This window comes from Bidens hawaiensis, unplaced genomic scaffold (genome assembly GCF_021521415.1).
Source record: "Bidens hawaiensis isolate Kalapana, Puna unplaced genomic scaffold, B.hawaiensis_p1.1 tig00010780_1, whole genome shotgun sequence".
In the NCBI taxonomy this organism is placed as follows: Eukaryota; Viridiplantae; Streptophyta; class Magnoliopsida; order Asterales; family Asteraceae; genus Bidens; species Bidens hawaiensis.
This window is the reverse complement of record NW_027491828.1, coordinates 9,764-81,132: the sequence shown is the minus strand read 5'-3', so window position 1 is coordinate 81,132 and position 71,369 is coordinate 9,764. Positions and strand designations below refer to the sequence as shown.

General features: G+C 36.7%; 3 protein-coding genes, 1 long non-coding RNA gene and 2 pseudogenes across 5 annotated transcripts; 1 reads left to right on the top strand and 5 right to left on the bottom strand.

The window, feature by feature from the left end:
- The first annotated feature begins 257 nt into the window (after nt 1-257).
- Nucleotides 258-684, top strand: LOC143536293 (uncharacterized). Its single transcript, XR_013135863.1, has 2 exons — nt 258-330; nt 406-684. It is a non-coding gene; the product is annotated as an uncharacterized LOC143536293 (long non-coding RNA).
- A 1,979-nt stretch (nt 685-2,663) lies between these two features.
- Nucleotides 2,664-4,732, bottom strand: LOC143536313 (glyoxylate/hydroxypyruvate reductase HPR3 pseudogene; annotated as a pseudogene).
- Nucleotides 4,733-5,084: 352 nt separating this feature from the next.
- Nucleotides 5,085-7,800, bottom strand: LOC143536292 (glyoxylate/hydroxypyruvate reductase HPR3-like; annotated as a pseudogene).
- A 9,988-nt stretch (nt 7,801-17,788) lies between these two features.
- LOC143536314 (gibberellin 20 oxidase 1-D-like) lies at nt 17,789-19,391 on the bottom strand. Its single transcript, XM_077030336.1, has 3 exons — nt 18,818-19,391; nt 18,379-18,700; nt 17,789-18,214 (listed from the first exon to the last, which is right to left on the bottom strand). Exons 1-3 carry the CDS (start codon nt 19,336-19,338, stop codon nt 17,951-17,953), a joined length of 1,107 nt encoding a protein of 368 aa, XP_076886451.1. The 5' UTR covers nt 19,339-19,391; the 3' UTR covers nt 17,789-17,950.
- Nucleotides 19,392-22,213: 2,822 nt separating this feature from the next.
- On the bottom strand, nt 22,214-24,793 carry LOC143536315 (histone deacetylase complex subunit SAP18-like). Its single transcript, XM_077030337.1, has 6 exons — nt 24,620-24,793; nt 23,116-23,148; nt 22,925-23,035; nt 22,750-22,845; nt 22,540-22,617; nt 22,214-22,442 (listed from the first exon to the last, which is right to left on the bottom strand). The coding sequence occupies exons 1-6, from the start codon at nt 24,740-24,742 to the stop codon at nt 22,410-22,412; spliced, it is 474 nt and encodes a 157-aa protein (XP_076886452.1). The 5' UTR covers nt 24,743-24,793; the 3' UTR covers nt 22,214-22,409.
- A 1,887-nt stretch (nt 24,794-26,680) lies between these two features.
- Nucleotides 26,681-31,509, bottom strand: LOC143536290 (MADS-box protein SOC1-like). 2 transcript variants are annotated; one of them, XM_077030323.1, is made up of 7 exons: nt 31,301-31,509; nt 28,885-28,963; nt 28,740-28,801; nt 28,223-28,322; nt 28,065-28,106; nt 27,929-27,977; nt 26,681-27,069 (listed from the first exon to the last, which is right to left on the bottom strand). In XM_077030323.1, the coding sequence occupies exons 1-7, from the start codon at nt 31,480-31,482 to the stop codon at nt 26,981-26,983; spliced, it is 603 nt and encodes a 200-aa protein (XP_076886438.1). In that variant the 5' UTR covers nt 31,483-31,509; the 3' UTR covers nt 26,681-26,980. The 2 variants fall into 2 exon arrangements, with proteins under 2 accessions (XP_076886438.1, XP_076886437.1); XM_077030322.1 differs by having other exon boundaries at nt 26,686-27,069; nt 27,936-27,977.
- Between the last annotated feature and the right edge of the window lie 39,860 nt (nt 31,510-71,369).

The following is a 71,369-nucleotide window of genomic DNA, read 5'->3' as shown; positions in this document are numbered from 1 at the left end:
AAAAGAATATATATATATATATATATATATCACTTTGCTTGAATCTCATTTTGTTGCCTAATTAATTGTTCATATGAAAGAAAGAAATATAGATCAGAATCATATGTTTTTAGTGAAAAATTTAGGTTATCATGTTCTCGATCTTTTTGTCGGAAGGAAGGTTTATAAGTGAGCCGAGCCAATTAGTGAAAGGTTCAGGCTCGGCTTGCTTTACACAACAGTTTTCTTTCTTTTAGTAGTTTGATATATACGATATTTTGCAGTCAGATCAGTAAAAACTAAAGTATGCTTAAATCCAAGAAGTTCGGCTTCCTGCGGATCCTAAATGAAGTATGTTGTTTTGTGGTTTTAACTCTTTTTTAATGTTACCTTTTCCTGAAATTCTATATGTTGTTGCTGCTGCAGCGGAAGCAGTTGAAGAAGCATGTAATTGTTAAAGATTTACCATACCTTGCGTTGAAACCTTATTTGTAAGTTTTATGAATTATTCTTACAAATAAGCTAGGTCTTGTTTTTAGTTTTTTTTTTTATTGTTATTAAAGTTTAATTGTGCTTTATAATCTTCACAGGAAAATGCATTTTCGCTATTTTGGCAAAATTAAAAGGATGGATGTGATACATAAAAACGGTTATTATTCGAGATCCGCTCTAGTTAAAATGGGATCACCCAAATCGATCAAAAAGGTTTGCTTCGTCTTTTAAATCCTCTTATTTGATCAAGTCATGTTATATACGTACTTATATCTAATGTCTGCTATTTTTCCTTCTTACATAGATTAAAGAGAAAACTTATCTTCTTGACAAGACACGCGTTAATATTGAAAGTTTTCATGGGTAAGCCAACTATTTTATATTTTAAATAATCAGCCACTTTTTACATAGAATATATTGACCGGGGTTACCACTTTTTTAATAGGATGAAAAAACATTTAGAAGGAGTTGTTGAAGGCGGATATCATGTAGAATTGAGAAGGGTGTTCACACCTCCTCCGGTTCTGCGGGATTACGACCATGGTCCGAGTGACGCAATAGCAGAGGATGTAAGTTTGCAAAAATCCACTCTCGTTATTATTTTATTTGAATTTTATATGTTTTTATTTGAAAATATTGACTATCGAATATCATAGGCCTACAAGAGGTTAGAGAGTTTTCATGAATTTAAATACGCACAAATTCGTATTCTTCATCAAGGAACTTTTTACCCCGAGTTTGTACATCATTTATTATTCATTAAACATTTTTGTTTTGTCCATTTGGTAAATTAACTTCACATTGTAGGAATGCTACAATAACATTCGTGGACGATAAAGATAAAGACAAAATTATAAAAAAGACCAAAGACAAGTTTAGGGGTTGCCTTGTTTTCGGCTGGAACCAGCGGATGTTTAGGGATTACCTTATTTCTTATGTATATATATAGGACTACAACACCATTACACCCCTATAACAAAAATCCACCATTTGCTGACTGGGCGTCACATGGCACAAAACACTCCATTTTGTAGCCCCCCTACACATAGCCTACACCAAAAGAAAAAATATTGGGAAAACTATAATATAGACAATGTTGGCCAATTTTTTCTTAAAATATGCATGTTTTTTCATTCCATAATTTCTCTAGACTACATGCTAAGCCGGCGTCTCTAGCTCTGAAAGTCACGTAATTCCCCACGTGGAAGCTTCAGAGATGCGACACATGTTATGTTTATAGTGTGGTTTGTTTGTTCACCTCTTGTTGTACATTAGAATCTTGGTAGAAAAAACTTTTGGAGTAAGAACATCTAGGCTTAGAAACATTATTAAGTGATATATGTTTAAATTAAATGTGGGCCAATGTCCAAATTGTATGTGGGCTTGGATTAGGATGAAGGAGTCAAGGAGATCAGGTCAAAGGGCCTTTGACCTGGTGTAACCAAAGTGTTGGAAAGGTTTTGCCTACACCACGTAGTGAGGGACTGAGGGTTCACGTCCCGTTTATGACAACAACAAAATAAAAATGTGACTTAGGAGTAGAGCTGGAAATTATCTGAGTTGTCATTCTAAAAATTAATGTAACTCGTATGAGATGTGTAACAATAATCAATCGCTAAAAAGAACTCAACATGGCTCGAGGGTTCAGGTATGGGAGTTAAAGCTTTACTACTTGAGCTTGAAGAAACATACACAGGGGTTCATCAATATTTAGTAGACTCGGAGACTCTAAAGAATTCAAAAAATTGGGTTGCAAAAAAGTATAATCCCAAGAAAAAGTTACTCGCTATGTATATTTTTTTATGCAAATTCGTGTTACATATTGAAAGCCTTTAGTATATTGTTCAAAGTTACTTCTACTTTTTCTAGAAAACGAATTGAGATAAATTACATTTATAAACAAAACAAAAGTTTGCATAAGTAAAATAGATTTTTACAATGGATATTTTTAACATAATATACTATAGGGAAATTCAGTCATAAACCACAACTTAGGGGCTGTTTGTTTACATTTGAATGAATGTAAACATCTGATTCATTCAAACTTCATACTGTTTGGTTCCAAACAGAAAAACATCTTAATGGTTAAAATTATGTCTGAATCATTCAGACTTGTTGTTGCTGAATGGGACAGAGGATCATTCAGACCTGACTCATTCAGATATGAATGAACCAAACAGCCCCTTAGTTGACTAGATTTTGTTATAAACAACATTAAGCAAGGGTTTATTCGTGAAAAACGCCTCCAAGTTACCTATTAAAACATGAGCGGTGTCACCAAACGATTCCTTTGTAAAAGCCGTGCCATGAGGCAAAAGAACGACGTTATCCAACTCAAACAACTCTTTAGGTACGTTTGGTTCATTTTCAAAAGCATCCAAACCAACACCACCAATTTCACCTTCGACTAAACACTTCACTAATTCCACCTCATCAATGAGGGCCCCACGGCCCACGTTCACGATGATACCCTTTCTTGCCAAGGCCATCATGACTTTTTTGTTGATCATGTGACGTGTGTTGTTGGTCAATGCACAACAGAGAACAAGAACATCGGAGTCTAAAGCGAGTTGGAGGATATTTGGGTAGAACGTGAAGGGGATGGATGGTTTTTTCCGCCTTGAAGTGTATGAGACTATGCAACCCATGGCCTCTAGTCTTGTGGCAACTCTAGATCCAATGCTTCCCAGCCCAACGATTCCAACTCGTTTGCCTCCTAACTTGAAAACCGTAACATCAAAAGATTAATGAATAGATGATGGTCGTTGTACGCTAGGACTAATGATTATGAGTCTCCCTTTAACCAATGACAAAGCGGTAAAGCCTTTATTCAAAGTGTTGTTGCGGACAAGCAACGATGCAAGACGACATCGTCGTTTTTGTGGTGGGAGAATGCGGCATGCCAAATGTTTAAAGATCGTATCTTTAAAGACTACGATAATGGTAACTAAGGGGCTGTTTGTTTGCCCCTTAATGGTTTAGATCATTGTTGAATCATTCAGCATTCAGAGCGTTTGTTTCTTTAAAACAGTCTCTTAATGGTTCAGTTCAGTGCTGAATGGTTAAATGATAGATAGATGCTGAATGGAACTGAATGGAGCATATACAAACTTTACCATCATCTACATTTCTACCCCAACTTCCCTCCCATTGATAGAGCCTCTTAATGGTTCAGACCTCTTAATGGTTCAACACTTAATAATTCAGATTTTGCCAATCAACGACTTTACCCCATTAAGTGTTTGCACTTATTATGTTTCACTGAACGAGAGTGTCTTGATAAGTATATATCATGACATAACTAATGACTCGTATAGTCGTATCATTTTTAAAGATATTATTTTTACTTGTATATGCTTACATTAATTATAAACAACGATTGAGTTGATTTATCATTTTTTTTTCTGTCAAATGGCGTATTTTATGAGTTTCTTTAGATTTAGGAGAAATTGTCATATCAAAGATCAAAATCATAAAAATCAAAATCATATCCTTTATACTTATCATCATCCATTGTGGTGAATTTTCTATTTTTTAAAACTATTTAAATATACGAGTACTACTATATGAATCAAATGCAAACGACTATTAGCGTGTAAAAAACCCGTACAAACAATCAAAGTAATTACGCTAACTAATTATGTTAACACTATAGTAACTATTATTATTTTATAGCCTTGAAATGAGAGTGTTTATTATTACCGTACTTTATCTTTTATATCTTTTATAGTGTAATTTCTTTTAATATGTAAATAATATGTAAAGTAATAATAATTACTCTAGTTATTTATATGTTTTAAAAATGATAGTTTCTTACCTTGGAACCCAGAGTATACTCCCCGAGAGCAAGCCAACGCCCACCTCGAACAAACCTATCACCACTAGTAACTCTTCTCATGACGTAGATCAACAGCGCCACGGCGCCGTCAGCTACATCATCAGAATACACATCTCCGGCATTAGTAACAATAATCCCACGGCGGCCACATTCGACCATGTCAATATGATTAACACCCGTGGCGGCCGAAACAATTAGTTCTAGAGCTGGAAGGTCATGTAACATGTTTGTTGTGATCGGGCATGTGCCCGAGCATAGGAGGACTTTCACAGACTGAGCGTAGGCGTGGAGGAAGTCATGAGTAGGTAACGATGACTCGTATGCTTTGAGGAGGTGAAATTTGGTTAAGAAGTGGTGTTCATGGATGGTGAAGATGTATGGTGGATGGAGGACAAGTACTTGCCTGAGTTCTTGTGGATTCATTAAGATAGATTAAAATAAAAGTACCAAACATTAGTTTGATTCATAAATACCAAACTTTTATAAGGATTATATGTCATGTATATATAAGTACAACTCGTTAGTCGTTATGGTACTAAAGGGTACTTTGGAGATTTTGCTTACGTGACAATTAATAGCACAAACCACTCCCGAAATAAGATAATTCTATACAGGGGTAGTTAGGGGTCAGAAACCGGAGTCTCTCAAATGAAGATCATGGTGTATTTCTAAACAAAACAAAAATAAATTAAAATGGATATCATACACATTATAATTCTATAACATAGTATAGAGAAATTTGGTAGTAAACCATGACTTGGTTGACTAGAATTCGTTAGCTAGCTACTACATTAAGCAAAGGTTTATTTGTAAAAAACGCCTCTAGGTTGCCTATTAAAACATGAGCGGTGTCATTAAACGATTCCTTTGTAAAAGCCGTGCTATGAGGCAAAAGAACGACGTGATCCAACTCAAACAACTCTTTAGGTACGTTTGGTTCGTTTTCAAAGGCATCCAAACCAACACCACCAATTTCACCTTCGACCAAACACTTCACTAATTCCACCTCATTAATGAGGACCCCACGACCCACGTTCACGATGATACCCTTTCTTCCTAAGGCCATCGTGACTTTGTTGTTGATCATGTGACGTGTGTCGTTGGTCAATGCACAACAGAGAACAAGAGCATCGGAGTCTAAAGCGAGTTGGAGGATATTCGGGTAGAAAGTAAAGGGGATGGATGGTTTTTTCCGCCTTGAAGTGTATGAGACTATGCAACCCATGGCCTCTAGTCTTGTGGCAACTCTGGATCCAATGTTTCCTAGCCCAATGATTCCAACTCGTTTACCTCCTAACTAGGGCTGTTCAAAAAGCTCGTGGCTCGCGGCTCCCTCGAAACTCGTTCGAAAATAGCTCGAAAAAAGCTCGGCAGAAAAAGCTCGATTCTAAATGAGCTCGACTCGACTCGGCTCGATTTCTAAACGAGCCGAGCTCGAGCCAGGGTCAGCTCGGCTCGTGGCTCGGTCTTGGCTCGACTCGTTAGCTCGGCTCGTTGGCTCGTTTAGATTAAACCCTAAATTTTAATATCTATATGTAATAATATAATACCAAGAAATAAATAAATTAAAATTATACATATATTATGTCACTCGATACCTAAAACCTTATAAAAGAATAACAAAAGTAAAACTTATAAATTCTCAAATTTATAAATTTTATATAATATGTATGTTAAAATTATATTTTTTTGTATTTTATATATCAAAATTTTAAAATATAAAATATAAAAATAATTAAAAAAATTAAAAAATTAAAGGAGCCCGGCTCGAACTTTAAACAAGCCGAGTTCGAGCTCGATTTTTCAGCTCGATAAAGAAAATGAGCCGAGCTCGAGCCAGCTCGATTAAGTTCGAGCTCGAGCTCGAGCACACTCTAGCTCGACTCAACTCGGCTCGTTTACAGCCCTACTCCTAACTTGAAAACCGTAACATCAAAAGATTAATATTTAGATGATGGTTGTTGTACGCTAGGACTAATGATTATGAGCCTCCCTTTAACCGATGACCAAGTAAAGCCTTTATTTCAAAATGTTGCTGTGGACAAGCAGCAATGCAAGAGGACATCGTCTTTTTTTTTTGGTGGGAGAATGCGGCGTGCCAAATGTTTAAAAATCTTATCTTTAAAGACTACGGTAATGGTAACTAAGACTTTACCCCATTAAGTGTTTGCACTTATTATGTTTCACTGAATGAGAATGTCTTGATAAGTATATGTCATGACAAAACTAATGACTCGTATCATTTGAGTACGTTGGCTCCGTGAGCCGTCTGTGTTCCCGAGTTCACTTAAGAAGAGAAAGGAAAAGAAAGTATATGTTTTTCCTTTCTTTTCTCTCATTTTTCCTTTCTCGCTAACTTTCTTTCCTTCCTGGTCTTTCCAATTTGAAAGGAACCCCCCCCCCCCTTTACTCTTTATTTCCCTAATCTTTCTTTTAATGAAACTCTAGAACACAAATATTCTTCATTCCTTTACTTTCCCTTCTTAAATGAAACTTGGAAACACAAACATCTCATTTTTTCATCCATTTCTTTTCCTTTCCTCTGTTAAGTAGAACTCGGGAGCACAGTGTAAACACCAAATTATATCATTTTCAAAGATATTCTTATTAGTTGTATATGTTTACATTAATTACAAACAAAGATTGAGTTGATTTATAATTTTTTTCTGTCCAATGGCGTATTTTATGAGTTTCTTTAGATATAGGAGAAATTGTCATATCAAAGATCAAAATTATATGCTTCATAGTTCATACTCATCATCATCCATTGCGGTGAATTTTCTATTTTTTTGTAACTATTTAGATATACTCGTATTGTTTTATGAATCAAATGCTAACTACTATTAGCGTGTAGAAAATGTATAAATAATTAAAACAATTACACTAATTAACATGTCAATACTAAAGTATCTATTATTATTTTAAAGCTTTGGAATAAAGTATTTATTATCACCATATTTTATCTTTTATAATGTAATTTATTTTAAACGGTAAAGTAATAATAATTACTCTAGTTATTTATATGTTTTAACAATGATAGTTTCTTACCTTGAAACCAAGAGATACTCCCCGAGAGCGGGCCAACGCCCACCTCTAACAAACCTATCACCACTAGTAACTCTTCTCATGACGTTGATCAACAGCCCCACGGCGCCATCAGCTACATCATCAGAATACACATCTCCGGCATTAGTAACAATAATCCCACGGCGGCCACATTCGACCATGTCAATATGATTAACACCCGTGGATGCCGAAACAATTAGTTCTAGAGCCGGAAGGTCACATAACACGTTTGAAGTGATCGGGGATGTGCCCGGGCATAGGAGGACTTTCACAGACTGAGCGTAGGCGTGGAGGAAGTCACGAGTAGGTAACGGTGACTCGTATGCTTTGAGTAGGTGAAATTTGGTTAAGAAGTGGTGTTCATGGATGGTGAAGATGTATGGTTGATGGAGGACAAGTACTTGCTTGAGTTCTTGTGGATTCATTTTTAAGACAAGAGAAGTAAAGTCTACATTGGTTTATTATTGGTTGGTGGTGAATGTTGTATACTTGTATATCTAAGTCCTTGATATTTGGATAGTGCGAGAATGCAACATGCCAAGCGTTTGAAAATCGCATATTTGGAGAGTGCGGTAACAATAAACTAAGACTTTACCTCATTAAGTGTTTGCACTTGCCATGTTTCATTAAACCGGAGTGTCCGGATATGTTTGTGTCATCACTGTCATGGCAAAACATGTGGCTTCTATATATGGAAATTATTTTGTTGGGTTCGTACACTCCATGAGGTCACTAGCATAGGCATAGCTTAGTTGGGGCCAGGGGTGGCCCCAGTCTCTATCGTTTTGTCGCTCGGTGGTGTAAATTTATCTTTTTCACCCGAAAACTTTTATACATAGTGCAAATTTACTCGTTTCCGACCGAAATTTTGAGTCCGGCCCCTCCGTTTTTTTACTCGGTAGTGTAAATGCATCCCTGTTCAGCTGAAAATTTTTATACATAGTGTAAATTTACCCGTTTCCGACCGAAATTTTGAGGCCGCCCCCTCTAGTCTATGAATCTTTATATATATATTGAGGCCGACCCCTCGACGTATTTGTCCAAGCTTCGCCACTGTTCACTAGACAACCAAATTACATCATTTTCAAAGATATATTGTTTTTGGTTCTAAAGTTATATAAATTATATAATAATTTTTAAATGTAATTCAATTTTGTTTAAAAAGAATTACAAACTCCTGAAAATTTGTCACATCAAAAATCAAAAATATATTTACTTGATACTTATCATCCATAGATAAAAACGCTGTTTTAGTTATCGAGCACGTGATCTTATCATTAAAAAGCTCAAAATGAGTCGAACCTTAACGAGCACGTGCCAAGCTTGTACATCACATAAAGCTTGTTTAGTACGTTATCGAGTCCAAACTCGAGCATGTATGAGAAGATCCTTTAGGCTCGTCGATTCTTAACGAGCTTTGTATATTTTTTAAAATGACCTCATTTTAACTTCTATGTATTAATTTCGCGATACACAACCAAGCTTGAGCCGAGCTTTGACTTGTTTAAGGTACTGCACATAGTGCACACAAGCTCAAGCCAAGCTTAGGCTCGTTTAACATTTTTTCAAAATATATAAAAATAATATAAAATTGTATATAATCTATTAATAAACGAGTTTGAAAAAAATGACTTACAAGACGAGCTCAAGTTCAGCTCGGTTTGTTTGCAACCCTATAGTTTCTTATCTTGGAATCAAGAGGATACTCCATTAAAATAAGACTAGTTAGAGGGATCGCCTCCTTAATCATCCCACAAGTCCTAGATAACCTGTTTAGTGAAAACAAAAGCCCACCAATCATTACTAGCCTCGTCATGTGAAAACCAGAGGCGACACCTATCAAATGAACAAATGGAAGTCCAAATGCATATACGGAAACCACAATGAGTAAAAGAAGACTAGTTAGAGGGATCGCCTCCTAATCATCCCACGAGTCCCAGATAGCCCTGTTTAGTGAAAACAAAAGCCCACCGATCGTTGTTAGCCCCGTCCAGGAAAAACCAGAGGAAAACTTATCAAACGAATAAATGAAAGTCCAAACGAACAAATTGAAACCACAAAGAGTAAAAGAAGACAAGTAAGAAGGATCGCCTCATTAATCATCTCACAAGTCCTAGATAGCCCTGTTTAGTGAAAACAAAAGCCCACCAATCGTTACTAGCCTTGTCCATTGAAAACCCAGAAGCGACACCTATCAAATGAACAAATAGAACTCCAAATAAACAAATGGAAACCACAAATCACTATAGAGTGTTAAGCATTCACAGAAAATTTATATAACCGGCAAAAGTATAACAGATTATGGCCAAAAGTGTATTGTGGATTGTGGATCAATTTATTGAGCCAAGAAAACATTGTTGGGCAACATACCATTATTGGATATCTTTGCCGGACTTAAACGTGGGCTTAGATCATGATAGTTCACTAGGTACATAATATGTGCGTGTTAGTGTGTGTATATATATATAGACTTTTTTTTGGAACATTGATTTCTTGTGTGTTAAGCCACCGCTCTCTTCAAATTTGGAGAGCTTCGTTGTTTCACTCTGGCCAGACTATGTTGTCTTAACTGAGCATACACTACTTCAGAGTTTGTCTTGAGCGTTCCCTGGGAAACCATACCGCCCGACTACCACTTGACCGTCATTGTGTAACCACAAGAGTAAGAAATTAATAAAAAAAACTAGAGTTTGAAGGAAAAAAAGTGTAAACTTGGTCCCGTTCACCGGTCCGACCATTCAACTTTTATATAAGTTTATAATTATATATTTTGTTATAAAGCATATTATATAATATTTACTATATTAATTGTCCAGCAATTTATTTTTGTTGATTTGCATATAGTAACTAGTGTTCACACTTCTATATCTCCATGTATCATGAGTCACAAAGTTATTACACAACTATTTATGAGGTTTATTTGTTTTATTAAAGTTTTATAAAACAATGTCATTTAAAATTATGATTTTGTTAACAATATTAATAGAATATTTGACCCTTCAAATAAATAGTGAAGACTTTAGCCGCATCACTCTGGAACATGACCCCTATGTACCAACATGTCTATGCTTTGGTGTGCGAATCTTAAACTTGATCTAATCACATGCTTCTATATAATTTATTCACTAATATTTAAACATAAAAGTTGTTAGTTGTAATTAAATAAAACTAGTAAACATACCCAAATTTAGAAAACTAGTAAACATAAATGTAACAATATTTTCGAAATTTTAGAAAACATTTCTCAAATAACCTACCCAAATTTAGCATTTTAAGATCCTGTTAAATATTATAGTTAGATAAAATATTATATGTAGCATTTCAAAATCTTTTAGCTTAACAAAAAAAAAAGTTAAAATGTTATTTTTGTTATTTAACTTTATAGTTAAATAAAATATTAGATGTAGCACTTCAAACTTTCAATTTGTTACCCGTTACTCCCAGCTTTTTTATTTGTTTTTGTCACTCACTCAATAACGGACGACTAACGTTGTTATTGGAATCCTGATTTTTCGACGAGTCCTGATTTTCGGCTGAACGGACGATTGAAAACAGAGAAGAGGGAGTGGCGCTTCTAGGGTTTTCGGCGAAGCAAACGATCAAAAAACAAACAAGGGAGAGGCGGCACGGCTAGGGTTTCGTCGTAGCAGACGGAGGCCTCTGATTCAGAGTGGTTCTGACATCTACTGATGGGGGCTGCAACAACCCAAGGTCCGATTGACGTAAAGAGGGGACTGATTGATAAGATGCAATGGCGTCCTAACGGCTTGTGAAGTTCATTCGACAATCTTGTATGATTTTCAACGGGATTCCACTAACGACGTTAGTTGTCCGATGGTGAAGGAGTGATAAAATCATATAAGGTGAAAGTTGGGAGTGACGGGTAACAAATCGAAAAATGAGAGTGTGCTATTAGCCAATGCGTGAAAGTTGAGAATATTAAAAATCAATATCTCAAATTTTTCTTTTTGTATGTGTGTAAGTTTGTATAAAAAGTTGAAAAAATATGAGGGCATATATGAAAGGTGAAGAAAAGAATATGAGGTTGTATAATATATTATACCTTTTAAGTTTGAGTAGTGGACTAGTGGGTCAGCCCACCAATAACATTTTAAGACTACAAAGCATTAAGCCATGCGTAAATTATTTGTTTTTGGTCTTAAGTCACATACTCACATGCACGTTTAAAACATATACTTCAAATATGTTTACTTAATTGGCTCAGTTTGACACTTCAAAGTTAAAACTATCTTAACGACATTGTTGTTCCTCAAACTCGAGTCCCAGATTTGTTGGTAAAAAATTACTCAAGTTATTATACACGTTAACTCGACCAGAGTATTCTCTAGGCCTGGTGGGTTCGAGTCACGGGTTATAATAGGTTCGGGCCATAACAATATCTAAACAAAATGACTTCGGGTTAAAACATATTCTAAGCAAACTAAATTAAAATCAACACGAATTATTTTGAAAATTTACCTATCAACCTCTGTGTTAAAATAATTTGATTTATTAAAAGAAGTCCCCATCCACCCCCCGGTATCCTTGTAATGACGTGAAAGAGAGACATGCTAAGAATACGTGATTAAGAGAGAGGGAGGGAGCTAGAAAACTGTCTCTAGAAATAATATCAAGCAAAGGTTGCGAGAGGGCACAAATGTGGGGAGGTTCGGCATAAAGGAGAAAGAGTGGCGTCTCTGATGCAATGTGGATGGTCTTAGTTTATTTACATATTTAGGTAACAAAAAAATGATTTGTTTTTTTAAACTCTTTGAAGTGATTTAGTAACTACATTTTTAAGAATTATGGTTATAAGTAAAAAAGATTATTTACTTTTAGCATAGCACCTTAAATTGAAAATCAGTTAGTGTATACATATTTTTTTTTAATTATAGTTATTATATTTAAGGCACACTAATTAACTTATACATATTTTTCCATCAACCCTTAATACAATTTCCTTTTCACTACCTAACTTTCTCATTAAAAACATATTAATTAGCATTGGCTATCACAAGTCCAAACATGACACTTCTGATTCTGAACTGACCAATTGGATAACTATCTAATATTTAAAGTGTAAACTTAAATAGCTTACAACTAAAATGACGTGGAATAACAATGACATTTTTATCATAACTGGAGACAAGCGAACGTCCTATAAATGGATAACGACGACAAATAAGCACATTTATAGAACGTTACTAATGTAGTTAATATTTTTGTTAGTTTATCGTATCTGTATTATGGGTGTAAAGTAACTCATATTTTGATAAAAATATAAAAAAAGACAACTATAATGTAAACCTTACAAGTTACAACCACAATACAATGATCTAAACTTCAACTCATAAATCGGTGAATTTGAGAGACCAATGATGAAAAGTATGCCATAGCTTGTTATGTTTCTTAATTAAAATATGTATCTTGATTGCATTGTAATTAAAATTGATAATGTATTGGCTATCAAGTTAATGACTTATTATTAAGAGACTCTAAACTGGTATATGTTGAGTACGTCGATGTGGTGGTGATGGGTGATGGAGGAGGTGATGCGTGAGTGGCAGATTAAGGATTATAAACACATATGAATTGACAACATGGGTAAAAAATTTCATTTAACGTATTTTTAAAACTTAATTGATAAGATGTTTGCTAACATATTCAGAGGTGTCCTTCTAGTAAACTAAACAAACACATTAATGTTGACTGATTTAGAGATAGTTTGTTAATGGTGTTATTAAGACGCTACAAAAAAAAACCCTTAGTCTACATAAACTAAGTTATGGTTAAACATTAAATAACAACAGAGTTAAGGTTTATCAAGAAGACACAAGTTATATGTAATAGAGATTTTTGAGTTATATTTCATATATAATATATTGAAAGGTATTCAATATTTGTTTTGTGCGTGTTCTTTTGAGTTATATCAATTCTTTCTTGAAATCAGTCACATTAGAGTTTGAGGTAATGGTGTTGTTTCCTGTTACAATAAGAGATCTTGACCTTCAAGTACACTTGCAACAAATACTATGTTGCAATATCAACAATAATGTGGTATAAAATTTGAATTTTAACTCATAAAAAAAATCTCATTTTATCGATTAAAAAGAAGATTGGAAGGAAAACTTGGATACTTAAATCAAATAAAAGTTATTGTTATTGGTAAAGTTTACTATTTCTTTCTCTACATATATAACACTCAATTATTCATATAAAACATAACTTTTTTTTGGTGCTGTTTTAAGTTGTCTGTTTTGTTAAATTATAACTTGTCTCACTGCCTTTGTTTAACTGCATTATAAGTTGTTTTGGGTGTCCATCTATAATTTATGTTAATGAATTATATTATTTAAACACATATTGATTATATTTTGTCCTTTATATACTCTTACCTTTTCGTCCTTATGAAGCACTATGCATGTATTTTAATAATATTTTAATGATTAAAAGATTATAATAAAACGTGTTTTATTAAAAATGTCAACATATATGTTCAGGCTCATCTCTCCATGCCAGATTTATACACATTTTGAGTTAATGAACATGCCGTATATAATCATGTGTACATGTAGCATACTTTTTAAGTAGTTACTAACGTTTTATAATATTACTCAACTTAAATGTTTTGTTTTGAAATACAACATATACCTGTAAACTAAATCAATGGGTTTAAATATCGGTAATTGATATTTTACTAGGGTTTTTTTAAAGACAAAATTTCTTTTACTTTTCGAAACTTAAATCCAGGACCTTTGATAAAAAAAATGTCACCGTCACTGCGCCACAACCCATGACTAATATTTTTCTAGTTGATTTACCACCTATAACAATTCAATTAACATATAAAATATGATCATCCTAATATAGATTTACAATAATGAACAATTTAAAATCATAATAATACAAAAAAAAATAGCAAATCTAAGGATATTAGGTTTAGTGGATGTAGAGGTAAGGTACCAAAAAGACCCAAACATCCTTAAGGACCACCCGCGGGTCACAGAGAATCCTCTTATAAGCCACCCGCGGGACACATGGATCACCCGCATATCACGCGTGAGGAGGAATGTCCTCATAGCACACGCGGAAACATCCTGACATCCTCAAAAGTCATCCGTAGGGCAGGACATCTGTCCGCCTAAACAATCGGAAGATAGTACCTGCGGGACAGCTGTCACCACTCAAGTACTCTCTAGAAGGAGGTTCATGATTCTTACTTGGGGAAAACGTGACATACTAAACAATGAACAAAGGACACCTGGCCAGGTTGTTATAACCGTGCACATGGCCAGGGCGTGATCCATCCTATTAGCTAGTGACACGTGTCCAGGCCGTTATACTCATGCACATGAGACGTATAGCCCAACCTATCACAAGAGGACACGTGTCCAGGCGGTTACCAAAGATCTTCTAGAGGAGGACAGCTGCCCCAACCATCTTCCATCATCCTTCGGCTATAAATACCTTGTCAAACGGTATGAGGTATTCATTCACTCACCTATATTCTGACTACACTTAGTCTTTATACTTCAGTACTTTCTCCATTACGAATGTTACTGATTCTCACGCCGGAGGGTGGTTACAGGAAGACCCCCCCCCCTCTTGTCCTTCCTGTAACGAGACTCACGGTGTCTGTTTTGCAGGTTCCGGTCACTGGACTTCGGAAAGTCTTGCTCATATCGTGTTGGTAGTTATTGTACTATACCCTGTAGACTCATTGGATCCAGGACCCATACTCGGGGAACGGATCCGTATTTCTTAAGTGGAGTATATATTATAAGAGAGTGAAGGAAAATAAAGTGTAATTTATACTTAAAGAAATAAGGATTTTGAATGATAAATTAAGGTTAGAGCACCTAACGCAAGGTTTGTGGGTGCTTGTCCGTCTCATGTGGCAGAACATAAACGAGAGGGGGCTAATGAGTTGTGAAGCAAGTTTGTGAGCTGAAGTTTGTAGCAGGTTTGTGTCTTCAAACGATAGGCGGACGAGACGTGGTAGGCCTTGTGTCACGTCACTCTCACATACACATATATAGTTGTTACATATATACAAATGTAATATTTTCTAACGGGGTTTATGAAAGTCTAGTGTTGTGAAAGAAAGTGGAGTGCATTTTGAGAAAATTTTGAAGTATAATGTGGCAGTTTATATAGATTTGGCATTGTGGATGCTCGATGATGCGATATGTTTGAGTTAAGGGTTATGGGGTGACGATTTGGCAAACGTTAGCGAATCTCAACCCTTGAATCATCATTCTCTTACGATTTCACCTTTCTAGACAACTCGTTTTTTTTGGGGGGGGCTGACATGTCGTAGTCCCAAATTTCGATATGAGATGAACTCGATGTTACTTGGTGTTACTTAATTTGGCATTTGAGTGTTAAAACAAAATACATAGCTTTGATAATTATTAAAGAAATACAATATTATTCTTTAAAAAAAACCATTGAACCTTCCATGATATAGTATATACCATTCTATTTCATAGTGACAAGAAAATGATAATGTTATTTGTTACACATGATAGAAAGTTCTATCAGGGGAGGCTCGGAGGGTGTGCGAGTCGCACCATCGGCCGGGGCATATAAGTTTCAGGGGCACAAATTTTTTATGCATATTACAAATATATGTATTTTTGTGTTAAAATAAGGTTATTTGCAATGGTTTATGAGAAAATTATATGCTTAAAATGGTTTCTACTTATAATAAATCGGTCGATAAAAGTTTTATTCATGTACATTAGCGAATAAAAAATTTTCGTTAAGGCCTACGGGCCCTTTCATTTTGGCTCGACCGAGGTATTTAAATATTCAGTGACGACCCTGATAGAAAGAATGTCGGTAAAGATAAAAGTATCTTAAAAGTAAATTTAAATAATAACTCACAAATTGGTCATGTGCTTAGTGAGTAAATAACAAATGCTATATCACTAAAGACCCATAAATAGTGACATAAAAGAGTGTTGATATAGATTTTATGGTCATATATAAATTTTAAATGTAAAAGTATAATTATAAAAAGTTGCCGACAACTTTTAAAAATATCACTAGATATAATAACACTTTCAATGTGTCACTGATAGCTTTATAACTAAGTGACACTTTTATCATTAAACATAAGACAAAACAAAATTATGAAGAGAATTTGAATATGTGATTTTTTAGAAACATGAAAATTTACATATATTTCAGTTTTTGCTTGTTGCAAACGTGTAAATCCACGTATGATATGTTACAATTTTATTTTTATATTTCATGCCAAATGACAAATGTCACAACATAAACTTTTTTTCTTGTAAATTATATGGTTTTTGTCGCATGTGTTTCAGTCACTTTCAGCTTTAACTTTAAATATGTTATTATTGGTAGTCATAAAATTCAATCGGATAATTTAAATAGAAATACAAGAACGGATATACAATTTGATATGAAAACAACATACAAGAAATAGGTTAAAAGAAAAAAGAAAAAAAAAACCTTCATTATATAGTTGGGAAAGGAAAATAATCACAACAATTCAGTTGACGGTTATAAGTGTCAGCAGTTATTAAGTGACAACTTATAATTATGAAAACTTCTTTCACCAACAACTAAGTTAATTATGATAATAATTATCACCAATCAACTATTATCGTTGATGACCCATAATAATTAATAGAAAGTTGCTATTAACAAACTTGTTGATAAGTAGTAACTTATTAGTGAGGTTCGTTTATCATTGATGGATCAAATTGTCACTATCAAAATAATCAATTAGCTACTTAGCAACTTACTATTGATTAGGGATGAGCATGGGATGGCACCGGTACCGACCGGTACCGATCCCGATTTTTCCGATCCCGAAAATTGGAAATTTATGGTACCGGGATAATACCGGTACCGAGGGTAAAAAATCGGGAAATACCGGTACCGTACCGTACCGATCCCGAAACTTAAAATCTTGGTACCGATTCGGTACCGACGGTACCAAATCGGTACCGATTTCGGTATCGGTACCGGTACCAATCAATACCGATCCTGATTTTGCTCATCCCTACTATTGATAGTAAGTTCTCACTGCTAAACATTTTCGCACTTCATTAATGCAAATACAAAGCAACTTACAATGACATTTCATTAAGGCAAAATTATTAAATTTCATTAGTGCTCTTTGAACACTAGCTCGTCAATGGGGTGATGCCCCAATAGAACCTCATGGTTCAGGGCTTCATCCGGTAAAATTCTTGAGATTCTTATATGCACTTGGAATCATAATAGTGTTAAACAAGCGTGCCCTGCATAATAGTGTTAAACAAGCGTGCCCTGCACACGTCTTAAAAACTATCAATGTTTTTCCACATATCTATTTTTGGTTAGTAAAGTATGATTAACCAAATTTGACTTGATGAAAGTGTAACCACCAACATAAAATAGGAAAAAAAATACATAGGCCCTTCCATATTTGGTTTGTCCTCAAGAGTAGCACGAGTCGGATAATTTTGGTTTTGAAATTATTCTAGATTTACAATTGAAAACCAACCTAGATTTGATCATGACAAATTAACAAATGACAATACTAGTCTTGTACAAAATTTAAATCTCGCTCTCTCTTTTAAGCCAATACGAAAATGCATCTAGCGTTTTCATGTCTGCTCTATAATGTTTCTGTGTAAACTCAAGGAATCTAGACCATGTAAAATCCGGATACATCCTTTGATTGTTCTTAACTAATGTTTTAGGAGGTGTCACCACTTTATCCATGTTAGGAGAGAGAAAGAATGCAAGAGATTTCCTAGGAGTTTTATTATTCACCACTGCTCTATGTAAGCAACTCTTGTATACTCCATTTGCGAGCGCCTAGAGAACAAAAACACTAATCTTTGTTAGTGAAAACAATGTTAATCTAGTCATATTATATCGTTCATATAGATTAATGAAAACTATATTAGTATAGAATAATGAAAACTTTGTCAGTTATTATGTATAATTGATCATCTATATATCATGTTTTGTGTACTAACCATGAATGTGTCTCCAATGTTGACAACAAAGCCTTCGGAGCAAGGAGCAATTGAGTGCCACTTTTCATCAACATATACTTCAAGCCCACCAATATCATCTTGATGAAGAATGGTTAGAGATGTCGGATCACAATGAGGGCCGGTTCCAAGAGTTAGATATGGCGTTTGGCAAGGAGGGTAGTAGTTTAATCTCATAATCGAATCGTTGTCTTGGTAGAATTCTCTAAATTCGGATCGATCCATTCCAAGGCTCCCTCCTAGTAGCTCCATGATGTCTAGAGAAAGTTTGCTCATAGCCTCACAATATTCTTGGCAAACCTTCCTATATAAATCAACAATATTGTCAAAATTAGGTGCTACAAGTTAAACGAACGTAAGAAAAATCGTGTTGCATTGTGTGAAACAAATCTTGATTTACACAAAGAAAATCAAGATTTACCCGAAATCATGAAAATCGTCGCCCATTACGTTCAAGAAGTAATCTTGAACAATGTTTGCGCAATTTGGATGTGCCGAATATCGAAAAGAAAGTGTTTCTTTCCATGGAAGTTTAGAGGAGAATCTATTAGTGAAACTACTAGCATATCCACAATATTCACCAAACAGTCTTTGAGCCTTTTGCTTTTCTATTAGTGGCATTTCAAAGAACATATTGGTAAACTTGTGGGCCTCACTTATCAAACTCGAGTCAACACCATGGTTGAAAACTTGAAAGAACCCGTGTTCTTGACACGCAGAGTTGACTAAACGAGTTGCATTGGCTACCGAGAGTGGCTCTCCGGACAAAAATGCCTTTATGTCAATCGGAGGTACATTTAGTGGTGGTGAGGGTTCTAGCCGAGGCCTTTCGTGGTCCGGCCACACAAATTGTGAGGGTATATTGGCTTCCTTTTGAAATATAGAAGCATCAAAGATTAAAGGGTTTGTTTCCAAGGGTGAAGTGAGAATAATAGGAGCCATTGATAGCTTACAAGATTCTGATAAGATGGTTTCTGATTTTGTTTAGGTGAGTTTATGTATATATATTGTTTACATAAGCTAATATAATATTTTGTAATTAATATTTTTAGTCACATCAATACAAAATATAGAGCTCCACATGTCATTCTCTTTGTTTTTCTATTTATTCTTATTCACTTTTTATATGAACTAGTTTAAATTTAGGAATTATATTTATGAAATATATTATATTATATTAATATTTATATTTATATATAAATTTATATATTATATTCTATATATTGTACTTTTTGGACAGAGTTGCATCCTTGGTAGAGTTAGCTACAAGAAACATACACGTTGGATCAGAGTTATGTCCGATTTACGGCGAGTGTGAAGAATCGGTGAAGCATGTGTTTCCATCATGTTGGGTTGCACAAGATGCTTGGCAAGTTATTTCGATGTGGTGGACCTTTTTGAGATTCACAAGTATTCGGGTTTGTCAAAGGAAAAAGGTAAAATGTTGCATGCGGTATGCCTTGTAATAATATGGTGCATATGGAAGTGAGAAACAAATTAGTTTTGATGGAAGACAGATTCAATTACCTAAGGTTGTGGGGGAAATTAAGTCTCTTAGGTATTAATGGATTAAGAATCGTTCAAAGCGGGGAGCACAAATTTTGAAAACTGACGGTGTTTTATAATGTAACAATGTAATACATGTAGGTGATTTGGTGGTTGTAAATTGGTTCAATGGTTACCAATACATGTATATAAATGATTTTTTTGTTGGTAGTTAAAAAAAACTTCTTTTTTTTTCAATATAACTAATTTCAATTTAGTTAATAACTATTGTATTTTGAAATTTTTTTTCTCCCTGTTTCTAAAATCACTTCTCCATTTTTTTAACATCATTTTAAAATTAACATATAATAAAATAGTAGCACTTTTGCTTTATACTTCATAATTACAACTATATAATTTGATACTAAAATGTCTTTCTTGCTAATACTCCAAAATTACTACTATAAAACTTGACTTATTTCTTGTTTGTATTTTTATTTTGGTGTAAAGCATCAAATTAGTTTCAATTATCACGATAACGCAATTTTAAGTAAATATTCATAAACTATGTGGGTCAACCCGTCAACTAAACATACCCGTTTAGCTAAACATGCTTGTGGGTTCCACTCAAAACTGATCATAACCTAAACTAAAACCAATAAATTCCGTGTTAGACTTATGTCATGACAGAAATTTACATCTTGTATATTTTGAAATGTTTATAGAAATACACTAAAGTTGGACAAATACGAGCGAGGGAGAAGGGTTATAAGGTTAGAAAAGCCAAAGGTCGTCGGTCGAGGAAATCGTTAGCTTATGTCTTGAAGTAGTAGTACATTTCTTTAATTTTGTTTTGACATTATATTGCATCATAACTAATGTGTATTAGAACACCAAATCTAATTTGTGTTCAAACTTCAAGTATATATATACAATGAATTTGAGAGTTAATATAACTTATTGCATTTCGACCAAGATTTTTGTCTATCAAGTATCAAGTTGTAGGCTCATTATTTTATGATATGATAATATATTGATACTGACAAAAACTACAAGGGTATATATTGGTAGTTTTAGTCGTATTCTATGTTGTTATCTTTATTAAAAATTCATTTTAGAAAATATTTAATGTTATTTGTTTTAAGGTTTGTTTATTATAGGTGTAGGATTGATGGTTGTCTTGTCTCTTATGCCATATAAACACAAAATAGAGTTATATCATATTTATAGATATATAAGATTTAGTAAGAAGTTCATATATTCTCTACAAACTTGTTAACTTCATGTATACCTAACCAAAGTTAAAAATTACATATATCTTTTTTCTTTATGATAAAGATATTGAACATAGAATTTGGAGGATGGGTATATGAGATTTTTGGCAAGTTTGATTATGATCTCATTTTGGAGCGCTTATTAACAATTTAAATTCTTATAGGTTCTGTCTATCACGGGATTTAAACTATTGGCTTCACAAGAGAGGATGCACCTATTACACCAACTATTGAGCCAAATACCCTTTGGTGTCGCAAGTTACGAATGGTCGGTTATCCTCATTATTTTTAAAAAGGGTATATAAGTCAGTATTTACAATTTAGATTCTCATAAGTTCCGTCTATCACGGGATTTAAACTATTAGCCTCCAAAGAGAGAAAGTACCTATTACACTAATTATTGAGCCAAATGCCTCTTGGTGTTGCACGTTACGAATGGTCGGTTATCCTCATTTTTTAAAAAACACTATATAAGTCATTATTTAAAATATGAGGGAGACGATATATGCAATTTTAGTCTGGGTTGGATATATATGAAATTAATCAAATTTGTAGATGAATATATGAAATTGTTCTAAAGATTTAAAAGATTTACAACAGAGCACAATGTTCATACTGGAGCAAGTCTTTATTTTTATATATAAGATTTTTTATAATATAAGAGGGGAAGGGGCACATGCAATGGTAAGCATCATAGGTTCCAACCCACAAAACAAACCCACCCCGACCCATGTGGGTAGATTGCCAAATTGCAATTTATGGCAAACCTTTGCCACAAAGAATATATGAATGTTGGAAAACATAAATGTGTGTTAATTATTATTATTACATATAAATGTTATAAGGTATTTGTGGGTAAGTGTCGCCAGTGATATTGTGATTTATGGGTACAAGAGGGTAGAAATGAGATGACAGTGCGTGATTGACCGGTGCATGGGTAATACCCATGAGTGCCCCTTCCACTCTAATACAACACATTTCAATATTTTATGGGATTATTTAAGCAAATTAAAGACACCAAAGATCTATATGAAGAAAACACAGCATATATAGTTCAATTAAAAGAAGGTAACATACATTGTTAAAGTTCTTTTTTCATTAATGACTTGCACAAAAGTGACATTTTGTTGTTCAACCAAACAATTTTATCAAACACGCGCACAAACAAACAATACAAGCATGATATAGCAGAACATACGGTTTAATAAAGCCGATACGGAAACATAGAACTACCCTAATAAGCCGCCTGGAAGCCTAAAGAATTGCCACATCCAAGTAATCTCCAATCTGCAAGATTTGAAGAAAAAAAATTCAGAAACATTTTTTAAACAAAAATAAATTATTTAGAGTGCGGAAGTCAAACTTGGTCAAACACAAAAAGTACCTCGAAGCTAAGGGTGCCAAGAGCCTTGCTGCCATCGTCTGGTCGTCTTGCATTAGGATACGAAAACGTTTTCCCGACCTTGTAGACACAATATGCAACAAAAAGTCAAAACAAAAGGTTACAAGAAATAAAGAAAATATTTTTTTTTCTTAATCCTAAATACTCCCAATAATTCATATTTATAAAATTAAAAGCCATAAAGATTAATACCTCTTTGACAGTAAAATGGCCAGTTTTAGTAGGATATACAAAAGCAAACGACAGCAAAGCATCTCTTCTTCTAGCTTCCGGTGCAACTTCCTTTACCTGAAAAACAAATGATAAAATAAATATCTAATACAGAAAATATATAAATAAATGTTTAAACTTGGATCATTTGACATACCAAATCGGTTAGTTCACGAAGCGTAGCATCCATCCAAGTGTATATTTGGACTTCATCTTTCGGCTCCTTGCCTCTGACTGCAAACTCGGCTTGGTTGTGATGACCACCAACCTGTTTAAATATATAAAACAATAGCACTCATAAGTCATCGTTAAAGGCACCATTAATAATATTTTTAGCAGCATTCTTACCTTAGTGAAAACTCGAAGTAGCAATGGACAAGTCTGTATGACAAAGAAAACATTTCATCAGTAATAACTAAAAGTATTGCAATATAATGTCATACTAATAAAATATGACAGAATTACAATTTTCAGTTTTAAAATCCCGAATTTAATTTCAAAAAGCAGCTTAAGAGATCGGTTCTTATATGTTATATGGTTTGTTCTATTCGAATAGTTATCGCCATTAATAGCGAACGTTTGACAGGAAGTTCGTTTACGTTCGCTCTTTTAATTAACGAACAAACGTTAAAAAGGAGTTTCGTTCGTTTAACTAAATGAACAAACACGAAAAAAGGCCATGTTCGTTGAATAATAGTGTGTTCATTTACATCCGTTTATGTTCATTTGCTCTTTTTTTAATATTTTTATTGACATTTCTAATCTTATCATCACGTAGATTTAAGCATAATTATTAACTATAAAACAAAAATATACATAAGTATTACGTGATTACTTTATATGTAAATTAACATATGAATATGAATGTTAATAAAACACCAACATATAACTGAGTAGCCAGACCAGATCGAACCGTTACCGTTGACCCTGACCATTCTCGGTTACCAAATCAAATAAAACATTGTTTGTGCTCATTAAAGGATTTTAATATTTTTGAATCATAGTTATTAAATGCGCTAGGCACACTCAATGTGCATATGCGGAAGGCGCAAAATATATTGTGTATATGAAAAATAATACTATTCTTCAAATACAATAACAAAAGCTATTATATAACATTTAATATCATCTAATTAGTACGAAAAGTTCTAAAATAGTCAACATTCAAATGTAATTCTAAAACTTGAATAGCGAAATATTAAATATAATTCCTTGACTTCTCCTAAATCTAAGTTTTAATTGCACTCCTTGCGTTTCTTTCCTCGGATTTTGTCTTCTCATGTTCCCGTAGGAACTAGAACCGCATTTATTGAGCCTCGCCTGGAAAATGGGTCTAAGCGCAAAAACCGAGGGCGTTTAAATGTTTAATAACTATGTTTTGAATGACTTTCCTAATCTTATCATATATATAAATTTAAGCATAACTTTTTAACTATAAAACAAAAATATACACGAGTATTATGTGATTAATTTATATGTAAAATCACATTGCTTGTGTTCGTGAACCGTTCACGGACAAGTTCATCATTTTCTTAATGAACGAACACAAACAAGAAACTTAGTTCGGTTACGTATCCGTGAATCGCTTAATAAAAGGCTTTTTTCGGTTCGATTACAACCGTAACCATTAAAAAATGTTCATTTTATAAAACTAATAAGCAGAATTACACCATAATAATATTATTCCACAAACACATTAAATAATTCAAAACCCTAGAAAAAAAAATTAATTCAAACATTAATATTAACACAAACCCATCAAAACCCACCAATTAAATCACAAACCCAGATCAGAAACAATATCAATTACAAGAAAAATGATTCAATTAAGAGATAATGAGTAAACCCTAACCTTTTCTCGATCGACCGGTTCGAAACGAGGTCCGGGTTTGTTGTGAACCGGCGGTCCTCTGGCGGAGGGAGGGAGTGGTCGTCCGCTGCCTCGTCTTTGGCCGTCGCCGCCGCGTGCTGCCATTGATCAATAACAATTTACGATTGATGATGAGTCTGTGTGACTGTACCTACCTAGAGGCTTGAATTGAGTTTTTATATATGGGCCCAAACCGGGTTATGAATAGAGATGAAAATAAAACTCGAACCTGGAAAAAAGAATTTGGAATTGGATTTTTTTTATACCCGGGTTTTTATATCTGAGCATGTACCCTACATGTATGGTATGCATTTCAGTACCAAAATACATGCCTGAAATTGGATTCGATTTGTACCCGGCAATACCCGAAAATCGGAACCAGGGTTTTCAAATATCCGAAGTTATCCGAAACATACCCAAAAAGAGTAGACCCTGAAGAAACCCAAATTATACCGGAAACATATGATTTTTTTTCAATACCTGAAATTAGGGTATTAAAATACTCGGTTTTAGAATACGAAGTTCTATACCCGGCAGGGGCGGACCCACATAGTGTGGATCGGGGTCCCGGGACACCAATGTTTTTTAAAAATTTATTAGAAGCGGTATATTAAATTTTTTTAGGACCCCATAAGATTTAATACTTGGAACCCATACTATTAATGTTGATGTGGTCTGGTGGAAAGTCCCTTGTTTTATCTTTGAAAGGTCATGGGTTCAAGTCTTACAAGGCTCAGTTTTTGGTTTTTTGTGTTAATTTTTAGTGTTAATCAATCATTTGATTGCTAATGTTGCAATGATAACTTTGGAAACATTCAAACACCTCTAAAATACATATCATTGTTTTAAACTTTATGCATGGTTTTCTTTAGAAACATTCAAACACTTTAAAATATCAGTTTTATTTTTCACTAGTTTAAGTTAATGGTTTTCAACACATGCTTATGAAAGGGTGGATCTAGGTTCTATCTCAAAAATGTTTAAGAAAGGGAAAACAAAGTGTTTATGTGTCAACCCGACCCATTTTGACCCGTTCAGGTAGTGATGATTGAAAAGAAATTTTTTTATTATGTTCTTCGCCTCGACCCGACCTGAACAACGACCGACCCGAAAAATTTGAACATCGAAAATATGGGACCCCATTGGCAAAAAATCCTGGGTCCGCCACTGATACCCGGACCGAATCCAGGTACATAATGTTTGTTTTTAGAGACTATACTAGGACCCGAAGTTGACCCGGGTATGCCCAATTCCTGATTTTTCAATATCCGGTCATACACGAACCCGATTCCAAAACACGACTTATGCACCTCTAGTTATGATTGGCTTTTGCTCGGTTATAGTCCGAATCGGTTGAAAATAATAAACCGGTCCCAAACCTTTGGTTCCAAACAGGTTTGGATATTCGGGTTGGTTAACTGGTTTATGTGTGCACCTCTAATCTAAGGTACTGTTATATTAGTGTTTAAAGTTTAAAGTTGTAATAAAAGGACGAAACATGACAATATTTGAAATCGTAATGGGATATAACGAGTTATTTTGACGTTAAAGACATGTATGATCAATTGTATTGTTTTCGGTCTTCGGTATTAATGAGCATTTTTATGTGTTAGTGAGCTGGTTTAAGTTACATAAAAATTATGTTTGGTAATAACAAATCATTTTAGTATTTTAAGCATGTGTATGATTAATTGTATATATTCGTGCCTTCATGGGCCCTGTTATTAGTTAATGGACTGGTTACATATAACCATTGGTACAAATAACTGAATACAAATCATTTTCGCCACCTCACCAATGCCAAGTGGAAGTTAAGCCACGTCACAATACATCCGCTAGTCATACTAGCGGATCCTAACGTGTCACCTTGAATTCTCGTCTTACAACACCGCATCCGCTAGTTTGACTAGCGGATCACCCATTTTCGAATATCCTGATATTCGAACATGCTAAACGGGAAACACTCCATTAACCGAATATAACTTAACTACATTAAATATCAGAAAAAATAGGTGACCATAAACATTTTTATCATAGATGGCTAATGGTCATATGTACAATAACTAAATAAACTTTGTTTAATAGCAAAATAATAATTAAAGGTAACTTGTGCTTTCAGCTAACAAAGTCTAATTCATTTCAAGACTTCTGCCAGATTGAAAATTTTGTTGCAAAGCAACAATTGCAAGCATAATGACATGCACATTCATCTTAATATTGTTTGTTAACATAACATAATCTCGATCGATAGATAAATATATGTACTACGTATATATGCATATACTAGATGGTTACTTTGGCCATCTTTGCTTCGTTCTTGTCTCTGGTGGTCCAATGAATAGTTCAGTTTCCACATCCGAATTCTCTCCATTTTCGACAAGGCGTATATCTACCCTTGTCTCTTCGGTTACTTGGTCTTCCGGGACTTGACACTGAAAAATGCAAGACATGAAAATTTATGTTATGGAGAAGTTTAACATTTTTTATTATAGACATTTAACCTAATCAGGGTGCTACTATACATACACCATCCCCACAAGTAGGGGTGTGTGTGTGGTGCAGCCAAACCGAAAACCAAAACTTCGATTTTTGGAGTTTTTGAAACCGTTCGGTTTTTTTCAGTTTTCGTTTTGGTTTCGATTCGATTTCGGTTTTTTCGGTTTTTGCCATTTGAGCTTAAAATTTTAGGCCGAAAAAAAAGTTGGCAAAAAATAATTAATTTAGGTATAAATAATTTTGTTAATTGTAAAATAATAGACTATTATACATTTGATAAAAAAATATTAAGAGTTACTTATTATAAAATTCGTATAAACTATATAAAAAATCAAAAATTTAGGAATTCGGTTCGGTTCGGTTTTTTCGGTTTATTTTACATGCAAAACCAAAACCGAACCGTTAGTGCGGTTTTTACAAAAAAAACATAAAACCAAACCGTCGGTTTTTGTTTCAGTTTGAATTTTTCAGTTTTTCCGGTTTCGGATCGGTTTTTTCGGTTTCTTGCTCACCCCTACCCACAAGCCACATATCACACGATCCGTATGAGATTATACTGGTCGTATGACTTTTGCATTACACACCAGTATCACATCAAGACAACTTAATCATATATAAAGTTTTTTTATATGGGTCCAAAAAACATTTTTCTCATATTGTATTAGTTGCATGATATGTGGAAAATGTTATACTGGCCGTATGAACAGCCAGTGGTGTGTGAATAAATGTCAGTGGTGTTCGTACAGCCAGTCTTTTTAAGTATGATTGTAAAATTTAATATATTAGTATACAAACTACTAACCTTCTCTGTCAGTATTGCATTTTCATCTGCTAGCAATTTCTCCTGAATATTGTCATGTATATAAAAACAATTAGACTAACCAATGAGAACATGACAACCTTACGTAAATAAAAAATTAAAAACAATTACCTTTGCCTTTAGTTGCTCAATCTGTTCATTGTAAACTTGCATCTAAAACATTAAAAAAATTGACAAAGAAATGTTAAGTCTACAATAAACAATAAAATCTATATCTAAAAGGAATGAAAAACATTTTTGGAAACAAGTAGTTAGTGTTAAATAAAAACCTTGCGCGCTCGAATAATTCGTACACTCCTTTCCAGCTGTTGTTCGATCCGAACTAGATCTTCAATGGTGCTTGATCCTAAACCTTCTCCCAAAAGCTTCCTGCATTTTGATCAATGTAAGATCAGTGTTACATCTTAACTAATGAACTTTTAATAATCATAGACATATAAATTGCATATAAGAAGTCATTATGTTATGCAATTCATAAAATTGTAAGTGGCCAAAAGGTCCATTTGACCGGTCAATGTCGATAAAATGTCTATTTGACCAACTAGTTCCCATAACGCCCACACCCTAAAACTCGTCAACCGAGCGCTTTTTTATCATTACTTAACGAGATTTTTAATTAACTAGATTCTGCCACTTGTCCAACAAAATCTCGTTGGAAGCGAGAAAAATCTTGTCAGATGTCTTTTTTTCATTTAAAACGAGCGCCCCATTGATACATGACAGAATCTGGTTGGTTAAAAATCCCGTTGAGTAATAATGAGACGATATGAAAACTTAAATTTGGACCTTTTTGCAACTTCTAGGAGTTCTACTTTCTTCGCCATGAGAGCAGTTTCATTCTTCAAATGCTGCAAATTAAGTTGAATAAAAAAAAGTCAAAGAATAGATTAAGTTGGTTAATATATAGATAATATGTTTTAAGTTTATAAACCTGAACATCTTCTACGCTTGAAGTATCTGTTTGAGTATCTTTTACTTGACTTCTATATCTTTCTATAGTCTCCTTCATGCTGATTGGATTCAAAAACCATCAAAGTATACAAAATGTTTAAGTTTTATTGGGAATAAATAATAATTGTAGCATGATATTGTTTTAAGAATATATTATGTATGTAAAGAAGTATTTGAAGGTTATAATATGATCATATATGTAAATCTTAACTGAAAAGAGTTTAGACATGCGTTTGGACTATGGACTATAGATTTAAGACTACGGAGGCTTATGGGTCGGCCCTTATTCTCTTTTATTTAAGCTTATTATGAGTTTTCTTATTCTCTAAGTTAGAACCCTTAATTAGTCTCTATACATTGTAATCTTTGCATTTGTAATTCAGAGAGAGAGAGAGAGAGAGAGAGAGAGAGAGAGAGAGAGAGAGAGAAATAAAACATATCCAGGTTGCAGCTGATGGACGTAGGTCAAATCCAGACCAAACCACGTAAATTCTCGTGTTCTTATTTTCTTTAGTTTGTTTTTGTATTGTGTTTGTTTGCAGCCCAATCCTATCAATATTTGTGCTTGTTTAACACTTTATGAGAAATTTGTTATTCAATAAGGTCATGTGTAACGGTTAATGCTTCTTAATGGACATTTTTCGCCACATCAACATCATCACAGTTTTTAGTAAATTTTAGTAAAAATAAAAATAAAAACATGTGTAATGATCATTTAATCATTACCACTTAAATACACATATAAGCTTTATTGTATAAAACTATAAATACTCAAGCCCTTATAAGTTAAAGCGCCCCATAAAGCCCCCGGATGGTGTAGGGGCTTTGTAAATTCCTTTCTTACTTTTGTTTTATTCTCTTTTGGGCTTCCCAGTTTTGGTTCCTGATGGGCTGAACCTTGGGTCTGGTTTAGAAAATACAGCAGTTTGGTATAGAGGTTTTATCCGTCTCTATAATGACTCATTACGCATGACCTGAATAATTAAAGTTTTCTAACCCTCGATTTAAAATGAGGTTTCTTGATTAAAAATCCACTTTTTTTATAAAAAATAAAAATAAAAATAAAAATTTCCCAAGAAAAACCAAGTTAATTAAGCTTTGTCTACTAGATTCTCTACAACCAAGGTTCCTTGAATGGTCAGCAACTTGCAACCACTAAAAAGTGATATGTTTGTAAGGGTAGTTAGGGAACCAAAAACTAAAAGAGAGCTTTATAATTATTCACAAAGATTAAATTAGTTTAAATTAACCACAACATTTTAAACTAATTCACTCATATCATATAAAGTCCCTCTTAAGGTTTCATGTACTTGTTTTTTACAATTTTGTTTTTTAGTTTTTAAGAAAAAACACATGATACAACTACTGGTATTCTTTACTGCCAAAAAAACAAATATCATAAATGTTGTATTATAAAAGTGATAAAAAAAGATACAAATGTACAGTAGTCATAAATTGATACTTTTTATGGTAAGCTGAGAAAAGCAAATTAAAGCTGTGACATGCTTGATAATATATTAAACAGACTATTTCAAGTTAAGTGATCAAAAGAGACCAGACATGAGTCAATCAGTTTGAAGATTATGAGAGACAATTTTTTTATTATTAAATATTAATTTACATGTATTTTTCTTTTTTTATTATCTATTAAAGGCTAAAAATATAAATCCACTCACTACAACAGCTTACCTCAATCCCTAGTTTTATGTAATGAATCTTCAATTTGTTTAATTTAAAATTATGTATTGGTAGAAACATTGGAAGGTGACAAAGTTTTCCACCTTTCTCAAGGTATTAGAGCAATTATTTTGTTATAATTATATAACCAATAAAAGTTTCTAGCAAAATTAATATTAAACAATCTCCCCTAACTCTTGGTTGTCTTGTTTAGGTTCTGTCTCAAGATCAAGTTAACCACACTCTAGTGTTGATTATTGCATCATAATATATAATATTTAAAAAAAATACTGAATTATAAGGGATTATGGAAGACAAAATTCCTAAAACTAAATTAATAAAAAGGATAATAAGGAGCATATTATAATCAAGAAAAGATCAAAATCTTGATTTTCTTTTCAACTTTTTAGTTTAAGATTGTGGTGTATGTAAGTATATGTACACATATATACATTGAGTAGATAATTTAAAAAAAAAGTAACTGAAATCCATAAAATGAAGAAAAATTAAAATTATATTCTAAGAAAATATCAAAATCTTGATTTTCTTTTCATTTATTTACTTTAAAATTGTTATGTGTTATTTAGTATATCACATATATATACATTGAGTATATAATCTCTTTTTTTTAAATGGAAGTTAAAATCAATAAAAGGAAAAGAACCCAAGTATCAAAATCAAGAAATTAAATATGAAAACTGAGTTAAACAAAATGAAACCTTGAGCTTGCAAATTCATAAAGTTTGCCTCTTGGAGAGAAGATGATCAAAGCAACTTCAGCATCACAAAGCACAGAAAGTTCAAAAGCTTTTTTCAGCAAACCATTTCTTCTTTTAGAGAAGGTCACTTGTCTACTTGTAGCATTCTCAATTCTCCTCATTTGAGTCTTGCCTCTCACCATCTTCAATATATCCTATATAAAAATGAAGTAGTTTTAAGACCACATGTTCAAGTCAACTAATATGGGTGAGAACCCATATTATGAAGGGTGTTCATCGGTTCGGTTTTCGGGTTATTCGGTTAGAACTTTATGTGATCAGTTGATTTCAAGATCTATGAAACAAACACTAGACTCAAAAACCATATCAAATCTTGAATCAAGATAGTTTTTTTATTATTATTATTAATACCAAAAATAGATAAGTTATTTAGCTAAATATGTCAAGTATTGCAAGAAGATGTTGTTCAAGAAAGAAACTTAACCTTACAAAAGAGGCAAAAACTTAGAAGAAACCCAGGGAAAGGTTGTTCTTTCTTTCTTTAGATGTGAGAGAGAGAGAGAGAGAGAGAGAGTATGAATTGTGAAGAAATTAAAGATGTATTGTATTGTATGAAATAAGGGAGAAAATGGGTAGATGAACTTTAAATAAAATAAGTTATAAAGGAGTCTTGTTTCTTTATTGACTTGTAAGTTATGGAGTGGAACATGTAATTGCAAGTTGGTTGATGGATTTTTGGATTGGAAAAGTGTAACCCTAAAATTAGAAAACAGGTAACCCTAGAGGTACAGGGGTAGGCCTAAATTTGCCATTGGTTAAGGTAGATTTGAGATGACTTGTAAGTTAGTTGAGTCTCCTTTTAGGCTGAGGGGTGTGGGGGGCTTTAATGGGGGCTCCAACCAATAATATTATGACGTGTGGAAGAGAGAGAAACTGGATAAGGGGGGTGTTGGAGCCCCCGTTAGAGCCCCTGGCCCTGGTGTGGAGGGGCTCCAGCAGGGGCTCCAGCGAATTTTTTTTTATTTTTTTATAAATATATTCAAACAACGTATTATTAAAAAAACTCATAAATTATTAAAAAAAACACACATTAATAAAAAAAACACATTAATATCTAAAAATAAAATAAAAATTAAAGTACTAAAAAAAACATTCTTCTTATTCTTCGGCTTGGTCTTCTTCGATCAACCTCTTTCGGATACGTTCCTTTTGTTTTTCCATTAGCATTTGATCGACCGGATTTAGGTTACTGAAGTCTCTAGTAAGAAAGTCCAAATCTCTCATTTGACTTTTTTCCTTTTTGTCATTAGAGACCATCTCCATGGTTTTGTTGAATTTATTGAGGGATTCAACAAGATTGGCGATGTTTACGGCTTCCCCCTCAGCCGGTTTTTTCCCCTTGGCGTCCCTTCCCAATGGCCGCCTCCTCGGCGGTGAAGACGTTTCCTCCTCCGCAATGTTTAGGTCGAATCCAACGCGGCAATCCGACCCGGTTGAAGTGCTATACGCTCCAGACGAACTAGTTTTAGTCCGTTTCGGCCCAACTTCCGCATCAACGTCCGGCGCCACCAGCTCAACCCACTTGGAACACCTTTTCAACCTCTCCCACAACTTTAAATCGTCCCAGGTCTTCACCATCCCATACCTCCGCAAACACTCCTGCTTCCACTCTTCGACCGTGAAATTGTAAACCGCCAAATCATCACTGCCACTTGGTCTCATACGACCGCTGTTCCTGTTGAAAAGATTAGTAAACAAGCCGACAAATTTTCTGATTTCGGACCGCCGACCCGAAATCATATCGGCGTTCCGCTCTGTACTCCCAACGAGCATGTAGAACGTCTCTCTAACCTTTGTCCAAAAAATCTTGCTCTTTTGGTATTCGGCTGCAAAATGAATAAATAAATTAGATTTCCATTTAACTTTTTTATTTAACTTTTTTATTAAAAATCATTTTTAAAAACGTTAAAACAATTACCGCAACGCCGATCCTCAGAAATTACTATCCAAGCCCGACACAAGGCTTCCTTCTCATCCGATGACCACGGAGTGGCTTTCCGTTTCGTCCTCGGAGTCGAAGCCGGTCCCGACCCGTCCGTTGCAAGTTGTTTTTTCCGATGGACGCGTCTTTTTGGTCCCGTAGCTTCACCGTGTGATTCTTGTGTCTCCGGAACAACAAAGTTAGGAGACGGTTGTGTGTTGGATGGTTGAAAGCCGGATGATTCTTGCGGCTCCGAATAAAACATCGGTTGGTGCGGTGACGACCATAAATCGTCGTCAATATAATCTGAATCAAGATTTGGGTACCAATTTCCAGCCATTTTTTTTAAAAAAAGTTGAGAAGATGAATTGATTTTGGGTGAAGGTTTGAAGTTGTGGTATAAAAATGGGATGAAATGGGGTATTATATAGGAAAAAAATTTTTTTTTTTAATTTAATAAGAGCCCAACGGCTCTTTTTCTAAAATTCAACAAGCTCATCTCTCTCTCTTCTCCCGCTAACAGGCTCACGCCTGCATGTTTTTTCGCGCTAGCGCCCCGGTGGTGTGGTGTTAGCGCCTGGGGGCGCGAGCAGAGGGGCTCTAGCGCCCCCGTTGAAGCCCCACACCCCTCAGCCTTACGGGTGTGTACCACAAAAAAGCACTTTCCATTTTTTATGGTAACAAGATTTGTTACTAAAGAGTTCAAGTACTATTTGTTTTGTTAAAAAGAAAGTAAAAAATACATTATGCTATTCAACAAATCTTTTTAGTTCACCATTCTAACTATACATATTTCTTTTCTTAATTTCATCATTTGTGTTCTTCAAATATTGTACGATGAATTGTAATTAAAAGGTAAAACATTACATTGTGTCGTTACACAAATAACTATTGCCAATGGATTGAATCCGTCAATGATTAGAAAAAGAATCTAGTGAAAAGACTCAAAAAATACATATAAAGGTTAAAAACAAAAAATCAGCATATATTCTTAGGTGATAACCTACGGATGCCATATCCGAAGAAAACTAACAATCAACTAAAAGAATGTCGGATTGATATGAATAAATCTGGTGAACCAAATACTTAGATAGTCTAATATCTTATTACTAGTTTAATCCTCCCGTATTACGGGAGTTTATTCAAATTTTTGTTTTAATCGTTTTGCTATTTTATGATGATCTATTTTATTTTTTAACGTAGTTTAGTTTTAATTTAATATGTGTATATTAGTTTGTTATTATAATTTTTTAGCGTTTTATTCTTTTCAATTGAGATGTGTAGGTTTTTTAGATTTTTAATGAACAAACATTAACGGACACGAGCATGTTGATTTTTTTTAAATGAGCAAACATGAACACAAATATTTGTCTAATGAAAAAGGGGATGTTAATGTAGTTGACAATGGTGGGTAGTATCGGAAGTTAACCAGCGATGAAGATGATAGAGCAGCAACAGAGAACATGTATAGGAGATAAATTAAATTAGGGTTTAATGATAGTGTTTACCAATAAATGAGATCTTATAACTCATTTAAAGACTATCCGAGTTTGGTAAGACCCATAACCCGTGTAAATTACTGTTATTTCTCAAATAATGAGATGTTAACCCGTATAGGAGTTATCCAGGTTTGGTGAGACCCATGACCCGTAAAATTTATTGTTTGATTATGAAAGAGTTTCATAAATATATGAGATGTTATAACCCATTTAAAGACTATCCGGGTTTGGTAAGACCCATACCCGTGAATTCGGGTCAAATAAATGAGAAGCTTCCATTTAGAAATCAAGCAATCTGAATCTGGTGGCTCTAGAGAATGGGGGATTAACCCGAGATCGACACATAGGATTTCATGGTAGGGAATTATATAGATAGTTAGATTTAGAGAAACTTATATAAAGATTATATAACTCAAATATTAATAAATTAAAAGTATTATTATAACATGTTAGCGAACTTAAATTTCTTCATCCAAATTAAACATGTTTGACTCTTAACATGTCTCTCCTTATTTCCACCTTTATATGTAAAATCGTAAAACACATGAATAGTGGATTTCATTAAATCAACAGTTTATTTAGTTATATAATTCAATTTTAATTTTAAGATATGACTTCGTTGTAAAACTTAGTCTATCTTATCATAAGATGTCATGATGCAATGTTTATTGGTTCACAAATGTTAGTTTTTGTTTCAAAAAGTGTTCCAGTTTGCACTACTAGAAAAAGAGATGTTTTTCTATAATTGAATTCATAGGAAATTTATTGAAAAATCCAGTTTCTAACAGTTTTCCAACAAAAAGTTGCGTTGGAAAAACACATGCTTGAAAATCGTTTTCAACCATTTTCCAACAACTTTTCTTACAAAATTGCTACAAAAACATCTGGTTGTAAACTTTCTACAACTTTCTTACAAAAACTATTTTCATTTAACATCCTACTATACTATTAAACCAAATTAGTTTGCCTCCATATGCCCCTTTCCTATTGAAAGATTACATTTCATTCCAAAATTATCTTGCACTTCTCTATTTTTCTTACCATTTAAAAATAAATTCTATTCCTAATAATTAAAATACTTAATGTATTCATTTAAGTCAATAATAATACCGGTTTCCAAGTTTCAATTCTTTCAACTTCATTACACCATTTCCTTCATACTCAACCTTACCTAATCAACAAAATCCTCCATACAATCGGCTATTATTTTATGTCAATCGGACAATGATTTGATTAGATCCGACATATTCAATTGACATCGTCGTTCGTCTAAATAAGGGCAATCGACAATAAACGGAATACTCAATTACATCCCGGAAATGATTTCCGTCAATCGATGAGTAGATCCATGCCGACTTTTAATCAGATCTTCATTTCGATGGTTGTTTTACCGTCAATCGATGTTTTTTCTGGTTAGTATTTTATATTGTTAGGATAATATGTTAACTATCCTATGTTAGTATTTTATACTGTTAGGATAACATTTAATTCTTAATTTTAATTGTTAATGTTAATTGATATTTTTAATTGATAATTCCTATGTTTCCTATGGTTAATAATTAATGTATAATTCATTCCAGATTTCAATTACATTATATGTTAAATGTTAAATTTTTAATTTTTAATGTGTCATTGATTCCAATTTTCAATTATGGTATTTGTTAAATTTTTAATGTGTAATTGATTTCAAATTACAATTATAGTATTTTGATTTTTATTGATTCATATCATTAATAATACCTAACAATTTTTCAAAATCAGAATTTGAATTCGTAGTTAACTTAATGTCTAATTTTGTAAACATTAATTATAATATAATTGAATTTATATCAATTTGAATTCGTAGTCAACTTAATGTCTAATTTTGTAAACATTATTATAATATAATTGAATTTATATCAGTTATGACTTATGAGTTATTATGATTTTGTTAAAAATAAATCCCTAATTACATTCTGCAAATTTACTATATATATTAATCAGTTATTATACAAATCCCTAATATATTCTTTAATTTTACTATATTTATTAGTAGCAAAATTAATGTTTATATCAATATCAATTAAATTTTTTGAAATCCCTGATTGTACTCCCTAAATTAATTGTATTTAGACATTTCCTTTTTTTTAACAATTCAAACTTTCTAACAAATACTGTTTATCTATATATACTATAACCAGAATAAAGAGATTCACACACTTCTCACTTACTTACTGTAACATCCTACTTTCGGTTATATTAATAAAATAAACTTCGTCTATTTTATAGTGGGTCGTTATCGGTTTAGATAAATAGAATATGAGTTGGGCTAGTGTTGGGTAAATGAATATGGGTTATGGACTTGGGGTATGAAAGAAGAAGGAAATACCATGGGCTTAAGCCCATGACCCCTAAATATAAGTACCACTAATCATCACTTAATTCCTCATTCTACACATATTCCATACACCACCCAAAACACACACTTAAGATCTCTCTCTAGTTCTTCCATTTTCTCTAGCCGAAACCAAGAAGGAAACCGAGCACCGACCCGAGGTAATGATGGTTTAATATTGTATGAGCTAAACCCGTTAGATATAGTCACAAAACGACGAGCCGACACCGTTAAACCATTTAAGTCACGAGATCCGGGTGGAATCGGGTATAAACCGAACCTATGATGAGCTTAGGGGTCACCCTAGCTCAGATCTGGATCGAACGAGACGAAAAACGGTGAAAAACGAGTTAAAACCCAATTTTCCGACGTGTTCGCGGTTTTCCGGCGGCTTTCCGGCATTGGCGGCGCCGGAAAAGTTAATACGAGGTTAGGGGTGTCAGGGAATGTTCTGACATTCCCTGACCTAGCCCTAGTTCGCTAGGGAGTAATTGACGAATTAGAAGCAATTCGCTACCTGATTCGCTAAGGAAAGAATAACGAACTAGCCTTAGTTCGCGTCCAGAGTCGTTAAGGAAAAGATAACGAATTAACCCCCGATTCGTTATAGCCATTCGTCAAGGAGATAACGAATTAGAAGGTCCAATTCGTTACCTGGACTGATTCGTTAAAGGACCAGTTCGTTAGAGGGTTCAATTCGCTACAATGACCAGTTCGCTAAGATAAGCCAATCCGTTATGAACCAGTAACGAATTAGAAGTTTAATGGAATGACAAAAACAGTCCCTGGACTTAGAAAAGAATGGATTAATGCAAAGAAGTCCTTAAACTTTTTAAGTTAGCTAATTAAATAATGATTCAAACTTCTAATGGAAAATGTGTTACGACAGTTAATGGAAATAAAATTTTTCCAAGCTGACCTGGCAGCTCGACCCCAGCCAGGGGCTCTGCCCCTTGGACCCTGCTAGGGGCTGCCGCCCCTAGACCCCGCTGCCAGGGGCACTGCCCCCGGACCCCCGTTCGTTGTGAGTAGTAGCTAAGACTAGAAAGATGATATGAGTAGTGATAATTAATTGATACATGTAAATATTATACAGTTAGTCGTGCACAGCTCAAGAAGGGAATAACGATTAACGGAGAGCGTAACAGGATCCAGGTGAGTTTCTAGCCCCATTTATGTGTTATGTTTCGGGGATGTGTGCATACTCAATATGTTTGTTAATACGCTTATCCTAAGAGATAACTGTATGCCTTATGTGAATAATGTGAAATGTATGAATGATTGCTTGATGGTACGTGAACGATCTTCGGATATTGCACGTACTGTCAGGTTGTAATGCTATATATAAGGTAAGTATGATATGTATGCTTATGTGTATGAACGTGATAAAGTTAATAAAAGAAGGAAATGATGGTTGTATGGTTGTATGGTTACGAAAAGGGTACCGAGCCCTAATAATACTCGAGGTATGATGTATGGTTGTATGGTAACGAAGAGGGAATCGAACCCTACTAATATTCGAGAACTAGGGAACCGAACCCTACTAATATTCGAGGAAAGAGGGTACCGAGCCCTAATAATACTCGAGGAAAGAGGGTACCTGTTGGGTTCGTAGGCCTTGTTGGCCCGGTTTATTATATGAAGTCAAAAGAGGAGACGGGTGTGGGCGGTCGGGCCCAAGCCCGGCCCGGTTTAGATTTCTTGCATAATAATTTACTAACCCTAGTTCAGTCTCTATATAAACAACATTATGTACTTGTAATATTTGTCACTCAATAAAGATATACCTAGTTGCCACCCGTGGACGTAGGTCAGTTTAGACCGAACCACGTTAAATCCTCGTGTTCGTTTACTGCTTTCGTGTGTCGTGTTCAGTTTCGTGTGTGCGTTTAATCCTAACAAGTGGTATCTAGAGCTTAGGTTCAGATCACGCGAAGAACACGTTGAACCAGCCGAGTCGCCGCCAAATCATCCAGCCGCCGCCACCCTACTGCGCTAGGGTTCCGCCGCTGCTACGGTTTTCTGATTGTCGTTAGGGTATACGCCGCCGCCGCCACCCTACTGCGCTAGAGTTCCGCCGCCGCCGTCGCCGTACGACTCTCGCCGCCACAACAGCCGCTGTCGCGCTCGTTGTAGTTGTTGGGTTCTGTTTTTTTTCGAAAGCAATTATCCATAGCATCATGCATCTCTGCAAGAAATAGCAAGAGTTTGAATATAAGGTTTTTTTGTCTTTTTTGTTGGGAAGAAAGTGGCGTGACCACTCTTTGACCAGAAGCTTAATTTCTTGGCTTGGAGCATTTGTTCACCAAAATTTGGTGTTTGTTCTTTTTTTTTTTTGGCCGTAACTAGGGCAGTGGCCCAAGTTAACATATTTTTGGAAGCCTAAAAATATATATTTGGAACAGCAGCTCACATTTATTTCTGATCAGCTCCGGTGAAGCATAGTACGAGACATGAAAGTTTGAATCAAGATCCTATTTTTGTTGAAAAACAGTTGTCAAGTCAGAAGAAGCGTTAAAGAAACGGATAACCAGTTGCCAACCGCGTTTGTCAGGTTTTATCGTTTCAGTTTAAAATTTCAGTTTCTGATTTACAGTTCGTATTTCCGCTGTGGTTTAAATAGGTTGATTTTTAACAGAGTTCAGTAGAACAGTCGTTAAGTTCAGGCTCGTGTTGCTGTGTCTGTCTCTGTTTTATCCAGTTTTTCGTTTTAGTCATTGCCATGGCAGAAGACGGAAAGGTTTCGATACAGAAGTTTGACGGACAGAAGTTCGGTTGGTGGAAGATGCAGATTGAGACACTACTTTGTCAGAAAGACTTGGATGTAGTGTTTGAGGATGAAAAACCAGAAAAGTTGTCAGAAGCAGATTGGAAGAAGTTAGACAAGAAAGCTAGGGCTTGTATTACATTGTCGTTGTCGGAAGATGTGGCGTTTAACGTCATGAAAGAAACCACAGCCCGTGGTATGATGGACGCACTATCCAACATGTAAGAGAAGCCTTCGGCAGCGAATAAAGTCTATCTTATCCGAGAGCTAGTGACAACAAGAATGAAAGAGGGTGGGTCAGTTACAACTCATATCAATAATCTTAATTCGATCTTGTCCCGCTTAGTGTCAGTTGACATTAAGTTTGATGATGAAGTTCAAGGCCTCTTGTTATTATCCTCTTTGCCCGACAGTTGGTCGCAAACAGTGACTGCAGTTTGTAGTTCGTCTACAAATATTACTTTCGATGGGATTCGAGATCTGATTCTGGGAGAAGATTCAAGACGCAGAAGTTCAGGTGAATCATCAGGCAATATGCTAGTCACAGAAGGTAGAGGCAGGAGAAAACAGCGAGGCAGTGGGAGCAAGAAGAGGAGTCAGTCTAAGACTCGTAAGGATATTGAATGTTGGGGTTGTAAAGAGAAAGGACACTTCAGGAATCAGTGTCCGAATGGTAAGAAAGAGGTGAACGTTACAGAAGACGACACAGATGACGGGGTCAGTAGTGATGAGGCTTTGGTTTGTAGTGTTGAGAGTAGCGTTGATGCTTGGGTGATGGATTCTGGTGCATCGTTTCATGCCACTCACTGTAGTGAAACGATGAAGAATCTTAAATTTGGGGATTTTGGAAAGGTTCGACTAGCGAATGATGATATTTTAGAGGTTACGGGTATGGGAGACGTTGATTTGATAACTTCAGCCGGTACTTCTTGGACTTTGAAAGACGTGAGGGTTATTCCAAGTTTGAAGAAACGTTTGATTTCAGTTGGGCAGTTGGATGACCAAGGGCACGATGTTAAGTTCGGGAATGGGCAGTGGAAAGTAGTCAAAGGGAATCTCGTGGTTGCTCGTGGCAAGAAAATGGGTTCGTTGTATATGGTCGATATGTCACCGAAAGGAGTGGATCCAGTTTTGGTGAAAGACAAAATCCGGTTCACAGAATCTCGTGGGCAGAAGAAGGTTCGTTTTGCAAGTAACAAACCCAGAGCCAAAGTGAAGATTCAGGATGAACGAGCTAGGAAGGTTAAATCAGTTGGGGGACATCGTGACAATGGGAGCACAGGTCGTGTTTCAGTTACAGTTCCAGGTCGACAGTGGATTAAGAAAACCAGTATTCCAGCTGTAAAAGTCTCTCCAATGAATTACTTGCTGAATATGGAGAGTGTTTGTTCTCAGGTTATCTCAGGATCCGGTAGTTCGTTACAGTGGGAGCCGGTAGGGACAGAGAATGGGTCAGGGGTAGTTTCAGCCGTGACTGACGTGTTGGAGCTCCGGGGAGCTTCAACGGGCCTTCAGGTTAATTGATGAGAAGGCGGTGGCAACTAGAAGAAGTTTAATGTTCAGATTACAGAAGTACAATCAGGAGTGCAGACGAGAGTACTCAAGGCCTCCGAGTGGGAGATTGTTGGGTTCGTAGGCCTTGTTGGCCCGGTTTATTATATGAAGTCAAAAGAGGAGACGGGTGTGGGCGGTCGGGCCCAAGCCCGGCCCGGTTTAGATTTCTTGCATAATAATTTACTAACCCTAGTTCTGTCTCTATATAAACAACATTATGTACTTGTAATATTTGTCACTCAATAAAGATATACCTAGTTGCCACCCGTGGACGTAGGTCAGTTTAGACCGAACCACGTTAAATCCTCGTGTTCGTTTACTGCTTTCGTGTGTCGTGTTCAGTTTCGTGTGTGCGTTTAATCCTAACAGTACCGAGCCCTAATAATACTCGAGGAAGGAGGGTACCGAGCCCTAATAATACTCGAGGAATGTAGGGCGTAATGCTCTTTATAACGTAAGATATGAAAGCAAGTTAGTACAAAAGAAAGTATGAAAGTATGATTGAAAGAATATACGTTTATGTGTATTGTATAATGTTTGATTAACTAGAACTCACTCAGCGTAGCTGACTTTTAGTATGCACGCAGGTGAGTAGGATGAGGCAGCTCGCTTGAGGAGACACGTGGCATTGAATAAGAGGCTGGCATCAGAAGGCCCAAGACGTGATATGTTTTAATTACTTTGTTTTTGAAAGACAAGTTGTTTGTTTAAGACAAGTTTTGGATTGTTACGAAATGTTTTATGAAAGTTTTTAATGTTTCGCGAATGTTTTAATTAACTCTGATATTTAGAACTGCGTTTATGAGTAAATCCAACACGAAAGTAGGGCTACCGGTAACGGGGCCTTACAACACCTCAAACCGACTGCTGCATATCATGGGTCGGCGTTACCTGCAACTTCGTCGGCAGAGTTGTCAACGTCTCCCTCTCTGGCCTCATCTCCGGTGACGATTTCATCCTCGACACGTCACTCTCCGGTACTCTCTCTCTCTCCTTCTCTCTATAACCTCACATTTCTACAACTACTTGATCTCAGCAACCTTAAATATTTATCGGGTCGGATCCCACCGGAGTTCGGCCAACGTTCACGTCTCACCCACTTGTTTCTTGACTCCAATAAACTCTCCGGCGACGTTGGATTACTATTCAATCTCGAAAAGCTTTATATTAATAATAATCGAATTAGTGGGAAAATCCCGCCAGAGATTTTTACATTTTTTAAATCGTTATCGGAGATTGGTTTGTCCGGGAATGAGTTTTCCGACGTCGATTGGGGAGATGGGTTTGATAACAAAACTTGTTTTTGACAACTAGGACGACACATCAGCTTTTACCTAACGGAGTTAGTACTCCGTTAGTCGCGAACCAGTGGAATCAGCTCGAACCCAACCAGGGGCTCAGCCCCTTGGACCCTGCTAGGGGCTGCCACCCCTAGACCCCGCTGCCAGGGGCGCTGCCCCCGGACCCCCGTCCATTGAGGGTTATAATTAGAATAGAAACGTGATATGAGATAGAATAGTTAATTGATACATGTAAATATTATACAGTTAGCCGTGCACAGCTCAAGAAAGGAATTACCATTAACGGTGAACGTAACCGACTTCAGGTGAGTTTCTAGCCCCATTCCTTTTTATGTTTTCGGGGCTGTGTGCATACTCGATGTGATTAGTTAATACACTTATCCTAAGTGATAAGTGTATGCCATATATGTATTATGTGAAATGTATGAATGGTTTCTTGTCGATACATGAACGATCTTCGGAATTGCATGTATTGCCAGGAAATGGTTGATGTTATATGTATGTTGTAAGATGAAGAATAAATGATGTATGTATGAAACTTATGATTATGTATATAGAAAAGTATGTTAAAAATGTATGGAAGAAAGGGTACCGAACCCTAATAATATCCGAGGATGAAGGGCACCGGACCCTAATAATATCCGATGATGAAGGGCACCAGACCCTAATAATATCCGAGGATGGAGGGCACCGGACCCTAACAATATCCGAGGTATGTAGGGTGAATGCTCTTTATAACGTACGGTTAGGTATGTATGTGTATGAAAGATTGATGGACAGGTTAAGTGTGTAATGCGTACCTACGGGCACGTGTATGTGTATGTAAAGTAAGTTATGTGATTAACTAGAACTCACTCAGCGTAGCTGACTTTTAGTATGCACGCAGGTGAGTAGAATGAGACGGCTGGCTTGAGCGATGGCACATGGCAGAAGAATAAGAGTCTGGCATCTGAAGACTTAAAGACGTTTTAGTATTTATAATCGAATGGAAAGACAATATGTTTTATTATGACAAGTTATGGATTTATATGTAATGTTTATTGAATGTTTTAATGTTTCGCAAATGTTTTAATTAGCTCTTATATTTAGAACTGCGTTTATGAGTAAATCCAACACCAAAGTAGGGCTACCGGTAACGGGGCCTTACACTTACTCTTCGATTCATATTTGTATCATTGTCAAGGTTTTTCATTTTCTTTCATACGGATAATTTTTTTTAACTCATCTAAAAGTTAATTAATGAATCTTGAATCTTTGCTTGAATTTTTTATTTGTTACATAACAACATGGAAGCATAATAAACATTACCATGTTCAACGGCTTGGATGTTTCGAACAACGATTGTGTACTGAAGGTTCGTATACTCAGACTATGCAGTTTGAAGGATAACAATAAACCAGGAGAGGACTGGACCATAGAAATGATTTTACAAGATGATATGGTATTATTATATACAACTATAATTGTTTATATTTCTTCCTCATTATATAAAATTAATTGTTATAATGTTTGTCTTATTAATAATGTAACAGGGTCATAGAATGCAGGCATATGTAAGGAAAGCTTGCATACCGTAACATGATGTTTGGCTAGCTGAGAATCGGTCATTGATTGTTCGAAAACCTTCACTTGGTGCAAATCTGTCAACATACCGTTATGTTGACAGCCCACACAAGCTATGTTTCACATCAGAAACTCGTCTTTCGATTTGCGATGAGTTTAAAGGTCACCTTTATGGATTGTCGTTTGCTACCTTTGATGATATCAAAGCCAAGAACATACCTCAGAATGGAACACTAGATTTTAATATGATTGTTATGGATTTTTTTATATGCTTAATTAATTTATTTATAAAAATTTTTGTTTAACTCATACAATATTTTAAATTACAAAATAATATACTCCAAGCTTGATAAGTCAATCAATTAATTTTCTTGTCCCGCTAAATTAACGGTACTATTTTTTAAACAAATTTCCATTTTTACCATGTACGAAAATAAATTATGATATTTTATAATATCTGTATTTAATGCACTTCCTTACATATACTAATAAAAAAATTCCTGGTTTACTAAATTAATCATTCCGGAATTGCATTTCTTATAATATGAAGAATTATTATTCACTCATACATAATATTGAATTTTCTATATACATTTTTCAATGCTCATTTTCTAATATTTTATGACGTTTCAAGTTAATTGATATTTTTCTTATTCGATACTACAAGATATGTTGTTTATGTTTTCTCTTTAATGTTTGTAATGTCCATCTATTTAAAATGTTTATGGAACACTAAAACAATATAACATAGGCATATAACTAAAGGGGATGTGATCCTCCCACACCACCCCCACATGCCTATACGGCTCGTATAGGCCTATACGGTCGTATAGGGTACACATGCCTGACAATGGGATAAAAAAACAGCTTTTTGCAGCCTATACGACCGTATAGGCATTAAATGTCTCGTATTGCATTCAGACAAAACCATAAAAGCTATACGGTCGTATAGGGCTATACGACCGTATAGAAAACATTTGTAGAATCATTCAGACTGCCTTAATGTAACACCCCGCCCCTCGCACCACCAATATTGTCCGCTCTGCCTACGAAGAGCTCACGGATTTGTTTTTGGTTGCCCCAAACGCGTTGGTGATTGAAGAGGCAGGACATTTACTTATGAACTAAGGATCTCTCTTGTCCACGGCTGACGTGGGATTTGCCTAAGAGTGGGACGATGTTGTGTTTGCCAAGGGTGTTACAAACAACCCCCCCTTTGGACTCATCGTCCTCGATGAGGCATGTCCCATCATCCCGAACGGCACAAGAGTGGATCTAATACCACCTGTAACACCCCGCCCCTCGCACCACCAATATTGTCCGCTCTGCCCACGAAGAGCTCACGGATTTGTTTTTGGTTGCCCAAAACGTGTTGGTGATTGAAGAGGCAGGACATTTACTTATGAACCAAGGATCTCTCTTGTCCACGGCCGATGTGGGATTTGCCTAAGAGTGGGACGATGTTGTGTTTGCCAAGGGTGTTACACTTAATCGCTGCCGGAAAACGAGTTAAAAAAACCTCAAATTTTGGGGTGCATTTTTATTTTAATGTATGCTAACTAGATGTTAAAAAAACATCAAATTTTTATTATATGTAAGCAACAAATATGCCTACACAGTCATGAGCTTTTGACGAGCTAAGCTTGAGCTGAACATTTAAACCCGTTAGGATAAATGAACCAAATACGACCCGTATAAATCACATATATTGTATATATGGTCATCATTTTTTTAAAAAAAAGTGTCTATAAACAAGCCAAATACGACCCGTATAAATCACATATATTGTATATGTGGTCATCATTTTATTTTAAAAATAAGTGTCTATACGACCCGTATAGGCCTATACGAGACACAATAAATGATGGCAAACAACCTCTGACACGATTCAGGTCCTATACGACCGTATAGCCCTATACGAGCAGCATAGGACAAAAAATGGTGTATGAAGATCCATGGTGGTGTGGGAGGATCCCTTGCCTAACTAAAGTTATTACTCTCAACAGAAGATGTTTGCTACATTTTATATATTGTGGATTATTATCATTCATTCAATTAATAAAACTTAATTACGAGTGTGCATTATTTATCTTCAACTATTATTAAATCTGGTAGTCTATATTGATATTTTTTATATTTATGTTGTCGCTCATTGTTTTTTTTTATTTGTAATACCCCGGCCTCTCGTACCACCAATTTAAAATTGAACACATAAAGGTAAACAGATAGTCACGTATAGAGTTCCTAAACATGTGTCTAAGGCAAATTCTAACGACCTATCTTAAACCTTCGGCTCTGATACCAATCTGTCACACCCCAACCTAAGGCGGAAATGCCGGGGCGCGAACTGATTGCCACAGCTCTCAAGGTACTATCATGCAATATTTATATGACATATGTCGGTTTTATAAAATATTTATGATTCTTTTATTAATTATGATATTAAATTATGAGTTAAAAGATTACATATTATAATAACAAAATTTCAAAATAAAATGCCAAAAATAGCGGCTGCCGGGGCTCGAACCCTCGCCGGCAGACGGTTCACCAGAATGTACACACACCAAACAACAAATTGAGCTAGCTGACAGATTGATTGTATCTTCATAACAATAATTTATAAACATACAGCTACAATCCTATAATACAATATAAACCCTAGATCATCAATTAGCCAAATCGTAAATTGATTGGACGATTGATATTAGGGCTATTGAAGAGTGAAAAACGACGAATACAGAGGTATAACTAATTACCTCAGATGATGATGTTATGATAGTCTACTCGCGCGATGAACAGACGGCAGGAAATAGACCTAGAACACGAATCAAACTGAGATGATATTTCAATTGATTAAGGGGCTTTAATAGGCGCTGGTATGAGGGTGTTGTATGTACGTTTAATTGAATTATAATGCACATTATGATATAGATTCATGATTGAAGAGTGTCGGCTAAGTTTAATAGGTGTTACGAATCAAATTGGTTGTTATAACTTAATTAAGATTGTCGGTGACGTCGTAAATGGAAGGATTAACGAAGCCTATGATTTAGTTTCCAAATTAACACCGAAAATTGTTAACGGGTCGCGGGTTGGGTTTACAAGATGGATACAGATCTAAGGGTGATGGTAAACGGGTTGCTGGTAAGGGTTATATTAAATTTTGCAGATTGGTCCTTCGAGATTTGAGTTGGAAACACAAATAGGTTAAAGTTTAGTTTGGGGTAAAAGTTGTAATATATTGGAAGTTATAGTTATATAGTATATAAATTTAATTAGATATTAATATAATAACAGTTAAATTACTCAATAAACGCGATATTTTTCTTGGATAAATTTCCCGAATATAATAACGGGTCAAGTTAATATAAATTGGAAAAACCGAGTTGTTACATTATTTACTACTTTATTAAAGCAATACAATAGTTCTACATGGTATCATTCTAGGATGTCCAACTAGATGTCATGTCACATATTTCCTTTTTTATTAAGTCAAATCACTCATTTCATACTATATAAAGCTTAACAATACAAACTTTAAAATTTATCTCTCTCTCTCTCTCTCTCTCTCTATATATATATATATATATATATATATATATATATATATATATATATATATATATATATATATATCTTTCTCTCTCTCTCTCTCTCTCTTGCGGTTTAGCCATTTTTGCCGACTTTCTTTTCATATTTTCCGGTAATGTATTTATTCTACGCTAATGGTCGATTCTTATGTATTATTCGCTATTATCATTGTCATTTCATTTTCTTTGCACTTTGTTGTTTGTATTGTTTTTAATTCTAATATGATTTTCCTATAATCTGTTTAGGTTCTACATCAAACTCCAAGATTCAAATTACATGTTGAAGTTTCTATAACTACTCTATCCTTCATACAATGAATGGTTTATTTAGGTTGTGATTAAAATTTCTCTAATTGCATCTATCAACCATTGGTAATTCTAACTAGACAAAAATATATGTATTTATTTTTAATTTAACCGGAATAGTATATTATGTAACATTAATTTAATTTTAATAATTTCAGGTTATAGCGACCTAACTTATAAAATAGCTAATTACCTGGAAGGAGTATTTAATGGAAAACTGGTTTTCTTTTTGTACAACAATGGATATTAAGTTACGATTATTTATGTATTTATATAGGTTACACAGTTCATATAAATTAAATCATTTTTATATGATCAATTTTTATTTTGGTTGTTAACACGTGTGAATCTTATCTTGAAACTTCCATCAATTGTTAACATGTGCGTTAATTTTATTTATTTTTTATTTTTTTACACAACTTATTTTCCAGTTTATTATTGGCTTCTATTTATTTATGTTTTTATAATACCCTTAATTTATTCTTAATATTCATAACAAATTTAAACCATTTTTAAATACGGAATTTGACTAATTTTGCAACAAACCTTTAAAGGTTTTCATACTCTTAAATCTCATCAAGATTTTCATTTTTTATATTTGACCATTTTTTAGTATTTCAAAATTCATCATTTTAATGTTTCAAAAGTCAAAAACATTTAGATAATTTTTGAAAGCTTTCTAATTAACCAATTTTGTTTTAAATTTTACAATTATGTCTAAATTATTTAGTAAAATTAGTAAAATACAACCTTACTTTTTCGATTTAATATATCTAACTTTTGAGTCATTGAATGTAATGAAACAAAAGTTAAATTAAAAATTCATTTATAATAAAATATACATTTATTTATTTTTGTTTTTATATAATACCCTTAATTTAGTCTTAATATTCACAATAAATTTAAACATATTTTAAATACGAAATTTGACAATCTTGCAACAAACCTTTAAAGGTTTTCATTTCTTCATCTCATCAAGGTTTTCATTTTTTATAATTAACTATTTTTTAATTATCCATAAATGTCAAAATTAATGTCTAAAATAAACCCCCTATTTTAATGTTTCAAAATCATAAATGTTTCCATAATTTTTGGGAGTATTTCTAAATAACCGATTTGATTATAAATTTTGTAATTATATCTAAATTATTTAGCCAAGATTTCTCAAACTGTATAGGTAACAGATTTGTGAGTTAATATGTGGAGTTGGTGACTGGGTTACTATCGCGTTATTATTCATATTTTGTTTTTAGGTATTATAGATTTTTATTATATTGTAGTTATTTTTTTGAATGATCAACAAGTTATATTGCAGCTTTTAAACTTTCAGTCAATTATTCAAAGTATTACCATAATTATATAGTTATTTATGGGTATTTAGATGTATAATTAATATAATTATGGTAACATTTAATATTTGATTTGACTTACAATAATGATTTCCTTTATTATATCAATATCAGTATTTGAATACTTATATTTTAATACGTTCATAAATGTCTTATATAATATTATTGTTACATGATTTTAATACTTTCAAAAATTTAAAATTAATCAAATCATTAAGTGATTTTAAGATTTCTCAAATTTTGACATATATATATATATTTTTTATTTCTAATTTTATTTTTTACTTTGTGGTTGATTTTTTTTTATGGTAACGATGTCACAATGTGGATTTTAAATATTCAATTGACTTTCTTTATATTATTTTTGTGATTTTATTTAAATATGATAGGCTAAAACAAAAGGAGTTTAAGGATCATAACAATGCTTGCATTCTTATTTGATCATTTTCAAAGAAAGTTTAGTAAGTAGTTCAGTAAATGAAATATTATACTTATTAGTAATGACTTGCTACACATTCTATTTTTGGATACATTTCAAAAACATAACATTTATATAAAATTATTTTAGTTCATATAAGTAAAAAATTCACAATATATTTCAATATATTAGCATATATTTATAATTGACATTTTTTATATAATTTTCTCCCGTGTAGTACACGAGTCACTAACACATAACCAACTAAAGCATATATTTTTGAACGTTTTTCTTAATGTTACAAAGTTTTTGGACATGTAACATATGAATTAAATAGATTTTACATGTTATTCTTAATGTATTTTTTTGGTTCATTGTTTAAGTTATAAAGATGATTGAACTTGTAATTTTATTCTTATAAATACCTTATAATTCATATATAGTTATATTTTTTTTAGAAATACAACTTTTTACAATTCATTATAGTGTATAACATGATATATATTTTCCACCTGTGTGATAAACGGTTCTTTGATTTACTAACCCGTGTTGAACATTTCTCTTTTTATTTTAAGATAATTTTTTACAACAAAATCTTAGTCTTTGTAAAATTATATTTTAAATCCGTGAAAATATTTTTTTCCGAAAATATCATTTTTATGCACACAAAATGTAATATAATAATATCGGTATGGATTTTTATTTCTATAATAAATCACACCAAATTTCGGTTTGACACTTTGAATTAATATTGGATAAACATATCAAAAACTTATTAAATAAAATCATAAATAAAGATTATTATATGAAATAACTGAATTTACGTATTATATATCATAATTGTCACGACTCAAGGTGGATATTTAAAACATCATTTATTATTTTCAATATTTTTATGAACAATCTATTCTTTTTAACACATAATCATTTTCTTACGTAACGACTTAGAATCAAGTTCGGAAATGTTAGATAAAGAAATAAAGAATTACTTGAAGATAATGTTGGATTCTCAAAATCTTTTGGTTCAAGGATACCGTATGGTAAGCGATTGTTTTAAAAACGATCCCGGTATGGATTTAAAGTTGTGCATTATTGGAACAAGGCAAAATATGCACGAACTTACAACCTGCCAAAAATTTCTGAAGTTGCAGCGTTAATCGTTGGTGATATTGGTGACACAATAGATTAGCGCGATATAATTGTAACGACTCAAAGCAGATCTTTAGCAAGAGTTGGAATATATATGAGAGACCCATTTTCTACTTATGGTCAACAATATGTTGCTTTATCAATAGTGAAGAGTAGATATTGTATTAAAATGCATATTTTGAAAAAGTAAGGTAAAGTTACAAACAAGACAACAAATATGGTTTATAAGGAAATATTTAGCAGTTTATGAATTTGTAATTTTTAAAGTTTTAAATTATGTTTTCAAACAATGTTTTATGAATATTATTTTTTATTAAGTTTTTGTTTTAAATACTTTGTTTACCTAGAAATACGAATTGCAATTATATCAAATAATTCTCCCAATAAACATATGAAACAAACTTTTATCATCTTAAATATGTCTTTAGTTGACGAAATCAATATTCCACCCGTGTCGTACACGGGTCAATAACCTAGTAATGTTTATTAGATAATATTGTAGTAAAGTTGAAGCTTATTTTTTTTGTTAGAGATCTGTTAAAACTACTTGTTGTAGGAATTTTTTTTAGGAATATTTTGTAAAAAAATGACTTGTTTTCTAGTAGTGTTTATGTTTATCTCAATTTTGTGTCAACCCACCAATATTTAAAATAGGATGTGATCCCGTAATTTTTCATCTTAATATAATAAACTTATAACTTAAAACAAACTGGGAATAATTGATGTTATGTACTTCTTTTCTTAAATAATAAAATTCACACCCAAAAGAAGAAAATTGTACAATTTCTGCACGTTACAATATTTAAAGGAAAGAACAAAGCACACATGTCATATGTGTTGCTATGAATACATATTAGCTTTCACCCAATTACTTTCTATTTGATATTTCATTTTTATTTCTTCAATTTTATTTTATTTGTTTTGTCGTTTGCGCTATGTTTCCGAGTTTCATTTAAGAAGGGAAATAAATGAATTGTTGTGTTCCCGAGTTTCATTTAAGAAACTTAAAAAAGGAAAGAAAAGAGAAGAATAAAAAGGAATGGAAAATACTTTCTTTCCTTTCCTAAATCATGTTAAAACAACTCGGGAACACAACGCTACTCTTTTGTCATACTAATATTTCATCTCATTCATACTAGCTACAAAGGGTCATGAGCCAAAGCCATTTTACAATTAGGTAATAAAATATTCATGAATCTAAAAGTAAAATATTAATTGAAGATCAAACTAGTAGAAATATTAAAAACAAGTAGAAAATATTAAAGAACAATATTATTTTAAAGTTGTTTTGTTCCTTCGATGTCCAGATTTTTCTTATGAACATCATATGTTGCATCATTCAGGGTAACTAGCATGCATGGTCTAAATTTGTTTATATTGGATGATCTTTTAGAATGTTACACGTTGTCAAGTGTTAAAATACATATGGTTTTGTTGTACTCGCGAAGGTCATTGGCAATTGCTTCATCCTCCTTTCATCCGTCAAGTACACGATTGTAGAGTTCGTTGAACACTGTAATCTTGTGTTTCAAACCCTTCTACTTTAAAAAGATTTGGTGTTCCCTGTGATTACCATTCCAAATTTTTTTGATTTTCCGCTAAAATTGGCGTCCATAATCTAGCTCCTATGACCATTTGATTATGGTTATAAGATGCATTCATCAAAATCGTTGCCAAGGTCGTTTCTTCATCGTCAGTCCAAACTCTTGATATATTATATCCATAGTGTGTGGTTGTGAGATTAAGTTTAGAAAAGAAGAGAAATATATAGAAAATAAATTGTGAGATATAGGTATTTATAGGGGGTAAAAGTTTGATTTTTTTTTTCAAAAGCTTTGAGGAATTGGGAAAAACTGATGACGGGTTAGAAGAAGTGAAGGTGTCTTCTAACATGAGATCTAAAACAGTTTTTTGAGATTAAAAGTTGTCTTCTAATTGTGAGCATGTTAGAAGCGGTTTTTAAGATACACCACTTCTATCATAAATATTGTACCGCTTCAAAATGGTGGTTTTGTAGTAGTGGGTGTAGTCGGGCTGCAAACTCAAGCCGCAGCCCTTTACGCTAGAACGCCCCGAATGGCTTAACTTTTGAAATTTTTGTTTGTACCTTAAAAAATTACTACAAGCACAAGTTGTTGTATGCTAGTTTTGAGTCCAAAGTTCAAATTCACATGTTTATATTTAATTATTTATATATGTGTGCATAAGCATTTGTACCACATGCAGTAACCATTGTACATAGAAAACAAGTGTTGACCGTACGAGTTTTAAGGGACCAAAATAGTTGTCAGCATCATAGTACTATTATAGAAAGAGTATGGGCCAATTAGAGATCGAAAACGCATCGGTTTTAATTGCAAAAGCAACTGGTGTCCCAGTCTATGTTCCAGGCCCACACGCCCAGATTGAGTTTGGTTTGGTGGGCCATGCTTACTATGTCCACGTGGAATTGTCTAGTCTATTCACTAAATAAATTTAACAAGAAAACTTATACAAGTTTATATGAATAAGTTGTTTTAAACCCGCGTGTTATGATGGTGATATGGGTGAAACGTCGGTATTGGTTTTGTTCGTTAAGTAATAAACTATGTATGTAACATATCTAGGTTAACAACTCAATAATGTCGGAATAAAAATTTGTAATTTAAAATAATTTAGTTCGATAATAAGATGCGTGTAAAGAAACAAAAACACGTAGAATAAAATCAACGTTGTATCATTAAAAGACCTGACCGATTAAGATGTAGCATCTAAATTATTCGACATGTTTCTAAAACTTACTCATTAAAATACTTCATGAACCATTAAGAGATATATGTTCAGTGAACTAAACACACTTTAATTTTGACCGATTTAGAGGTAGTCTTTTAACTGAATCAGTAAAAGGCTACCAAACAACTTCAAAATACTATAGGAACACTCTATTTTATGAAAACTAATTGTTATTATTAATTTATTTAATAATCAAAGTTAATCAATTTAATTTTTCATGAAACTAACTATGCCAACTTTACGAGAGATTTAACTAAATTATATTATCAAATGACTTGTAAGAAACCCAAAACAGAAATTGTAAACGGTAAACCGGCCCTTGTGGGATTCGAATCACTTCAACCCACCCACAACATCTGAACGCCATAAGCATTCAAGCTTTAACCAACACACAAAACCATTTGGAGAATCTCTTACTAAATAAGGTTTTAATATCTATATGAATCATTGTCATGTTGCATGTCATAATGGTCGAGTTGTTAAAACGTTCACGTCATACATACACGTTATTATAAATTAACTTGAAATAGTTGTGGACCCAACTTTAATTTAATTGGTCTTAATGAATCCTTCAAACAAGCTACTAGCTAAATTCATCACATCAAGATACACTCGTCTTTAAATCTGGGGAAAACCCTTACCTAAGGCCCAACACTCGTGAACACTCGCCCGAAGGCACGACTGTGCTGTGAAATACAACTCGTTCAGTTCAATGATCCAATTAGTGAACGTCACCTACTCCACAGTCTCCCATCAATCACCCGATGCCGACGAAACTAAATGACGAGCGCATGAATCAAACTTGGGTAACATAAAAGTGAGTAGGTGAACGTAAAGGTTCGATCACTATCAACCGGTGAAAAACAAAGGTTGTAATAGTATATATAATGTTTGTTCATTTATACAAACGAATGTTATGTTGTATGCCAATAGGTGTCAAATGTTAAGATACCATCATTACACTAACACATTTATATACATACATATAGATCGATTTTAAGAGTTGTGCAAAGACTAACTGGCCCCGCAGGACCCGCAAGACACACCTTGAAGAGGTAGGTCCCAGCAAATCCCAGTTGGACCCGCAAGACACACCTTGAAGAGGTACGTCTGCGCAAAGACTAACTGGCCCCGCAGGACCCACCATGCTCAGAGAGAAGACCTTACACGCAGTAAGCCAGCTGTTCCCGCAGGAAAGCCTCCCTTGGTATAGTACCCTGCCTGTTCCCGCAGCTATGGGTATAAGCCAAGAAGGAAGGCTACCCGCACTAACGGTAAGGCTACACGCATAAGGCACTAACTCTTATACTTCAGCAATGTCACCTGAAGGAATGAGCAAGGCGGGAATATTCCCGCCCAAAAGAGCCAGTCCGTACGCTTCTGGAAGATCTTTTGTACTATACCTGCCAAGGTATGGACAAAATAGACAAGATTTGACCAAAGCAGCCCATGAACCAATCACAGGGTGACAGCTTACCGACAATAGTACGAGGAGGAGCACGCTCTAGTATAAAACGTCACTATCAGTCGCTGCCTACCCACCAACTCCCATCGTGGCACGTACATAGCCCGTAGTTGGTGGAAAAGGAATAGTATACAGCCGGCCATGTCACTATCAGCCGCTGCCTACCTACCAACTCCCATCGTGGCACGTACATAGCCCGTAGTTTGTGGAAAAGGAATATTATACAGCTGGCCGTACCTGCTTGGAAACCTACCTTCGGCTATAAATACTCCAACACCTTGGAACGGTATCATTATCTTATCTTCTCTCTAGCTATTTCTCTCTATATACACTTATATTCAGAGCAATCTAGTCTGATTCTCACGCCGGAGGGTGGTCACAAGGAGGAACCCCCCCCCCCCTTCTCAGTGACGAGCTCACGGTGTCGGTTTTGCAGGTCAAGAAGAATAATCATCTTTGCCGGACCTAACCCTCGTGGGAAACATCTACTTAACCCTAAGATTATCCTTAATCTGCCGGGGTCTCTTAGTGTTTCTTCATTGGCGCCATCCGTGCATAAAAGCTAGAACTAATTCTTTTTCTCAGTTTTTTCAAAACCTCTGGAAAGATGGTTAAGGTTACTCTGATGCCAAGGCCAACGAGTGACCAAGAAACTCCGGTAACCACAACCCCAGCTACTGGGGGGAACACCGGCGAGTACACAATTTTTACGAACACTACCCCGGTTACCCAAGCCGGGGCAAGTGCAGTAAACAATCCTCCCCTGGGATTCGTTGATACCCAGTTGGAGAAACAACAGACGAGGCTCTCCCGCCAAACACTTGATCAAGTTAAAGCGTGGACAGAAGCACGTCAGAAAGAATTCCAAGCAGAGTTGGATGAACGTTTACGTTCACTCCAACAAGCTAATGACGAATTCGGAAGCACTCGACAACAGCTAAACATGAGCAACGATTGCGAGTACTTAGACGATGATTGGGAGGAGTCCGACAGCGACGCAAACCCTCGTCATAGGGCGAAAGGGAAGCGTAAAGAAACGGACTTCCAGCCGAGAAGAAATTTTGGAGAAACCTTTAAACCAAGGAACGGGGGGAAACCCACGTGACTTCTCCAAAACCTTCAGGCCAACTGTTACAAAAGCGGGAACGTCCAAGTTTGCAAGGGACATTGCGGAAGAAATCGCCCCGAAAAGTGCCAAACAGATGTCCAACATCGGCACTTATGATGGCATATCCGACCCAGACGATCACTTGAACATATTCATAGCGGGGGCAACCGTCAGCAACTGGACGGAACCCACGTGGTGTTATATGTTCCAGATGACGCTGGTCGGAGCGGCCAGGGCGTGGTTCGATCGTTTGCCGGTCCACCACATCTACGATTGGGCGGACTTCCAGCACAAGTTCAGCCAACACTTCAGTCAACAGAGAAAATATACTGAAGAGCAGTGGACGATCCTCAACTGCGTTAGAGAGGAGGATGAATCTTTGCTAGACTTCATCACTCGCTTCAACTCAAAGAAGCTGAGTCTGGGCACCATAAGTGAAGATCTTGTTCGCGCCGCTTTCATCCAGGGCGCCGAATACCCAGAGCTTATCCGCACGCTGACGGGTAAAGACGGCATGCCATCCACATGGGATGCCATCATGACGGCAGCCAAGCGCTTTGCCGAAACGGAAAAGCAACTGGGTAGGAATCTTCCCCAGAGTACAAACCTCTACACGCAGAGGACCAGAGAAAACAACGTCCGTACCGCCCGGCAAAATAAAAAGAGGAAGCTTGGTATTTGGCAGTCAAGGGTAAACTTTGACACCTCATCCAGCTCTCGCTCTCTATTAGGCGGAAGGGATAACACGCACTCATCAAACCGGAACCCTAGATGGACGCCACTCACCAAAAGCGTCACAGAGATATTTTCCACCGAGAAACTCCCATGGCCAAAAGCTCCAATGATCCGACAGCGCCATAACGCTGATCAGAGCAAATCCTGTGACTTCCACGGGACAAAGGGCCACACCACTGAGGAGTGTACATCTTTGAAGGATATTGTCGAAACATTCGTCAAAGATGGAAAACTTACACACCTTGTGGCATCAATCAAGAATGGAGGGAGAAATGATAATCGGTACAAGGGCAACGGACGAAAGCCCGTCGACATCAGCATCCACATGGTTCATGGTAACGTCAGAGGAAGAAAACGACGAACGGCAGAACCATGTGCGTGGAAGGAAGCTGAAGTGCGCTTTCCGCGAGTGCCAGGAGGGCCCAACAAAGAAGGTCCTATAGTCATCAAAAGCCAGCTGGGGCACTACATCACTTCCCGCACTCTTGCTGATAACGGCGCTTCGTCAACGGTCATGTACAGGCAGTTCTTCGACAAGCTAGACGACGAAGACAAAGAACGCCTGGAAACGGTCTACGCCTCGATGGAAGGGTTCGATGGCAGCACAAACACCCCCCTGGGTATCCTATCTTTCTCTGTCACTCTCACAGACGGGAAACACTCCGCACAGAAGACGTGGACTTCGTCGTAATGAGGAAACCACACCACACATACGATATTCTCTTCGGGAGAGATAGGATGGCAAGATTCAATGCCGTGGTGTCTTCAGTCCACGACATGATGGGGTGGCCAACAGCTGAGGGTGTAGCGATGATCACCGGTATTCCCCAGGTATGCATCGCATCTGTCTTATCTAAACCCAAACCAAAGATGGCTAAACCAACCATTACCGAACCAGAAGAATGGGCCTTCAATGGCAAATACCCTGACCAGGCTGTTACCATTGGTCCAACAATCACCGATCCCACACGCACCTTACTCAAACGCTTATTGCAGAAAAACGCTGACATCTTCGCGTGGACACCAGCTGACATGACTGGTGTACCTCGAAGTAAGGTAGAGCATAAGCTCAAGTGTGACCCGGCTTTTACGCCGGTCATACAAAAGCGTCGAGTAATGGGTGCGGAACAGGCTAACGCGTGTAGAACCCAAGTCAAGGAACTCCTTGACGCATGCATCGTACGCGTTAGTAAATATCAAACATGGGTTGCAAATCCCGTCATGGTACCGAAATCTAACAAACAATGGCGCATGTGCATAGATTTCAAAGACCTAAACAAAGCATGCCCCAAAGATTGTTACCCGTTACCCGAAATTGACCTTAAGGTAGATTCGTTAGCACCGTTTCGCCTTAAATGCTTCCTTGATTCGTATAAGGGATACCATCAAATCCACATGGCCGTTGACGATCAGGACAAAACCGCATTTCGGACGCCCGATGGCACGTTTTGTTATCAAATGATGCCATTCGGACTTAAGAATGTCGGGTCCACATACCAACGCCTGATGGACAAAGAGTTTCATGCCCAAATTGGGAGGAACTTGGAAGTTTACATGGATGACCTAGTCATCAAAAGCCTTGAGCCAGAAGCGATGTTGAAAGACATCGAGGAAACTTTCAACACGCTCAGAAAGATAAACATAAAGCTCAACCCGAGCAAGTGTTCTTTTGGAATGGAAGAAGGGAAGTTCTTAGGAGTCATCGTTACCAAAGATGGCTTCAGAGCGAACCCTGAAAAGGTCGAAGCCATTATCAAAATGGAATCACCTACTACCATCAAACAAGCTCAGACACTGAATGGACGACTAGTCGCACTTAACCGCTTTTTGGCGAATCATGCGGATAGGTCGTTCCCATTCGTGTCAACATTGAGAAATTGTTTAAAGAAAACGCACTTCCGCTGGACACCAGAAGCGGAAGCAGCTTTTCAAGAGATCCGGTCACGCTTGATCGAACTCCCAACGCTCACAGCACCAGAAGCGGGGGAGGAGTTAATCATATACCTCTCCGCCACAGATAGAGCAACCGGGGCAGTCCTGCTAGTAGAACGAAAAGGCATCCAGATGCCCATCTACTATGTTAGCCGCGTCTTAACAGACGTAGAAACCCGGTACTCTACTTTGGAAAAATTAGTCTTAGCGCTCGTACAGGCTTCACGCAGGCTAAGACGGTATTTCCAAGGTCACCCAATCACCATTCTCACCAACTTCAAACTTGCAAACGTTCTAGGCAAACCCGAGTTGTCAGGACGCCTAGCCAAATGGGCAATAGAATTGGGAGAATATGTAATAAAGTACAAGCCAAGACCAGCCATAAAAGGCCAGGTCTTGGCCGACTTTATTGCAGAAGTCCCCGCTTCGCGGGAGAAAGAGTGCCAGGAAGAGGCTCAACCCTCTCCAGCACAGGACATTGATGTCTAGCGACTCTACACTGATGGAGCAGCCAACAACGAGGGTTCAGGCGCAAGGTTGAAACTAACCAACCCAGCAGGCCAAGAGTACACTTACGCTATTCGGCTGGCTTTTCCAAGTACGAATAACGAAGCGGAATACGAAGCATTCCTGGCCGGGTTGAGAATTGCGCGGAAGATGGGGGTGAAAAACCTGGAAGCCCACGTGGATTCCATGTTAGTAGCCAACCAGATAAACGGGACGTACACGGCCGTTAACGACACAATGGCCCTGTACCTCGCACAAGCAAAAACCCTTATGCGCGATTTCAACGATTGCAAAGTCATGCACATCAAGCGAAGCGAGAACAAATCTGCGGACGCGTTAAGCAAGCTTGCATCGTTAGCCTTCACCCACTTGGGGAAGGACATCCGAGTTGAACTCCTTGGAGCACCGTCAGTCCCGCACAAGGAAATTTGTGTCATCCGAACCGGTACGGAAACTTGGATGACACCAATCATAAATTACCTTGCGGCGAGTATACTACCAGAGTCAAAAGCACAGGCAAGAAAGATACGCTGTAAAGCACTGAACTATCAACTCGTTGATGACATACTTTACAGGCGTAATTTTCTTGGCCCACTCCTAAGATGCGTGGACGACCAAGATGCTGATTACCTCCTAAGGGAAGTACACGAAGGCATCTGTGGAGTACACGCAGGCCCACGCGATGTTGTAGCTAAGCTAAACAACGCGGGATACTTTTTGTAACACCCCGACCAAAGGCGGATTATACATCGGGGCGCCACATATTGTTTCATTACTCGTGACACTATTGGGTGTCAATATTTAATAAATACATTCATTCGCGCACGCGCAGGGTAAACACAAGATATAAATAAACCAACATAAATTAATATATTATAAATCATAATATTCGAACAGCAATAACTTGTCTTGATACATTTTAATCTAGGTCCAAAAGTAAAAACGTCCTATGTGTCCACAAGCTCCAAAACAGCTACTGCAAACCTGAACATGTGTTAAAATAAACGTCAAACACTTGCGTGTTGGTGAGAAATCAAGTTTAATACAATACATAGATAATCATAAATCTGCGCGCAACACGTGTATGTCTGGTGTTTAACAAGGGTGCAATCAGATTGTGATCAAGCCTAGATAGATCATAGCTCATAGTTCAATCCGTGCTCCCAATTGAGCACAAAAACGAGAAAACATCTGTGCAAGTGTAAACAAAGAAAACCGTAAACGATAGGTCTCCCGTGTTCATCTAATGGATCCATGAAAACTGCGGAATAGGCCGAACAAAGCGGTTAATGATACACACATACAAATAACAGCCAAGTAAACGTCCTCAACACATGGGATACTGCGCGACTAAAGTTCATAAACAAGTTTAAGACTCTAAGTTTGTATGAACACATGAACATCCCAAAACATTAAAAATAAAAAGGGATTAGGTACGAGATTACTCACTTGATAAACGGTGCGGTGTAAGATAAAGCAAGAACCAACTTTAAACAAGCACAAGTTAACCTATAATTAAGATTATTGTTTTAACGATCTGTTTTAAGTCTTGATTATAAGTTAGCATAAGTAAATTATTATATATAATATATATATTACCGGAAAAGCAGGACAGAACAGGGAGGAAGACGGAGGCAGAGAGGGAGGCGGCAGAGAGAGCAAGGAGAACAGGAGAGATTAAGTGTTTGTGTGTGTAGTGTTAAGAAAAATAAGATTATTATTTATAGGAAAACCCTAGGAGACATAAATCCAGAAAAAGGGGAAAAGATTCCAAGACAAACAGAACAAGACAAAACAAAAGATAACAAAAGATATCAAAAGATATGGCAGCTGCAGGGGGCAAGATAAAGCTGTCAGGGAACAGTAAAAAGGCATGGGCGGTTCAGAAAAAGGTACTGGTCAAGCATGGCAAAAGCAGATCTCAAAAGATTATGTCAGTCACTTTATCTGCCAACCAATGGGGTTGGCGCGCATGCTGCGCCGAAAGTAACTTTTCAGACATAAAGCAGATTAGGTCAACAGCACAAAAGATAAGACAACACAAAAGCAACGGCTAGATTAAACAGAAGAAAAGACTCAAGACATAGCGCGAGAAGGCTGGAGCGCGAAGGCAAAAGTGCGCGAGCGCGAAGGCAGACAGAACCAACCTTAACGCGTCGCGGGAAGAGTCACATTTCTTAGCGCGCCGCGGGAGGAACTAAAATTCCTAGCGCGCCGCGGGAAGAACTATAATTCTTCGCGCGTCGAGGGATGAACTACGATTCTTAGCGCGGTGCGAGAAGAACTACAAATCCTTAGCGCGTCGCGGGAAGAACTACCGTTCTTAGCGCGCTGCGAGAAGAATTACAAATCCTAAGCGCGCTGCGAGAAGAGTTCGTCTCGCGAATCGCTGAAACAGGTGGTCTTCACGCAGGATTCCTTGTAAGGGAGTCTGGCGCGTGGAGCTGCGCAGACAACCTTAGGCGGGAAGGAACAAAGGACAAGCAAAGAGTTAGAAGAAAAAGAGGGAAACAAGGCGTAAGGGCGGGACGGCGATAAGAGGGAAAAGAAGGCGGAAAGAGAGAAGGAGAGGGACGGGACGGCGGAAAGAAAGAGAGAGAGAGAGAGGTGGGAAGGAAAATACATTATTATTAAAAGTAAAATATAAGTATAAATAAATAATAAATCATAAAAGAAAGGGATCGGGTCAGAGAAACGGGTACCTGGGTCGGGTCGGATCTGGGCAGATGTCACAGTCTCCCCTACTTTAAGAAATTTCGTCCCGAAATTTATCTCGAAGTAGGTTGCGCAGAGAACAGGTGCGGGTACTTGATCTTCATTTGATCTTCCCTTTCCCATGTAAACCCGGCTCCGCGCTTGGACTCCCAGCGAACTTTCACGATAGGGATACGACTGCGCTTGGTTTGCTTTACCTCGCGATCCATAATCTCAACAGGCTTCTCAACGAAATGCATAGTTTCATCAACTTGAACTTCATCAAGTGGAATGTGAAGGTTCTCGTCAGCTAAACACTTCTTGAGATTGGATACATGGAACGTTGGATGCACATTACTGAGCGCGGGTGGCAGGTCAAGTCTGTAGGCAACTTTTCCCACACGCGCGAGAATCTTAAATGGTCCAACATATCGAGGAGCAAGCTTACCTTTCTTCCCAAAGCGGACAACACCTTTCCAAGGCGACACTTTGAGGAGAACAAGATCACCAACTTGAAATTCGAGAGGCTTTCGCCTGCGATCTGCGTAACTCTTCTGTCGGCTTCTGGCAGTCAGCAGATGATCACGGATCTTGGCGATCTTATCGGTTGTCTCTTGAACAAGTTCGGGTCCTGTTATTTGAGTTTCACCCACTTCGCTCCAACAGATCGGGGAGCGGCACTTACGACCGTAAAGTGCTTCAAATGGGGCCATACCGATACTGGAATGATAGCTGTTATTATAAGAGAACTCGATCAAAGGCAGGTGCGAATCCCAATTACCTCCAAAATCAAGAACACAAGATCGGAGCATATCCTCAAGAGTTTGAATAGTTCGCTCAGACTGACCGTCAGTCTGAGGATGATATGCCGTACTCATGTCCAAGCGAGTTCCTAGCGCAGATTGGAGAGATTTCCAAAAGCGAGATATAAAACGGCCATCGCGATCGGATATGATGCTCAAAGGAGTACCATGGCGGCAGACAATTTCCTTGACATAAAGCTGCGCGAGTTGCTCAACACGGTAGTTTTCACGAATGGGCAGAAAGTGAGCAGACTTAGTCAAACGATCCACTATTACCCAAATGCTATCATGTTTGCTTGCTGTCAAAGGTAACTTGGTAATAAAGTCCATCGCTACACATTCCCATTTCCACGTAGGAATTTCTGGTTGTTCGAGCAAACCAGATGGGCGTTGGTGTTCAGCTTTTACTTTAGAACAAGTCAGGCATCTAGCTACGAACACAGCAATATCCTTTTTCATACCGGGCCACCAATAAGTAATGCGCAAATCCTTGTACATCTTATCAGCGCCAGGATGAATAGAATACCGAGATTTGTGCGCTTCACACAGGATATCAGCGCGAAGATTCTCATCAAAGGGAATCCAGATGCGATTAAGATAGCAGAGAATTCCACTCAGATTAGGCACAAAATGCGCTTCCGCGCCACACGCTAACTCGGCGCGAAGGTTACCATTACTGATGGATGCGCGCTGCGCGTCACGAATACGCGATTCAAGGTTGCTTTGAATCGGCGCAAAGTGAAGATGCGTGCGCGGCAAAATACAGTTAAGCTGGCAGGGTTTTCGGCTGAGCGCATCGGCTACCACATTAGCCTTACCAGGATGATACCGGATCTCACAATCGTAATCGCTGATGAGTTCGTTCCATCGGCGTTGCCTCATGTTAAGTTCCTTTTGATCAAAGATATGCTGAAGGCTTTTATGGTCAGTGTAGAGGATACACTTAGTACCATAAAGGTAGTGTCTCCAGATCTTCAAGGCAAAAACAACTGCACCAAGTTCGAGGTCGTGAGTTGTATAATTCTTTTCATGAACCTTGAGTTGCCTTGATGCGTAAGCGATAACCTTGCCTCGTTGCATAAGAACACAACCGAGACCTTGGTTGGATGCATCGCAATACACGACAAAATCTTCATTACCCTCAGGTAGCGCAAGAACAGGAGCTTCACACAACAAACGCTTGAGCGTTAGAAAGGCTTCTTCTTGCTTCGAGCCCCAAATATACGGTTTACCTTTGTGCGTTAGAGCTGTTAAAGGCAATGCGATCTTTGAGAAGTTCGAAATGAAGCGCCGGTAATAACCAGCTAAGCCCAGAAAGGAGCGGATCTCAGAAGGAGAGGATGGCGTAATCCAGTTCTTGATTGCTTCAATTTTGGATGGGTCGACATGAATACCCATCTTGTTCACAACATGGCCAAGAAACTGTACTTCATCAGACCAGAATTCACACTTGGAAAGCTTAGCATAGAGTTGCTCAGCTCTAAGCTTTTGCAACACCAACCGAAGATGTTGCTCGTGCTCGGCCTTGGTCTTAGAATACACCAGAACATCATCGATAAACACAATCACGAATTTATCCAAGAAAGGCCTACACACCCGATTCATTAGATCCATGAAAACGGCGGGTGCGTTGGTCAAACCGAAGGACATGACCAAGAATTCAAAATGGCCATAACGAGTTCGAAAAGCAGTCTTCGGAACATCTTCATCGCGGATGCGCAACTGGTGATAGCCAGAGCGGAGATCAATCTTCGAGAAACAAGAGGCACCTTGGAGTTGATCAAAGAGGTCGTCAATACGCGGTAAGGGATACCGGTTTTTAACGGTGAGTTTGTTCAACTCGCGGTAATCGATACACATGCGAAACGATCCATCTTTCTTTTTAACGAACAACACCGGAGCACCCCAGGGCGAAGAGCTAGGGCGAATGAATCCTTTAGCAGTCAACTCTTGAAGTTGGCTTGCCAATTCTTGCATCTCAGCGGGCGCAAGACGGTAAGGAGATTTAGCCACGGGGGAAGCACCAGGGACAAGATCAATACGGAACTCGACTTCACGAGCGGGAGGGATACCAGGAAGATCATCAGGAAAAACTTCAGGGAAATCACGCACGACAGGGATATCGCGAAGCTTCTTCTTTCCTTCATCGGGTTTAACCACATGGGCTAAAAATGCAACACACTTCTTCCGCATGAGTCTTTGGGCTTCGGCGCAAGACATAAGCTTAAGACCTCTGGAGGGTTTTTCGCCGTAGATATGAAGATCACCATTTTCTCGAGGTATGCGAATCAACTTCTTGGCGCAAATAACTTCGGCGCGATTATTCGAGAGCCAGTCCATACCAATGATAACATCAAAGCTTCCAAGAGGCATGGGGATGAGGTCGATCAGGAAATCGTTTTCGTTAAGGTTAAGCGTGCAATTTTTAATCACAGAGTTAATTAAAACAGTTTCGCCGTTAGCCAATTCAACTGAAAAATTTTCTTTTAAATCGCTGCGCGGTCGCGCAAGCTTCTGCTCAAAAGCGCGAGAGATAAAACTTCGATCGGCGCCAGTATCAAAAAGTACAGAAGCATAAAATCCGTTAAGCAAAAATGTACCATTAACTACGTCATTATTCGCTTGCGCTTGGTGCGCGGTTATGTTAAAAGCTCGTCCACGCGTCACTTGGTTCGAAATCTGGTTCACCGGATTCGCTTGTGTGATTTGCACTTGTAGTCTCGGGCACGCGTTCCGGAAATGACTGGGATCACCGCAGTTAAAGCACGATCTGGGTCGTGGGTTTTGGTAGGTTGGTTGTGGATTCTGCGGGTAGACTGGTGGTGTTTGCGCAATTGGGTTGGCGGGAAGGATCCTACAGAACTCAGCAGAGTGACCAACGCGGCCACATCGGTTACATTGTCGACACGGGGTTTGGGTTGGGTGGTGAAGTCTACAGGTTGGGCAAAAGGGTTGATTTCCTGTGTAAGGTTTCTTAGGTGGCGGGGCAGGGAGTGCTGGATTGGTTAAGGCATAGTTGTGGGCTACAGGAGGTGTTGGGTAGGTTGACAGTGGGTTAGGCGCATAAACTGGAGGTTGGTAGATGGGTTGCTGGGCAATGGGCGGGTTGGTAAGCGCATAGGCTTTGCGCCTGCGCTTGAGGTTGTTACGGTTTGAGGGTTCAGGTTTGGTTTCTGTTGGTTCAGGGGCAGTTTTGGTGGGTTTGGTCTTCTCAGCTCCCCGCAGGAACAGGGTTCCTGCTCTGACATGGTTGTCGCTGAGCACAGCGGCCAACTCGATGGCGTCAGAGAGGGTAACTGGGTTTCTAGCCCATACAGAATCTTGAATTTCCATGGGGAGACCCCCAAGGAATTTCTCTATGGCTCGGCGGGAAGGGGTAACAAGGTGAGGGACCAGTAAGCTTAGCTCGTGGAAGCGCGTCGCGTACTCGCGCGCTTCACCGCTGTATTGCTTCAAGTTCCAGAATTCCTCCTCTAGGCGCTTAATTTCGTTGGGAGGGCAGAATTCTCGCGTCAGAATTTCCTTGAATTCCTCCCATGTCATGCTAGAAGCAGCCTCTGCGCCACGCGCATGAGCTACTCCATTCCACCATGTAAGCGCTCTAGATTCCAGGACACTGGAAGCATACAGGGTTCGTCTGTCTGAGGGGCATTGGGTGTGGAGGAAAGTGTTTTCTATTTTCTCGAGCCATTGGAGCATCACGGTGGCTCCTTCAAGACCTGTGAACTTCGGAGGGTTACCCGCGTTAAAGGACTTAATGTTATAACTGGAGGTATTGTTTTGGCTCAAGGCTTGGGCTATCGCGGCGGCCATTTCCTGGGAACGTTGCTGTCTACGCATGCGCGAGGCTTCTCTTCTCTGAAATCGGCGAGATAGCGGAGGCATTCTATAAAAGTTTTAATTTTAGTTAATATCTTGGTTTTAGCACAAGGTATAACCTCGAAAAGCTTGGTTTCACGGAGTCAGTTACTGTTAAAAGTTAAAGTAAAATAAATGACCCTAAATGCAGACTTAATAAAGGTAACAAACTCGAATCAAGAATCGATAATTCATGTATCACCATGACTTTCCGAATTCCCAATTTTAAAATATACGAGCAAACGAGTATTGGGGATTGACGATTCATGTATCACCATGACTTTTCAATCTTCAATACAAAATATACAAGAAAATGAGTATTGGAGGTCGACAATTCATGTATCACCATGACTTTTCAAGTCTCCAACCTCAGAACATAATCGTAAATGGAAATTGAAAATCAACTATTCATGTATCACCATGACTTTTCGGATTTTCAAATCCAACAAACGAATATGTAAGTAAAATCAATAAAAATCGAAATTCAACAAAAATCGAAATATCGCGAAATAAAACATAAAATCATATACTGCGCAAGCGCGAGCATATTCATAAACAACGAGTAATTAACAATAAGCGCGCAAACATGAGAATTCTCTCATGCGCGAGAAGGGACTCTTAGGTATTCTAGGCTGTTACGTCTAACCACCTATCCTAAAGTCAACGAGCTCTGATACCAATCTGTAACACCCCGACCAAAGGCGGATTATACATCGGGGCGCCACATATTGTTTCATTACTCGTGACACTATTGGGTGTCAATATTTAATAAATACATTCATTCGCGCACGCGCAGGGTAAACACAAGATATAAATAAACCAACATAAATTAATATATTATAAATCATAATATTCGAACAGCAATAACTTGTCTTGATACATTTTAATCTAGGTCCAAAAGTAAAAACGTCCTATGTGTCCACAAGCTCCAAAACAGCTACTGCAAACCTGAACATGTGTTAAAATAAACGTCAAACACTTGCGTGTTGGTGAGAAATCAAGTTTAATACAATACATAGATAATCATAAATCTGCGCGCAACACGTGTATGTCTGGTGTTTAACAAGGGTGCAATCAGATTGTGATCAAGCCTAGATAGATCATAGCTCATAGTTCAATCCGTGCTCCCAATTGAGCACAAAAACGAGAAAACATCTGTGCAAGTGTAAACAAAGAAAACCGTAAACGATAGGTCTCCCGTGTTCATCTAATGGATCCATGAAAACTGCGGAATAGGCCGAACAAAGCGGTTAATGATACACACATACAAATAACAGCCAAGTAAACGTCCTCAACACATGGGATACTGCGCGACTAAAGTTCATAAACAAGTTTAAGACTCTAAGTTTGTATGAACACATGAACATCCCAAAACATTAAAAATAAAAAGGGATTAGGTACGAGATTACTCACTTGATAAACGGTGCGGTGTAAGATAAAGCAAGAACCAACTTTAAACAAGCACAAGTTAACCTATAATTAAGATTATTGTTTTAACGATCTGTTTTAAGTCTTGATTATAAGTTAGCATAAGTAAATTATTATATATAATATATATATTACCGGAAAAGCAGGACAGAACAGGGAGGAAGACGGAGGCAGAGAGGGAGGCGGCAGAGAGAGCAAAGAGAACAGGAGAGATTAAGTGTTTGTGTGTGTAGTGTTAAGAAAAATAAGATTATTATTTATAGGAAAACCCTAGGAGACATAAATCCAGAAAAAGGGGAAAAGATTCCAAGACAAACAGAACAAGACAAAACAAAAGATAACAAAAGATATCAAAAGATATGGCAGCTGCAGGGGGCAAGATAAAGCTGTCAGGGAACAGTAAAAAGGCATGGGCGGTTCAGAAAAAGGTACTGGTCAAGCATGGCAAAAGCAGATCTCAAAAGATTATGTCAGTCACTTTATCTGCCAACCAATGGGGTTGGCGCGCATGCTGCGCCGAAAGTAACTTTTCAGACATAAAGCAGATTAGGTCAACAGCACAAAAGATAAGACAACACAAAAGCAACGGCTAGATTAAACAGAAGAAAAGACTCAAGACATAGCGCGAGAAGGCTGGAGCGCGAAGGCAAAAGTGCGCGAGCGCGAAGGCAGACAGAACCAACCTTAACGCGTCGCGGGAAGAGTCACATTTCTTAGCGCGCCGCGGGAGGAACTAAAATTCCTAGCGCGCCGCGGGAAGAACTATAATTCTTCGCGCGTCGAGGGATGAACTACGATTCTTAGCGCGGTGCGAGAAGAACTACAAATCCTTAGCGCGTCGCGGGAAGAACTACCGTTCTTAGCGCGCTGCGAGAAGAATTACAAATCCTAAGCGCGCTGCGAGAAGAGTTCGTCTCGCGAATCGCTGAAACAGGTGGTCTTCACGCAGGATTCCTTGTAAGGGAGTCTGGCGCGTGGAGCTGCGCAGACAACCTTAGGCGGGAAGGAACAAAGGACAAGCAAAGAGTTAGAAGAAAAAGAGGGAAACAAGGCGTAAGGGCGGGACGGCGATAAGAGGGAAAAGAAGGCGGAAAGAGAGAAGGAGAGGGACGGGACGGCGGAAAGAAAGAGAGAGAGAGAGAGGTGGGAAGGAAAATACATTATTATTAAAAGTAAAATATAAGTATAAATAAATATTAAATCATAAAAGAAAGGGATCGGGTCAGAGAAACGGGTACCTGGGTCGGGTCGGATCTGGGCAGATGTCACACTTTTGGCCGGGGATGCATACGGACGCGCTGGCATACATCAGAAAATGTAGGTCCTGTCAGCTCTACGCACCCAACACGCATCGCCCGAAAAATGAACTCGTTCCAGTTACTTCTTCATGGCCATTTCAGAAGTGGGCCATCGATGTGACGGGCCCATTTCCCACAGCAGCAGGGAACATTCAGTTCCTAGTGGTAGCTATCGATTACTTTAACAAGTGGATAGAAGCAAAACCCTTAGCCGAAACAACCGCAAAACATATCAAAAAATTTATTTGGGAATTTATTATTTGTCGTTTTGGACTTCCACAGAATTTGGTGAGTGATAACGGCACCAACTTTGCTGACAAAAAGCTACAAAAGTGGCTGGAAGAACTTCAAATCACCCACACCTTTACCTCAGTGGCACACCCGCAGGGTAATGGTGAGGTGGAAAGAGCAAATAAGAGCATCGTCGACGGCATAAAGAAAAGACTCTTGGAACATAGATCCGGCTGGGTGGACGAAGTTCCACACGTCCTTTGGGCAAACAGAACGCTAAAAAAGGCAAGTACAGGAGAAACCCCGTTCAGCCTCACCTACGGCACTGAAGCCATGGTCCCGGTCGAAATTGGTCTACCCTCACCAAGGTCTTGACTCAACCAGAAGATAATGATGCGGAAAGACGGTTAGACCTTATGCTAACCGAAGAACGCAGAGACTTAGCCGCAGCGCGTGAAGAGAACTACAAGCGACAAATCCAAAAGTACTACAACACGCGGGTAAAACTCTGCAACTTCAATGTCGGAGACTACATACTGCGTAACAATGAGGCTTCGAACCAAGAACGCCCAGGAAAGCTGGCCCCGGTCTGGGAAGGGCCATATATTATCAAAGAAGTTTTGGGAAAGGGCGCATACCGGCTCGAAAGGCTCGATGGCACCCCCATCCCAAGAACATGGAATGGAGCTCAATTACGCAAATGTTACATGTAGATCAATTCCAAACTTGTAAAGAAAAGGCCTAGAGCCACTTCTAATGGAAATGATTCTCCTTTATCACATTGTGTTGATAGCCTTACCTTTATACTTATGAACTTTCCAGACTGATATGCCGGTATTCACCGCATAAATAAGTGTGGAAAGAAGTAAGTCGTTGCGTTTATAAGGCGGCAAAACCCGTATAAACATAAAAACGGTAAAAAATTCTAAGGAAAAGATGAGGAAAACCTTCACGCATGCCAGATATAGGTAAAGTTTGGCCATCCTACTAAGTGAAAGTGACGGTCTTACCCGCACAATCATGATAGAGGAAGCAAAACTTGAACTTATTATCTACCACGTTGACAGGTTAACTTATCCTAGACACTTAGAAAATTGCTAAGTTAAACTAAAATATGTATGAGCACAACATATAAGGTTTACAAGGCAAGGCATTTACAAAACATTTATATTCCATAAAAATTCAAATATTACAAGAATGGCTGGGTATCTACCCGCCTACAAATATATAAATCTATCCTAATGGTAGGAAGGGATCTCAAGGTTCAAACTTCAGGACCACTCCCTCCAAACCCACTTGAACCCGCACCATCAGTTGGCTGTGGAGGTTCAAGGAAAGCCTTGAGAATAGTTAGCCCATCATTAGCAGCAACAATCTCGTTCACCTT

What these genes read in the sequence shown, in the direction of transcription:
- LOC143536314 (XM_077030336.1), bottom strand. Translation starts at nt 19,338, where the DNA reads ATGGCTCCTATTATTCTCACTTCACCCTTGGAAACAAACCCTTTAATC. An exon ending in GACGATTTTCATGATTTCGG is followed by an intron (nt 18,701 to 18,817) that starts GTAAATCTTGAT and finishes TGATTTATATAG; the next exon opens with GAAGGTTTGCCAAGAATATT. An exon ending in ACATTGGAGACACATTCATG is followed by an intron (nt 18,215 to 18,378) that starts GTTAGTACACAA and finishes TTTGTTCTCTAG; the next exon opens with GCGCTCGCAAATGGAGTATA.
- LOC143536315 (XM_077030337.1), bottom strand. Translation starts at nt 24,742, where the DNA reads ATGGCAGCACGCGGCGGCGACGGCCAAAGACGAGGCAGCGGACGACCA. An exon ending in TACTTCGAGTTTTCACTAAG is followed by an intron (nt 23,036 to 23,115) that starts GTAAGAATGCTG and finishes ATATTTAAACAG; the next exon opens with GTTGGTGGTCATCACAACCA. An exon ending in GCCATTTTACTGTCAAAGAG is followed by an intron (nt 22,618 to 22,749) that starts GTATTAATCTTT and finishes TGTGTCTACAAG; the next exon opens with GTCGGGAAAACGTTTTCGTA.
- LOC143536290 (XM_077030322.1), bottom strand. Translation starts at nt 31,482, where the DNA reads ATGGTGAGAGGCAAGACTCAAATGAGGAGAATTGAGAATGCTACAAGT. An exon ending in TTGAGCAACTAAAGGCAAAG is followed by an intron (nt 27,978 to 28,064) that starts GTAATTGTTTTT and finishes GACAATATTCAG; the next exon opens with GAGAAATTGCTAGCAGATGA. An exon ending in ATGCAATACTGACAGAGAAG is followed by an intron (nt 27,070 to 27,935) that starts GTTAGTAGTTTG and finishes TGCATTTTTCAG; the next exon opens with TGTCAAGTCCCGGAAGACCA.